Genomic DNA, 60948 nt, shown 5'->3' with positions numbered 1-60948 from the left:
TTTATTGCAATCAGACTAAAACTGTAGGAAGAGTAACGTTTTAAAAGATTTTAGCAGAAATTTTGATTTAAGTAACCATGGCAACATCATTCATCAAAATAAAAAAAAAAATGATAAAGACAATTATGTTCTCAGTGAAGTCTATTTGATGCCAAGTAACATTGAAATTAAAGCAAAACTATAGAAGGAGCAGCATTTTGAATGTATTTCACAGAAATTTGTATTTTTAGTAACCATGGCAAACTTCACTAAAATTAAAAAAAAAAAGAGAATTATGCATCTCAGTGTAGTCTACTTGTGTGCCAAGTACTTTTGAAATCAGACGAAAGCTATAGGAGGAGTAGCGTTTTAAAGGAATTTCACAGAAATTTCTATTTCAGTAACCATGGCAACAACCGATGCACCAAGTTATGTAACTTAGTGTAGTCTACTTGTGTGCCAAGTTATACTGAAATCAGACCAAAACTGTAGGAGGAGTAGCGTTTTAAAGGAATTTCAAAGAAATTTATATTTTTAGTAACCATGGCAACACCGTTCATCAAAATCAAAAACTGATGCACTAAATTATGTATCTTAGTGTCGTCTACTTGTGTGCCAAGTAATATTGAAATCAGACCAAAACTGTAGGAGGAGTAGGGTTTTGAAAAATTGTTTACAGACAGACGGACAGCTAGATGGACGGACGCCGGACACCTTACTATCGCATAAGCTCTTCTGGTCTCTCACCAATAGAGCTAAAATTAAATGGTTACCTGAATATAGTATTTATTTATAAATACATAGAGGATATTCAATGTTTTGTAGATGGATATGGAATTTATTTCACAAGCGGGACAGGATTTTTGATATTTTCACGAGTTCGAAACACGAGTGAAAATATCAAAAAATCCTGTCTCAAGAGTGAAATAAATTCCGTATCCAACTACAAAACATTGAATTTTCTGTTCATTACATTTTCTTTGATTTGATCCCTTTGCCTCTGTCTTTTCTTAACACAGTGTCATTGGCTGTGGAGTCTTAGTAAGTTGAGCAGTTGTGAGATTGAAAACATGGAAACGTGGACTTTCGCATCATATTTTGGAAGAAATTGGCAGTTTTAATCTCTATCAAGATGGTTTAGTTACAGGCCAGAAATTATATTTTACTTACTTTGATCTCCTTTCGCAATATGGCAGAATATCACTTTGGTATCCAAATACGTGTATCATTATTTCAAACTATAAATATATATATCTAATTTGTTTGATAAGTAAGTGTTTTTTTTTATGTTGTTGTCTATCGACAAGCACAGAAATATTAAATTTATATATATGAAAAAAATCAGATGATCAGATAAAACTGCTCAAGCATGTGCATGTACGAGCAATAAAGGTCCAAATTCTACATTTAAAATGTAAATGGTGGTTAAATGCAATGAAAAAGTGTGTAAATGGGTATTGATTTCAGAATGAAATATCCTGTATCGGTAAAAACTCAGTTTCTTTCCTGGTAATTCATAAAATAAGTTACAAGAAAAAAGTTTTAAAAAATAATGTAATCTAGAGTAAACCGAGTAATCACGTGATCACGATTACATGTAATGCAGTATTGTTTTGAAAAATGGCTGTAATCATTTTTTAGCTCACCTGAGCCGAAGGCTCAAGTGAGCTTTTCTGATCACATTTTGTCCGTCGTCCGTCCGTCCGTCTGTCTGTCTGTCTGTCCGTCCGTCTGTAAACTTTTCACATTTTTGACTTCTTCTCAAGAACCACTGGGCCAATTTTGACCAAACTTGGTACAAAGCATCCTTGGATAAAGGGGAATTTAAATTGTTAAAATGAAGGGCCAAGTCCCCTCACAAGGGGAGATAATCAAGAGAAGACAAAAATAAGGTGGGGTCATTAAAAAATCTTCTTCTCAAGAACCACAGGGCCAGTAAAGCTGAAACTTATATGGAAGCATCCTGGGATAGTGTAGATTCTAAATTGTAAAAATCATGACCCCCGGGGGTAGGGCGGGGCCACAATAGGAAATACAAGTTTTACATTGAAATATATAGGAAAAATCTTTAAAAATCTTCTTCTCAAGAACCACTGGGCCAGAAAAGCTGAAACTTATGTGGAAGCATCCTGGGATAGTGTAGATTCTAAATTGTAAAAATCATGACCCCCGGGGGTAGGGCGGGGCCACAATAGGGAATCAAAGTTTTACATTGAAATATATAGGAAAAATCTTTAAAAATCTTCTTCTCAAGCACCACTGGGCCAGAAAAGCTGAAACTTATGTGGAAGCATCCTGGGGTAGTGTAGATTCTAAATTGTTCAAATCATGACCCCCGGGGGTAGGGCGGGGCCACAATAGGGAATCCAAGTTTTACATTGAAATATATAGGAAAAATCTTTAAAAATCTTCTTCTCAAGAACCACTGGGCAAGAAGAGCTGAAACTTATGTGGAAGCATCCTGGGGTAGTGTAGATTCTAAATTGTTCAAATCATGACCCCCGGGGGTAGGGCGGGGCCACAATAGGAAATACAAGTTTTACATTGAAATATATAGGAAAAATCTTTAAAAATCTTCTTCTCAAGATCCACTGGGCCAGAAAAGCTGAAACTTATGTGGAAGCATCCTGGGGTAGTGTAGATTCTAAATTGTTTAAATCATGACCCCCGGGGGTAGGGCGGGGCCACAATAGGAAATACAAGTTTTACATTGAAATATATAGGAAAAATCTTTAAAAATCTTCTTCTCAAGAACCACTGGGCCAGAAAAGCTGAAACTTATGTGGAAGCATCCTGGGGTAGTGTAGATTCTAAATTGTTCAAATCATGACCCCCGGGGGTAGGGCGGGGCCACAATAGGAAATACAAGTTTTACATTGAAATATATAGGAAAAATTTTTAAAAAACTTTTTCTCAAGAACCACTGGGCCAGAAAAGCTGAAACTTATGTGGAAGCATCCTGGGGTAGTGTAGATTCTAAATTGTTCAAATCATGACCCCCGGGGGTAGGGCGGGGCCACAATAGGGAATCCAAGTTTTACATTGAAATATATATAGGAAAAATCTTTAAAAATCTTCTTCTCAAGAACCACTGGGCCAGAAAAGCTGAAACTTATGTGGAAGCATCCTGGGGTAGTGTAGATTCTAAATTGTTCAAATCATGACCCCCGGGGGTAGGGCGGGGCCACAATAGGAAATACAAGTTTTACATTGAAATATATAGGAAAAATCTTTAAAAATCTTCTTCTCAAGAACCACTGGGCCAGAAAAGCTGAAACTTATGTGGAAGCATCCTCAAGTAGTGTACACTCTAAATTGCTCAAATCATGACCCAGGGGATAGGGCGGGGCCACAATAGGGGGAATCCCAAGTTTTACATTGAAATATATAGGAAAAATCTTTAAAAATCTTCTCAAGAACCACTGGACCAGAAAAACTGAAACTTATGTGGAAGCATCCTGGGGTAGTGTAGATTCTAAATTGTTCAAATCATGGCCCCTGGGGGGAGGGTGGGGCCACAATAGGTATTACAAGGGGGGAGTCTGGTAATGAACAGCATGGCCAAAGTTACTCAGGTGAGCGATGTGGCCCATGGGCCTCTTGTTTTAAAACCCAGAGTAACTGTAATAATACGATTGATTTATTCAATGACAGGGATAGGTCAATTACTTTCAAAAGTAATCGTATATAACTACAGTTACTTTGGATTTAAAAAAAAAAGAGCAGAATATAAATGACTTTTCAAGTTGTCACACATTAATTAATCCTCCACTGTAAAATATACAAAGAGAAAAAAAAACTTCTCGATAAAATTTGGAATAAATGTAACAAATAAAATGATTATTTGTTTTGTGATTACACGACCTATTTGATGTTGTCTGTAGACTTGTTCATCCGATCAAATATTTAGCACGAGTTTGAGAAATCCTAGTTAGAATAATCTAACTGTGTCTCGGGACAAGCCCTCACCACAGTTAGAATACGTCCCATATACTTGCAATGTAGCAAATTGGAGTGGATCCACTTCAAAATGATTTTGAAGAATACAAAAGGAGTTGCATTAAAAATAACTACCAAATTAATCATAACAAACCTTTTTGAGATTGTATATGCCTTTTAACCTACAAATTAATCCATATATATACGAAAATTCAACTCATTTTCTCAACGTTTTTTCCTCGCTTCAAATTTAACGCCATGTTGACATTCGGAACTCTCTGGATTGTTCATATAAAATGCAGAGAGTTCGAGTTATCGCCCGTGTTTATTTTGCTACATTGTGAATACACGGAACGAATTCTATCGTAAAACCGGGTCCGTAGGACAATATCATTTTGACGATAGAACGTTCTATCTAGAGAAATCCGGAAATATATTTTCCTTATCGGAAACATTCTATTTCTATAGATCCTTGGCAACTTGATTTACAAATGGCGGACAGCGAGGATTATCGCTGAGATCGTTTGACAGATTTTTTTAATTGAATTGATTTGGAAAACCATTTAAAATGAAGATGAATCAACAAAACGTTTTATCCTAAATGTGCAAGTCTTGAAGATGCACGCTTTATCTATGCTTTAATGACGTAACCGCTAAAGGAGCACAACACGGGCACCTGCTAAATCTCATCAGACTCCGCCAAATCTCTGAAGATGTCGACGACAGCCACAACCCCCACTGTGGCTACTTCCGGGAAGCTGGACACGACCAAAACTCCCGACCTGATGAAATCATCACGGAGTAAAACCCCGGACAAAGAAAAGTAAGTGTTTAAAACAATTTGTCTGTTTGTGTTTTTTTCCCTTAAGCTGGTCAGTGCAATCAATTGATTTATAACGAATTCTACATATGCATACCTTCTTTATATATGCACAGTAATCATGTTCAGTGACAGTAAAGCATTTTGCAGTATCATGCATTGTAATATTTTTATTTTACCAAGCAATGAATGTATGTTTTTAAAGAATTTATTGTGTGAATAGTTTTATGATCTAGATAGTATTTTATGTGGAAAGTCACATAACGGGGACTTGTTTATGATTTAAGAATTATATTTTAATTTAATTGAAATCAGAACAGAGACTTCAATGAGGGTGACATTTTTGTTGACACCAGCAATAATGTCTGTGTCAAAAAAGCTCAAAACTAAACGAGAAAAACAATTACAAAAGTTGTAAGTACTGCACAAGTGTTATAGTAGGGGGACGGTTAATTATGTACATATGACATGCTTTTTAAAAACAATGCACCATAGATCTGTAAAATATCAAGGAGATGGTTGCATGCAGAGTATAATTATGTAATCCTAATCTGTGAGAGCACAAATGATTAGCAAAGATTAGTAAAATATACAGTAATGAAAGTTATAAATATGTATGTTTGTTGATTTGATGATGGTTCAATTGATAGATATAGTTGTTTTGTTGAGTGAGATTGCACATTTATTTTTGTGAAGATGTGATTATACACACAAGGATAAGGTGCCTGTATAGCAGAATTTGTCAGTGAAAATAAAATAAAATTGACAGTCTGCGAGTGAATTACATTTATTATTACATGAAATTTTAATGACTTAAATTCATTTAACATACATATCAAGCTAAATTATAGAGAAGTCTATTTCAGGAAAAGTTAAAAATGTTTCATTTGTTTTAAGAATTATTTTATTGATGTGAAAGAGAAGCTTGTTTATCTGAAAGTTACTGTTAACTAGTACTTGTACTCAATATTTTACGTAATTTGTTATTTTTTTCTTCCTTTTTCTAGGAAGGCTATATCTATTGATAACAAACTTGAGAACCGACTAACAATGAAGGACTTAGCCAAACTCCAGAAAGCTTTCATGGTAAGAAACTTGACAGTGTATCAAATGCTTTCTTTTTGTCAAATTTGCCAAAACTCATCATACTCTTGTTTGAATGTGTTTGTAAATATCAAATCTGCTGTAAACTTTTCAAAGTTATATGTAAAAATAAATTACTGTAAAGTGGATGAATTCCAGGTGTTAGTGAAACAAAAATGTGATGTCGTAGTGTTCCAGATTTACAGAAATTCTCTTTTTTTGTTAATGCAGAATTTTGTATCGTGATCTTGTCAAATAATTTAATTTCATCATGTGAAATCTTATTGATTCAAGTTTTTTTTTTTTTAATCCCATTTAGCAAAATTCTTTATTGGAACTTCTAGATGAGCATCCAATTTATTTGGTACATCCATTAAAAAAACAACAACAGTACTTTACTGTAGATTTCAAATTTTTATTTCACAAAACTTAAATCTTAAATTTTAATTAGTTTCAGTAGCATGGTTCGATGATGTTGATGTGCTTACAATAATTTTTAACAAAGAAAACTCAATACTGTAAAGTCACATACTTTCGTGAGGTCAAATTTTCAAGGTTTGAGGAAGAAGTAGATCTTCTTGGGGATTTGATTTTGTGGGTAAAGAAGTGCTGAAAGAAATTTTTATTACATTTCATGGAGGACATGAATTTGTGGGTCTCTTCATACCATGGAAACAGCAAAAATTAAACCTCGTGGAAATTTGTGATTTCACAGTAATGTCATTTATTATGAACATTTTTTTAATGACCAGATCGAGGCCTTGTTTTTGGTATTGGCTTATCTGTTAGTGGGAGGAATACATGCATATAATGACAATGTTTAATTTGGTTGGTTATAAAATACTGTGGTATGTGGAAGAAGGTGAGCTTTTCATATAAAAGCTACCTTTGTAGGTACGTCTCAGTCATTTTTTTTATCTGACCTAATTTACATATTAAGTCATTGCTTACAGAGAGACACACTTTCTGAAATTCTCAGAGATTTTCCTGTTATGGGGGTATGCATTTTACTTTAAATCAATGGTAATATTGGATGGAATTAAGTTGCACATGTCTCAAATAGTTTTAGGAGCACAATCACACAATTATTGATCAGGGGTTGAAATATACGGTAGCGCGAAGCCCCGGGCTAGTTATTTTAAGACTCAGGCTAGCTTATTTATATGTAACGATAGTCCATCAGACTAGCAGAACAGAAAAAAAATTCTTGTCAGTTTACTTTCGTTTTTCTATGAAGACTGGTTTCTTTTGACTGAGAACTAGTTTAATTTGTTTCTGTCACCAAAACATTTGAAACTTTAACTTGTTATGTTATCATTTTGCATTAAAAAAATGTTGGACTAGTTAGTTTGAGGTTTGGGCTAGTAATTTTTTCCTGATCAGTAGCCCCTGGGCTAGTGGGATTTCCAGGAAAATTTCAACCCCTGTTGGTGATCTGGTACAAACATAGACGAAGATAAACATGGGGTTAAAGGTGGCAGAATTTTGTTTCTTTCAATTATTATGATTTTGAGTACAGTGAGGCCTCAATCATGTCAATAGTCCCTATAATATATATAATTCATATAATATGGACACTTTATCTTCCAAATGAAATATGTGGAATCCAAAATTTATTTCTATATTTGAAAATTATAAAAGGTATGTTTCATTAAGCCGGCAAACTCTTCTTTAATGTAGATTATTTGCTAGGGAATACAAGCATCTGGATGAGCGAGTCTTGACTGTACTAATGTGTAATTATAATACATGTATGTAACTTATGAAAAAATGAGAAGCCATTAGAGGTATCAAATAGTAGGTGGAGAGCCCATTAGAGGTATCAAATAGTAGGTGGAGAGCCCATTAGAGGTATCAAATAGTAGGTGGAGAACCCATTAGAGGTATCAAATAGTAGGTGAAGAGCCCACGCAGCACTGTTAAGGCTTACTTCGAAGAAATCAACAGAATATAAACGTGCATAAATACATATCTTTTTAAAATGAATTTTAATTTTGTAAAGGTACTATATTATCTTATGACTTTAACATTCTTTGAAATAACATTGTATACCTCGCTCTGTACTGAATTTGGTTTAGTCACGTAATTTGATAGTCACGTGATAAATGCATGTAATGTGTACTGTATGTAGGTCACAAACAAATTTCAATATCGCAAGGGCATACCCTAGTTAAAATTAAAAATTAAAATAATAGATTGTTTCTACATAACTTGTAGTTTATGGAAAGTGCTGCTGCTTTAAATAGAATTCGCATTTTATTACTTTAAATTTCATGTTATCTTGCTAATGTCGAAATATGTGTGACCTTTACCAAGTATTTTATGTATTTATTAAGTTACGCTATCGATTTCAGGAAAGCAGCAGCACTTTTCAAGTTAAGGAATATGTCAATTATGTGTATTCAAAAAATGTTCAAGATCTATTAAGTGTATGCCCTTGCGAAAAGGCGATTTCATGAGGCACCTCGGCGTGAAACATGCACACCCTGACACCCTGACAAAAACACTTTAGAATTAATTCAATACATTCTCTCGATAGTTTTTAAATAATGACACTAAACAAATGTTTCAGATTTGTATTAATGGTCTACCTAAGATTTTCAAATAATATTCTGTTTAATAATAAAATGCATTTTTCACTGTGAAAAAATTACTTGATCCGCCTCTCACTGCACATAAAATGCGTCAAACTTTACCATGATGACGTCATGTCGACAAGTGCATTGCGATCAGTGACTTGTTTATATCTTGCTGTGTGGGATTTAACTAGCGACAAAAATGAATGCAGTGGTAAGTTTTCATGTAGTTCATTACTCTTATGCAGTTTAGATTCACAAATTATTTCATTTTCTGTTATTGTGAGGAATTGCTATATTTGTGTAATGTCACAGTAAACTTTTCCCGTATAAATTAGGCCCCGCCCCCTTTATGCAGCCTTAACAGAGCTGCGCATCAGAGGTATCAAATAGTAGGTGGAGAGCCCATTAGAGGTATCAAATACAATGTAGTAGGTGGTGTGGACTTTGCACAGGGACAGGGAACATTTGTCAAACTGTATATTCATATTATAAATATTTAAAAAACAATTGATATTACATTCAATATGAATTATCACATTTATGTAAAATGTTACTTAAAATCTAAGGGTTCTGAAATGTAAGGTCAAGGTAAATCTTAATGTTTACTGGCAGATTACAATATTTTATTAATAATGTTAATTATGGATTTGTGAACATTGATACATGTTTTTAGACAGAGAATATAAGACGCGCCTTAGACTGGGACCCAGTGGTTGAGGGCGGGGGATTTTTGTACCAACCGGTAAACATCTATATAAGGGCTGGAGATTAGTTATACATCTGCACAAAGGAAGTGCGGGGATGAAATTTTAGCACTTAATGGATTATTTTTGGTGTTTTTGATTATGATTATAGATTAACATAGATTTTTAGTGAAGTTTCGCAATGAATGGTGTCAAAGCATAATGGTATTTGGTTAAACAAGGAGTCTATAGATTCAGGATTTCAGAAAATGGTAAAAGGAAAGGGGGGTGTCACAATGAATTCATAATGCCTCAAACCATATTCTTTACTACTTGTGATTTTCTGAAGTTCATAAAAGACGATGTTGGATTTGAGGTGATTTTCAGGGTTATTCTGTCAATTGGATAAAGAAAACAATCCATGAATCCAGGATGGAGGTCTTCAAGCCCTCCTTACCCAAGTTTCTTGTTTGTCGGTGGGGAGGGAGGTTGGGTTGGGAGAAGGGGTTCAGACCCCTAACCCCCACAATGGATCTGCACATGCACAACTGGTGTAGGTAAATGTTACTTTGGTGGCAGCTAATTTTTTCTCTTTCTCTTTTTTTTTTTGGAAAACAAAAATATACTGCATTTTGATATTGATGAGTTTGTGATACTGGCATTCGCATATTATGATAAAAAAAACTGTTATATTCTGATAGACAGAGGGAATTATGGCTATGATAACAAGCTATCTATATACACAGACTTATTCTTTATTATGACAGACAGAGGGAGATGGCTATGATAACAAGCTGGCTCTATACAGGGACATGTTCTGTGAGGCTCTCTCTATCCTCCTTGACAAAGGGACTCGGGAGGAGTACGGAGAACTCTTTGACAAGATTGATGTGGCTAAGGAGGGGACGGTGGACTGGGACAAGTTTGCCTCACATATGCTGCTGGAGTTTTATGAGAGAGATGATCGGGTCAAGTCAACCCAAGTCCCACAGTGGAAGGACCTGAAAATGCTACAAAGGTAGGGCTTCTTTGTAGGAGTTTTATGAGAGAGATGATCGGGTCAAGTCAACCCAGGTCCCACAGTGGAAGGACCTGAAAATGCTACAAAGGTACGGCGTCATCTTAGGTGTCCTATATAAATAATCAGTAATTTCTCTGTATGCCATATCATTATATTTACATTTTCAATAAATTTCCCCTATGATTCTTTACAAAATAGAATACAGTTCATTTTCTCATGAACTACCATGGATGGGAATGAATATCTCCATTGTTACATCATAATACCTTACTCGACGTCAAAACTATAGTGCAAACTGTTTTGCTTTAAAAATGACAGTTGAATGGCGTTACTTATCTCTAATCATCAGAAAAACAATGTAAATATAAGAAATGAATTTAATTTTTGAAAATTCATGAGGTACATGAACTACAACGCTTCACGCCGGCATATTTATCATGAAGCGCTAACGCGCTTCATGAAATATGCCGGCGTGAAGCGTCGTAGTTCATGTCCTCATGAATCTTCAAAAATTAAATTCATTTCTTAAATATACACTGTGTATTGTAAGGCTGGAAGAAATTAATTCTACATTTATCATCACCTGAAAACTTCAAAACCTACGAGGAAAGAAAGCAAACCAAAATAAAAACTTAAAAAATACCAGTTTCTGTTTTTTCAAAGTGCCAATTTCTACAAAACCTAAGTGTTTCGGTGACGTTAAACACAGAATTAACTTTAGACAGCCTTATATAGGTATTCAGCACTTGTGTCTCCACACTTCAATGTTGAGCAAGACAGCACTCTCTACAAATATCAAGAACACTTACATCATTATATATCTATGATTTTTTTTCTGGTTTTAGTCCCCACAAGGATATCGTACAGAGAGTGCAGTATCTAAAGAGTAGCAACAGATATGTCTCCATTAGCAAGGTCAGTTGTCATTCAGATCTACACCTCACTCTACTTGTATCACAGAAGTATACACAATAACGTCTGGCAAGATGAAATAGAAGTATACACAATAACGTCTGGCAAGGTGAAATAGAAGTATACACAATAATGTCTTGCAAGGTGAAAGGACTCTCTTAGGTCTAAAAATTAGTTGAGTTGAGTTTTTTCAAATTGTGGGGGTATTTATTTAGTTCTTCAACGTGTAAGCATGATGTAGAGTAGGAGGAACTGTAAATAACCCTTGTACATGTATTTGATTAATTGCTGGTAAGCAATGTAAATGATCATTGTTACTGATTGTTTGACATGAAGGTACTGTAAATATACCTTGTTTCTAATTGGTTGCCAGGAAGGTACTATAAATAATCCTTATTTTTGATTGGTTGACATGAAGATAATATAAATATTCCTTGTTTTTGATTGGTTGAAAGGAGGGATACTGTAAATAATGATTGTTTCTGATTGGTTGGCAGTAGGATATTGTAAATAATCCCTGTTTTCTGATTGGTTGACAGGAGGGTACTGTAGGTATATGGGGCCCGGATCTGAAGTTGTCCCGATCATTTCGGATTGCCACAGACTCATGTAAAGCCAGGGATCTCTGGGTGACTCATTTTGTAGCTCTACAGAACATCAATAAAATTGCCGTGGCCTTCACCTCAAAGGAGATTGGTAAATTAATAGAAATACTGTTAATTGTTTTAAAACACCAGAATACTGTGACACTGCCTTAATTTAAATTACTGGCAGTCCAGTCACTTTATTTTATTGGGTCAAACTTGTACTAGAGGGGATTTCTAAGGTCACAAATGTTGAAATCCATATAGTACGTATATCTTAAGAGTACCTATGTTAATATTCACAGTTCTATATGTTCATCATAACATTAGGGTCTTTTTTTAATCATTATTTTCACTTATACATAGTTCAAAGTGTTTAACAGCTACACAGTTATATGATACCTGAAAACCTCTCTCTAACAGAAGAAAACATGTTTTGTATTTTACCACTATATATTACATATGTAATATTTTACTGCTATTTATTGCATATGCTATATTTTACAGCTATTTTGACATGTATTTACAGCTATTTATTACACATGTAATATTTTACAGCTATTTATGACATGTATTTACCACTATTTATTACATATGTAATATTTTACTGCTATTTATGACATATATTTACAGCTATTTATTACATATGTAATATTTTACAGCTATATATGACATATATTTACCACTATTTATTACATATGTAATATTTTACAGCTATTTATGACCTGTATCTACCACTATTTATTACTATGTAATATTTTACAGCTATTTATGACATGTATTTACAGCTATTTATTACATATGTTATATTTAAATTTACAGCTATTTATGACATGGGGAACAAGCTAGAATTTAACTGCCAGTACAAGGTACAGGGCATGGAGTTCACTCCCCTTTGTCTGGACTACTGGTAAGAGTTCTATCCCTTTGTTTGGTATTGAAGTAGCTTTCCATGTTTGCCAGCATGTATGTATACCCTCATGATCCCCAAAACCTGGAATAATTTCTTAAATATTTTTTAAGGTACAACCCTAAGGATGCCAATGAAGCGATTCTGTGTTGGGGTGACGTCGGTGGTTATGTCAACTGTCTGTTCTTTAACTCGGCAAATATCGCTCTGTTTGAACGACCGCCAGCACCAGCCGGGGAAAAACAAGGTAATGTAGGGAAAAATCGTACAGCTATCAACCATGTGGAAATGGTCACTATATTGAATAAAAAGTAGGTGTCCATAGAAATTAAAAATAGATAGTAAAAGTTGAAAATGCACAAGGTTAGTTCAGAATTGGTTAGAAGGAGAAATTCACACTAGAGTACAATTCTTAATTTTATTTGGAATATGGTAGAGCATCCTTAAAGGAAAATGGAATGAGTTTTGCTACTGAGAAATTGAGGGCTATTTGAATTCAGGAAAGTCTTCAATAATTACACAATCTCTCATTGCACAGACCTGTTCAAAGGTTTAAGTTGACCCATTATGGTTAGATCCTTTGAATCAGACCATGAATTTATGCATGAACATTTTTATTTATTAACAGCATGTATTTTTGTTCATAGCATTGATTTCAAGATTTGCTTATCTTGTATTATGTGGGCTTAAAGCTATCATGCATGTATAAATTCTTTATTTTAAACCCATATAATTTGTGTATAAAGAAAATTTATAGGTCTACATGAGAAATATTTGACTCCTAATAAGTTAGATTTAAAAGATTGTGAAAACAGAACTTCTCAAAGAGGAAAATAAGAATAACTCATAAAATTGCTACATGTGAGTATAAAAGGACCAGAGGAAAATTATTCTAAAAGAAACCACAGTGGATATTGAATTCCCAGATGTCACCTAGGGTTTTGTGCCAATTTTTTTTTTAAAATACCAGTTAAACAGATGAATGGTAGAGATTTTCTGGTCTGAAAAGTTGGTTTCCTTGAGACGTTAGTTAACCTTCCTCCGGGAAGAAAATATAAAGGGGGGTAATCTATCAAACAAAATTGAGTGTACCAAATAATGATTTGTTAAAAAACCACTCTGGCATCCTAGTACATGTATTACGAGGCTTACTCTGATTAAAATCAACAGATATATACACTAGTATAAAAATAATTCAACACATTGAGTGGAACTTTATTATGACAGATTTGGAGTTTATGCTAAGAAAGATGTTTGGTAGGTTACATAATGCTGTGATTTTTCTCAGGATTTCAATTATTATAAGGAATCCCTTACTATATATGGAGCTTTTAAGGAGAAAATTGTTGTAGTAGATTTATCAGATTTGATGGTGAACATAATATGGAGCTTTTTAAAAAGGAAAACGGAGCATTTTTTCTTTCTCAGTATTATATTTTTCAAAAGGTGCTTACTTGTACTGAAATAATTACATTCTTTTATCTTTTTAATATGGAATGATAATGATGACTCATTTCTATAAACAGCAAACACAAGATTTTAATTTGTTGTGTAAAATGCAACAAAGAAGTTAATAGCTATTTTATGTCCTTTTCCATATCCCCCCTGCCATGTTTTGCTTTTCTTAATTACAATCTCTGCAACGATACAGCACCAGCATCCATAAAAAAAATTAGAAAAATTTGATTGGTTTACAAAAGGTCTTATCTGTTACAGACTTTTTAATTAAAACTAAATCTCCAAAAGATCATTCATGACACACCCATAGATTTAGATTTAGAGCCTTGTTTTTTGCATACCTCCACAAGCTTTCTTTGCTTTGCTTTAGATCTTATCATTTATTCTGTGCATTGTGTATGTACCAGCACACATAGTAGGAGGCCAGTCATTGCTTTGTGTACCATTTGTTGGTCTGTCTGTCCATGTGGATACATGTAATTTGTACTGTAATTGTTATGTAATTGTTATGTAATTGCACAATGTTTTGTATCAGTGTTTCTGTGTAATGTGGTGTTTATAGGAAATACAAAGTAGCTTTTGTTAAGGAATGCAGGCTTTGATCAAGATTTTCAAACCCGACCTTAAAATAAGATATTTTAAATGTAGAAGAACAAGTTCTTTAGAATTTTACAAATAAAAGCAAAATGGATGGGTGGGTGGGGTAAAATTAATCAAAGTTGTGTTCCTCAATCTAGTTCTCTGACAATTTTCAGAAAATGAGTAGCTCTATATAAATTATTATTAATGAACTGTAAATAATGCAGATTATCAGTCATGAACCTGTAATTAATTCAATTTCTTCTTTATAAATTGTCAACACAGTGGGTAAGATAATATTGCGTGAAAATTTCACCGAGATGTCAACACGTGTGAAATCCGCAGAATTCTTTCAGATCACTGCATTCTGCTTACAGAGTAGAAAATGCTATAGATTTTTACTTCAATTTTTATTTTTCAACCTTTTTTTATATGATTCATTTGCACAAGTGATATCATAGCAGTTGTTCATGGAGTTATCCCCCCATTTCTTATTTTATTATTTCATTATCACACATTCCTTGTAATAATGTGTCAATATACAGTATTGTTGTAATAATAAGGACATTGCCTAATTCATAATTTCTGTTCTTAATTTTACAATCATATCATAATGATCTCCATGGACACCAGCTCTGAATTAATTCATTTCTGTATCACTGATTTTGATTGGTCTCTAATTTCATGCAAATTAATCAATATTATGCTTTATTTTGTTGGCTGTGTGCGAACTCTGACCTTTAACCTTTGCACTATCTACACTCAGTCTGGGAAGGTGAGTAATTTTTTTTAAGGTTTTGTTTCCTCCTTGTTCTTTTTTTTTATTTTAAAAGTAATTTTAGTGTGTGTTGTTTTAATACATGTTACTTAAAGATAGAAATGACTGATTTTTCTTAATACAACTACTGAAATTTAGAGTCAGATTAGTAGAGAATAGTGTAATTGATTTGAATTAGTTTTGACTTTTTGGTTCTATTTTTATGTTATATTTTAAGTATTTCATGTTCAATTTCCCATTGATGACTTCAGAAGTGATGTTCATAATTTTCTTCTGTTTATCCCCCAATTGTCTCCCAAAAACTAAACCCTGCATCCAATTTCTCTGAATCCAAAGCTAGCACCTGCACCTTATTCTAGATTCTCTTGAACCCTCCCAATTCCTTCATACAAGTCCATTAGTTCTGCCATACCTGTGTTCATTCCATAATTCCCTGACCATATTCTGAAATCATGCAACTCTTCACACAAATCATCTTAAGTGAACCTGTAATTAATTCAGATTTTCCAAGGTTATGATTCCTTCTCTGATAAATACATGTATATCATATTTAATGAATTTTTATGTATCTTTATAATTGAAATGTGGTTAATAATGGTTAAAAAAAACATTAAAGAAAAAAGTAAAGAATACTGAAAAATATGTTGAAGTCCTGGTTCAGGAGTTGGACTTTCTGCTCTTTTATAATAGAAGCAAAATTTATATGTAAAAAATGGAGCCTTTTGAGAATCGTTGAAAAACACAAAAATGGATGCATTCATGGACAAGTGAAGAATGATACAATATGATAAATCTGAGAGTGTTGTTCCACTTGTCATAAAAGCCCAAGTTGTAGGGATTAGGTTAGTTCATTTTCAATTTAAAATGTACATAGATTTTAATTACTCTTCTTTTAATATGTGAGAGAGAGCAACAAGCATACTTTTTAAATCTAAATATGATTGTTACTTGTTGAGAGGTGCTATGGTTTTTTTTTATAATAATATTGTGTAGATTTTTTTTTTGATATATGACAGATAACTTTAGAATTAAAAACTTTTTTCTTATTTGTTAATGGTGGAGGGGACCTTTCCTAATTCACTTTCAAAGAATTATTCTGTTTCTTATTATCTAAACTGAAAATTCTTTAATTTTTTAATGTATAAAATTTATATATTGATATAAAATATACTCGTTCTAAAAACTGTATAATTTTTAATATCAGCTTTGAATTAATACAAAAGACAACCATAATAAAAAGACTTCAGAGTCCAAATTCTGAAAAGGTTCTCCACATTCAAGGTAATTTTGTTGTTTTTCAGAGCCATGCTTGAATGTAAATCTCCAGGATGTTGGAAATGAGACGCTGTTCAAAAATGAAACGTACACGCGACACGAGGCCCACAGAAAGGAATGGGTGAGACAAGGTAGGTACAGGGATTGACATTGAAAACTTGTAGTACTTTGATTTCAGTGAGTAGGACAAGGTTGGTACATGAATTGACATTGAATCCTCATAGTACTTTGATTTTAGTGGCTAATACAGATTGACATTGAATACTTGCGATACTTTGATTGCAAGAATCTAAACTGTTTTATTTTGTTTAATTGAGTGACATTCACCTATATTTTGACAGATAATCTCATGACTGTTTATCGCACATTAATTTGACGATTTCATGTTTATTTTATATTTATTTTGGCTGTTCTATATTAATATGTCTAATTTATTTCTTACTATTCTCTATTTCTGCATAGGGAAGTATGCCCATTATTTTGACTTCACCATATTGTCTATTTTGCATTTGTCCACACTGAAGTATGCCCATTATTTTGACTATTCTGTGATTGTCCACAATAAAGTATGCCCATTATTTTGACAATTCTGTGTTTGTCCACAGTAAAGTATGCCCATTATTTTGACATTACTATATTGTCTAAAGTAAAGTATGTCCATTATTTTGACTATTTTGTAAATGTCCACAATGAAGTATGCCCATTATTTTGACTATTTTGTATTTGTATTTGTCCACAGTAAAGTATGCCCATTATTTTGACTATTCTTTGTCCACAGTGAAGTATGCCCATTATTTTGACTATTTTGTGTTTGTCCACAGTGAAATATGCCGATCATTTTGTCTATTCTTTGTCCACAGTGAAGTATGCCCATTATTTGGAGTGTTTCATTAGTTGCTCCACCACCAGTACAAACTCTATGGTGATTGGCTGGATGGAGAAAAAGACTGGATCTGTCACCAAGTAAGATCAGCTGTAAACACATTCTTTTCTGTCAAACTTCCATTACAATTATGAACTTTCAGTTCTAAAAACATTATCTTTTCTGTCGAATTTGCAATAAAATTATAAACTTTCCTTGGTGTACTACAGTAAACATCTTTTATAACGTATCTCAGGGGACTGTGATAAATCCTACGTTCCGGTGTACGTTATAAACGGTGACCGGAAGTACACAGTACACCTTTACCGTAAGCACTTTCCAAACCGCTAGTGTCTTATTGATATTTTAAAGTATGTATAGTACGTAAATAAATGATTTACGGGTATACTTAAGTGCTGTACAATCTTGATGATCGTCAGATCATATAAAAAGTCCGTAATGTTTGTCTGTTTGGCCTGACGACATTTATTTACAAAATTCTCCAGAGTTGCCAGAGTCGTGAAAACTTCGGACTTATGCCCTTTGATCGTCTGGGTAGATGGTATGCACGTGTCAGGCATGACCTCGTCGCCCTCGCTGTCTACTGATATTGAATCAATGTATTTTTCTTTCACAAGTTTAATTATATCATTTTCGGTTATATTGCTATTTACTGACTCAAAGATGAATTTTTATTCAAACAATTTTGAGTACATCTACTCGATGAACTTTATTCAAACAATTTATTATAAATATATACATCTACCTGAAACAACAAAGAAACCTCGTTAGAAAAACACCCATACGGAGAAGCTATAAAGTCAACAAACCGTGACTAATCCGCAGTCATTGCTCTGAAAAGGTGTGAAACCATGTGTCAGAATACGTTATAAGAGGTGTAATTATGTAACGGGACCAAATTTCTAATACTTTATAAGCGATACTACGTTATATACAAATACGTTGTAAGCGGTGTTTTTTCCAATGAAATATATAGACACGTTGCCGGGACTACGGAATGGCTACTTTACATCCGGAGATACTTTATAACCAAGTACGTTATAAAAGAATTTTACTGTATTAGGTAAATTGTACAAATTCTAGTATTGGATTAGTAATGGAGTAGTTTTTTTTCTGGTTTAGTCCACCCTTTCTCATATTTTTGATTGATTTTAAAGTGAAAATTATGTACTGCTTTTTAAAATAATTTTAAACTCTTTACTCCATTTCAATATTTGGCGGTAAATTTGTTTGAATGATTTAAAAGTCTGTAACCTTCAGTGCCAGTGATCATTTTACTGAGTAGTTTTTCCTGTGACATAATGTGAATTTAATTAGGACTCCAGACTCTTTAGTCTCCAAAGAAAGGATAGAATTTCTTTAGGAATTCAGAATACGGTTTCTATTTTTGCAGGGACCAAGGAACAACCAAGAAGATTCAGAGAATGTAAGTTACATGTTCTACTTTTAATAAAAAAAAATATCAGAGCCAGAGAAATTCAATTATCTTACCATCTGAGTAGGGGACTTTTCATTTGTTGTTAAAATTTATATTAAAGACCTTTTTAGCTCACCTGAGCTGAAAGCTCAAGTGAGCTTTTCTGATCACCCCTTGTCCATCCGTCTGTCCGTCCGTCCGTCTGTAAACTTTTCACATTTTCAACTTCTTCTCGAGAACCACTGGGCCAATTTTAACCAAACTTGGTACAAAGTACTCTTGGGTGAAGGGGAGTTTAAATTGTTAAAGTAAAGGGCCAAGTCCCCTTACAAGAGGAGATAATCAGGAAAAGACAAAAATAGGGTGGGGTCATTAAAAAATCTTCTTCTCAAGAACCACTGGGCCAGAAAAGCTGAAACTTATGTGGAAGCATCCTGGGATAGTGTAGATTCTAAATTGTTCAAATCATGACCCCCAGTGGTAGGGCGGGGCCACAATAGGGAATCCAAGTTTTACATTGAAATATATAGGAAAAATCTTTAAAAATCTTCTTCTCAAGAACCACTGAGCCAGAAAAGCTGAAACTTATGTGGAAGCATCCTGGGATAGTGTAGATTCTAAATTGTTAAAATCAAGACCCCCGGGGGTAGGGCGGGGCCACAATAGGGAATCCAAGTTTTACATTGAAATATATAGGAAAAATCTTTAAAAATCTTCTTCTCAAGAACCACTGAGCCAGAAAAGCTGAAACTTATGTGGAAGCATCCTGGGATAGTGTAGATTCTAATTTGTTAAAATCATGACCCCCGGTGGTAGGGCGGGGCCACAATAGGGAATACAATTTTTACATTGAAATATATAGGAAGAATCTTTAAAAATCTTCTTCTCAAGAAACACTGAGCCAGAAAAGCTGAAACTTATGTGGAAGCATCCTGGGGTAGTATAGATTCTAAATTGTTCAAATCATGACCCCCGGTGGTAGGGCGGGGCCACAATAGGGAATACAAGTTTTACATTGAAATATATAGGAAGAATCTTTAAAAATCTTCTTCTCAAGAAACACTGAGCCAGAAAAGCTGAAACTTATGTGGAAGCATCCTGGGGTAGTGTAGATTCTAAACTGTTCAAATCATGACCCCCGGGGTAGGGCGGGGCCACAATAGGGAAACATTGAAATATATAGGAAAAATCTTTAAAAATCTCAAGAACCACTGGACCAGAAAAACTGAAATTTATGTGGAAGCATCCTGGGGTAGTGTAGATTCTAAATTGTTCAAATTATGGCCCCCGGGGGTAGGGCGGGGCCACAATAGGTATTACAAGGGGGAAGTCCGGTAATGAACAGCATGGCCAAAGTTACTCAGGTGAGCGATGTGGCCTATGTTTTCACATTTTGTTGAAACTTATTTCTATATATTTTTAGATCCAGCTTCAACATTTCTCAGGGAGTGAGCACTTTTGACTACAACCAGCATTTAAACATTATTGGTGAGTTGTAGATCTCAGATACACCTCAATTTCTGAAGGCAGGGGAAGGAAGGGGGGGGGGTCTAAGAAAAGCTTTGGTTGACTCAGACATCCTAAGAAAGGATCTCCTCTAGACTAACTAAGCCAGATAAAATTGTTCCTGTTTAAACAGATTATGATAAAATGGAGCATTCTCAGGTCTAAATGTTACCAGTGGATTTTTTACATGATTGGTTCAAACAGCTTATAACCAGTGAACCATTTCATTCACTAAATTGTCCATTTACTATAAAATCATTTGAATTCACGGGAGTTAATGTTTGTGGGCAATCCAAATTTTACTGGTTTGTGGGGATGTAAATTGTAGGGAACTCATATTTTCATTGATAAAGATATCATTCATGGAGATATAAATTGGTGGGTGTGACTCGTGAAATCCACACACTCATCCCCTACGTTGATGATTACACAGTATTTAAGGAATAACTGTCTAATTTTTTGGATTCATGATGTGATCAATTGAGTGGCTTGCGTGATAATTTGCATAAACGCCGAAGGCGTTTATGCATAAAATTATCACGCAAGCCAATCGATTGATCATCGTCATGAATCCAAAAAATCTGACAGTTATTCCTTATATTTACATGCTCCTGATTCTGCAAATTCACGTGCTACAAGCCCCGCTTCTGTCTCTGTTTGTCCTGCCCCGCACGTGATTTTTTTTAACCGTGCCTATTGATGAACTAGTAGATTTATGTAGAAATAAAGTATTTTTACAATTTGTAATTTTATCTCGGACAAAGACATTGGAAATGTAAATATTTTATTATCAAAATCAAAACTTCATTTATAGTTTTGTAGATTTTTAGATACTGTAGAATCATCTTTGTTTGTTGGGGACCAATGTTCATGGATTTCGTGGGTCACCCTTGCCAATGAATGTACATACCCAGGAACAATTATTTTATTCATTTAATCTTCTGTTAGTTACCCACAAACTACTTCCCCTTGATACAATAAAAATTTGGTTGCCCACGATCAACGACTTCCATGAATTAAAATAATTCCACTATGATTTGTGCTATGTGTTGATTATTTTAACTGTGCTCCATATTTATCCTCAGCCACGGCCGGCGTGAACCACCACGTATGTCTGTGGAACCCCCACATCGTGTCTAAACCTAACGGTGTCCTCCGAGGTCACATGGCCAGTGTCATACAAGTCCAGTTCATCAAGAGTCGCGGTCAGCTGATCAGCTTCTCTAAGGATAAAGTACTCAGGATCTGGGACGTACAGCTACAAGTGTGTATACAGAGACTGGCCGGGATGTTCCCCAAGGGACCAGAAGGTAGATAATCATTAGAAGTGTTGTTTTATATCAGTTCAAGATTATTCAACTTAATTAATATGATTCCATTTTTTTTTTTAAGCAATTCATGAATTCGTTTAATACGTAGATTCAGTAATGTTTGAGTGAATATGATTCTACTTTTTCATCATCCCTTTCCTTAATTTTACAGATTTCTTTAAACTGCATGTCCTTTGTTTTTTTAATCGCGTTATGTTGTTATTTGAAAGATGTTAATTTTACTCTAAAATGATTACCATGCTTGATTGACAGTTGTGAGCACACTGTTTTTTGACGAGGAGAAGGATCGTTCAGGCATGGAAAGAAACAAGATGTTAATTACGTTTAATTACCAGATTACGCTGATGGAGATGAAGACTGAAAATCGAGACAAAATCATGTCTCACGAGAAACCGGTCACATCAGCTATTTATAACTCTGTTTACAATCAGGTGAGTTATATAATTGTATCATGGAAAGGAGGAATGAGTTAACATACATTGAAAATTCATAAATACATATATAATGAAAAACATATGACTGGACCGGGAATAGAACCCAGATTGCTGCATTACTAGTCAGGTGCTATAACCACTAAGCTGTCCAGGCCGATGTCCTCAGTCCAGCCTAAATTACTCGATTATAACCCTTTGTAGACTCAGATCAGCAGTTATGGATGGCAATACATAAAAAAAGCATTTGTCAAGTAGCTCCTAGTTTGTCACACTGAAGATCAAGGTCAATAGGTGTGGTGAATTGTGTCACATTCTTTAACATTCCTTGTATGTTTTTTTATTGTAGGTGATCAGTGTTTGCCAGGCTGGCACCATGATTGTGTGGATGATTGACACAGGTCAAAAGGTCAAACAGTTTAACAATACTCACTCTAATGCCGAGGTCACATGTCTGGCCCAGGATCCCACGGAAACCAAACTGTTCACAGGAAGTACCGACGGAACTGTCAAGGTAAGGAGTCAAGGTCACAAATCTTTATACTACAGAATTTTATTTCTTTTGCAAGAGAGCAATTTTTTGATTCTGCTACGGTATAAGACTTAGTAGAAAATGTAGCAAGGATTCAATTTTGGCATTTTTAGCAAGGATGTTCGGATCGCTAAAATTGAATATCGCTAACAATTCATTCTGCATTGGAAGGTATCATTGTCTTTCTAGGCATCATTAAATCACTAAAACTACTTCTTGCTAAAATGTAATGCTTATCTTTAAGGAAAAATCACTAAATTTGTGTCTCGCTAAAAAATCCACTTAATATATGGTAGTATATTTTGTATGGTAAGGGGCTTATTGTACACTCATTAAATACAGTATGTTTATTTTCATGTCATCAGGTGTGGGATTTTAATGGACACTGCTTCCACACTCTGGAGTGTGCTGGGGGACAGCCAGCTGATATAGGACAGATCCTTAATCTAAAGAGAAGTGTGGTGGTCGTAGGATGGACCAAGTAAGTAAATGGATGGGTGGATTTTGGATCTTATACAATACAGGGGTGGGGGAACAGATCCTTAATCTAAAGAGAAGTGTGGTGGTGGTAGGATGGACCAAGTAAGTAAATGGAGGGGTGGATCTAGGATCTAATACAATACAATGGTGGGGACAGATTTTTTAATCTAAAGAGAAGTGTAGTGGTTGTAGGCTGGACCAAGTAAGTAAATAGAAGGGTGGATCTAGGATCTCATACAATATAGGGGGGGGGGCAGATCCTTAATCTGAAGAGGTGTAGTGGTGGTAGGTTTGATCAAGTAAGTAAATGGAGAGGTGGATCTAGGATCTAATACAATACAATGGTGGGGACAGATTTTAATCTGAAGAGAAGTGTAGTGTTGGTAGGCTGAACCAAGTAAGTAAATAGAGGGGTGGATCTAGGATCTAATACAATAGTGGGGTGGGGTGGGGGAGGGGGGCAGATCCTTATCTGAAGAGAAGTGTAATGGTGGTATGCTGGACCAAGTAAGTAGGTGTTCTAGAACAATAAAAGAGGGATATAAAATCCAATGAAATAGAAATGGCGGGTTGAGGGGGTGTCTAAACCTGAAGAGAAGTTTGATGGTGGTAGGATGGACCAAGTAAATGGATCTAAGATATTGAAGGAAGGATCTAAGATGTAATACAGAGATGGGGGGATCCTTTACTGAAAGGGAAGTGTGATGGTGTATGAACCAAGTACTTAGTAGTAAATTTAAGATAATAAAAGGGAGGATCTAAGATATAAGTCTACAGGGTTGGGGGGTTCTTATACTGGAGACAAGTATATGAGATGATGGTGGTGAGATAAACCATTAAATGTCAGGGGTTTCTTTCCAGACAAATCACAGTTTTCCCAACAGCTTCCTTTAAAGACTTCCATGTACAGCCAGCAGAGTGGAAAGGTGGAAAGGTAGGATTGTCTGTCTGACTGTGTGTTTGTCTGCGTGTCTTTGTCTGTCTGTTATTTCCATGTATAACCAGCAGAATGGGAAGGTGGAAATGTGTCTGTGTGTGTCTGTATGTATGTATTTTTTGTCTGTGTGTTCTGAAGCATCAGACTTATGACACTCACTGCTTTGTGTTAAACAGTACATTGCAGAATCTTTTGTTTTTCTTAGAGATAATTGGCAGTACTGTAAAACGAGAAAATATGGCACACTACTAATATTAGTGCAATTCGATCAAGCATGACCAGGACCATGCAGACAATACCTGACTGTGTATACCAGTTATCCAAGTGACATTCCTTTGATGCATTCATGGTTTTAATATGAATGAAATTCATGAAGACCCTACAATCATTTACTGAGGAACATTCATGTTTTCCTTTATTAAAAAAAAAAGTTTAAAATCGACATTGTGCCACTTCCATGTGCTTGCAACACCATGGAAAAGTGAACAAATGTTTACCTGTGTATGTGAGTTAGAATTCAATGCTATTGTGTTTGCATGCTTGAGTGACGACAAAATGAAATACAGGCACAGATCAAAGGAAAAAAATATCACATTTATATATTTTAATGACAAGCGCTAAAATTTATGCATTCCCACTTGCATTTGAACTAAAATATGTATGCGCCAAGTTTTTTTCGTTTTCCAGTATTCTTTTTTATGTAAGAAGAAAATTGCTTTGGGTATGATTTGCTTATAAATTTTCTGTGAATCTTTTTTCAGGACAATTTTTTAAACGTTTATGCTAATATTATATTTATTCAATATAATAATTTAATATAATATTTCCTTTTTTCTTTCTTTAAGGTTGTGGGTTGTAAATTAACATTTTATTTCAAATGCTTGCTTTTAACAACATCTTGATTGGTTGCATTCCTATTCAAGGCAACTTAGTACATGTACATTTTACATTATACAAATTTTGTAAGCTTAGAATTAATCAATTGCAGCATATCTTTGTAAGTAATTAGAATTAATTAATCCAGTGCCATGTCAAAATAATACTGAGAGTCAGTCTTATGTATACCTCATATCCCAAACACTCTTCCCTGCTCAATCCAAAATCAATATCTGACTCAAACTGTTTATCCTTGCACAAAATCATAATACCAACACCAGCAACCAGCTCAGAAGTCAGTTAGTTAATTCCCTTGTTAAAGTTATAATAGCTTTGACCAGAGTGAGAGAGAGTTTGCCATTAAACATATAGCTTTTCAGATCCCATTTTCAGACTGACACATTGTAGTACTATTGTCCTTATTTTGAACGATAACCAGTGTAGATGTTGATAGTATTCGTATGTTAATATTCACCAGAATTGTTACTAATCTTAGCAATGCCCTACTCAGAATTATTTAAGCTGTTAAAGTTCGTTGAATGATATTATAATCAAGGATTATTACAAATGTTCACACACTGTCAGTAGTAACTACATGATACAGATCAGCAATATAGCACCATCTAGTGAGTCATATTCCTCAGTCTAAAAGTTTTTCTCTTAATTTTTGCAGCTTTCATTGATCAAGATTTGTTTTTATCATTATTTGCTTGTATAGATTACCTTTGTTCTGACATGATATCATTATTTGCTGTATAGATTACCTTTGTTCTGACATGATATCATGCTCGATTTCAATCAAAGTAGAAATGTTTATTATAAGTGTTCAGAATCTACTTAGGACAATAACCAGTCTTGTATTAATTGTTTTAAAGTTTCTGGTTGATTGATTTTAGGAGCACAGTGAGGACATTTTGTGTTGTGCATTCACTGGACCGAATCACTTGGCCACAGGAAGTTATGATGGTGAGATAGTGATATGGAATACTAACTCGGAACACATGTCCAGACGACTTAATCAGAGGTCCAGACGCTTAATGGTCAAATCTCGACAAAAGTCCTTCATGCAGGCAAGAAAAGAGGTGAGCTTGTATAACTAATGGTTAAATCTTGACAAAAGTCCTTCATGCAGGCAAGAAAAGAGGTGAATTTATATAACTAATGGTCAAATCTCGACAAAAGTCCTTCATGCAGGCAAGAATAGAGGTGAATTTATATAACTAATGGTCAAATCTCGACAAAAGTCCTTCATGCAGGCAAGAAAAGAGGTGAGTTTGTATAACTAATGGTCAAATCTCGACAAAAGTCCTTCATGCAGGCAAGAAAAGAGATGAGTGTGTCATTTAAAGTTTGGAACAGTTAAACATAGCTCCTGTTTTTATGTTGTGTTAATATTTTGATCAAGAAGAAAATTGAGTCAGCTTCTTTTAATCATTTTAATGTTTTCAACTCATTTCTGAAGGATTTGGCAGTGTTCAAAACTCAAGGTAAACTGGCAAGCCCAGAAGCAATGGTTTTCAGAATAACATTGTATGTTAAAAAAATTGTAGGAAATTACCTTACTTCTATTAGGGTATAAGGGGACTATATTTTTATTCAGCTTCTCAAGACAAAAATATGTAGAAAATCCCTAATTTCAAAATCTTAAAAGAAAACACTTATGTTTAAAGTTATCTCAGAATGTTAAAAATCATTTCTTTATATTTGTTCCAAGTCTGCCTCTTCACAAAGGCCAGTATCTAAGACGTCACAAAAGAGCGGGAAAAGTCAGACCAGTGGAGCAGACGACACGGTAAGGAATGGCCGAGTTTTTGATTGAGAAGAAGGAAACAACGCAAACAAGTTTATATTTGAATGATGCAAGAAGCTAAAAACCCTTTTACTTTAACCATTCTTGGAGAAAAGAATGAAATAAAATTTAATGAAAATAATGTTACGAAATACAAGAAGATTAAATTATCAGTAACTTGAAAATGGTTGTAAAGGATGTACAGTGTATGTAATATGTATGCTCAGCTTTGTTTTTGAAATAATCTTCAGAATGAGTTTGGATTGGCTGTTGCTAAGCTCATTTTCCTAGAGACCAGAAAGGGAAACTCAGCGGGAGGCGGAGCTAATATGATATCTGGGGGAGGGAATGGGTGGATCCGATTCTGGAACACCGCCCACACCAGACTGATTGGCGAGTTCGTGGCCCACCAACAATGTCAGTATTTTTTCATTCAAACTTTTGTTTTAAGGTTCACCATCCCTTTAATAAGAAAGATAACTCTTACTGGATTATATGACTATATTGTATTTTCCCTGTTAAAAAAAAAAGTTAAAAGGTCATTTCTGTCATATTTTGCACCACTAGGTATGCTGAATTTTTTTGCATTTCAATTAAAATTTATATTTCATTTGAAAAGTCATCATTAAAGACAAATTATACATGATTGTACGGGGTATATGTACAATGATCCTTAAGGCAATATAAAGAGGCTACTTCTATCTTCTTCAGTTAAACTTTTTTTTCAAGATTTTTTGAAACTCCTGAAGATTGTAAATTAACTGATTAAGTATCTGTTAGATGTGAAACAACAATCATTTTTCTTCTGATTTCCTTTGAACAGCTGGAAGTGTTCTGATGGCCACAGACAAGAAGAATCGCTACATGGCGACTGGTGACGTAGATGGCCTGATTAAAGTGTGGGACATTACAGAGTACTGTGTTCAGGCTGCGGACGATATCATCACAACTTCACCACGTAAGTGTAAACAGGCAAATTAATTAACAAATATTACACCAAGATTTCTTTATCCCAGTGGACTAAGGAAATGAATCTGCATGAAGACTTCATAAGTAACAGTTATTGTATTGCTGTGCCTACTCCCATGTTTACAAAGTGACATAAGAGATAAAGAACAATCAATTGTACCGGTACTCAAGATCCAATTCTGTATGTGAATATACAGTTTTTGCTGATGAATTTGAATTGTATTCTTGATTTTATTCTATTTTAGCCCAGAAGTGTCAGTTCCAAGCTCACTCTGACATGATCAACACGTTAGAAATGTGTGAGAGAAACGAACGAGTCCTCATCATATCAGCTTCCTCAGACTGCAGTGTCGCCATGTATGACGTACTTGGAAATCTCATCGGAATATTTGGACAGGTGAGACACTCTATTGTAAAATGGTTGTTAGAAATAGATAAATTTGGACGTAGTCAGTACAGTACACTCTAATTATAACTTCAGTGTACTCTGTCGTTATGTATCTCATACTGTACAGTCACAAATGTTCGTGGGGTCAGATTTTCAAAGTTTTAAGAAAAAATATAATTATGTTTGTGGGGATTTGATTTCATGGATGAAGAATTGTTGAGTAGTTATATATGGAATTTAACATTTCGTGATGGATATAAATTTGTGGGTCTCTTCACACAGTGAAAACAATGAAAATTAAACCCCCATGAAAGTTAGTGATTTCTCAGTATGAAGGAACCTAATTATAACGTCAGTATACTCTGTCTTTATGTATCTTAAATATTGTAACTGTTTCCTGTAGGAGGATCACTGGAAGATAGAGCCGTACGACCCAGCGGAGGAGTTCATAGAGGAAGTGGAGAGTGAGGTAGGACCCGTATATACATGTAGGTCTGTCCCGAGATTGGTCCTCCTAATGTAATTATATAATACCTTTGTATTTGGATAAATGTAGTTTTATTTGATGAAACAAGTCAATTATTAAGTGAACTAATGTACATGTATTCCATTTTTACAAGAAAACTAGGAAAGATCAATCCTTTAACACAAATGCATATTACATTTTTGTATTATGGTAATATTTTCTGTCTCAAGCAACCACAAATTTCTCATATGGTGAGTTAACTTCTGTTCAGTAAACACATATATTTTTCCATTCTTTATTAATTTATGGTAGGTCTATGAAACATGTTATCTTGAAAGTAACAACGCAAGCCAGATGTTTTAGCTCACCTAGGCCAGAGTATTTGGTCAAAGTTTATACTAGATATACATAAATATTCATATTGGGGGTATTATTTGAAATTCTTTTCCCGAGGAACAGACCAGTAGTCTGATAAATATCCAATCATTTAATGTAGGGTAGATTCAAGAACTGGGAGGGGGGCTGGGATTGGGTCACGGTGGGGGAATGGGTGGGGGATTTTAAATGTTAATTTGTAATACTGTATTCAGGGTTAATTTTGCCCATGGCTATTTTCACCCTTTCACACTTGGAAATTTTTGCCCCATTTTAAATTTGCCCAGACACAGTTTTATTCATGAAATAATGCTGTCTTTTTTAATTCAGCTTGTTTTTAATTTGTCCTCACGAAGAAGGCAAATTAAGGGGTGAAAATAAAACAGGGAAAAAAATTTCCTTTTGTACAGTATTGATGTAAAGCAATGTAACATTGTATATTAACTTTTTTGTTCAATTGTGGTCAGCACTCAAGTGAAGGGCACATAAAAGTGGGATTCATGTACCAGAACATGTATTTGTTTCTTCAGGTGAGCATTGCAACCAAGTGATCTCCTGCTCACTGACTCTGTTGCAAAACTCTAAAACGCTGGCTTGCAATATCAACTTGTCTTAATGTAATTCATTTCTTGAATTACACAGAACAACTTGTTTGTTCTGTCAGTCAAGCAGTATTGTAATTTCTATATAATTAGATAGACTTGCCTCTAATCACTTTTGTATATTATCATGAAATTTCTTAGCTAGTTTTGGTTTGGGTGAATTATAACTTAATTTACTAGATAATCTAAATTTTTGAAAATATGTAGATATAATAATTCAATGGTTGTTCCTGGAAAGCAATGTTGTCTATAGATAATTTTTAAAATCATTATCCATAATTTGTAATCTTTTAGCCAGTGTTGATTTTTGGTTAGTTTTTTGTTGACTTGAATTGTGTATTCTCTCTTAGTTTCTGTGTTTAAAAGACCTGAATATAAAATATAGCCAATGAAACATAAAAAACACCTGAATATCTGTAATACATATACACTTAAATTGGCTGTTATTTTATGTTATCATTAAAATTCTCAAATTTTTACAAAGAAACTCTTCCTTTTAGACATAAACATGTAAATATCATAATAACCACAAGAGAAACTGAAATAGAATCAAAATGACATCTTGTATAAAAACAGAAAATCATTTTGGTTGGCCTGTAGAATTGGTTGATTATGCTATAGAAAGGACATTTTGATTGGCCTATACAATACAGAAATTTTTTATTGGCTAGTAGTTTGATTGGCCTGTAGAATGCAAACATTTTAATTGGCCTTTAGAAAATGTTGCAATAGGCCAAATTTGCTGTATTAAAAAAAAATAACCTAACATTGTGTATTTTTTGTTTCCCTTCAGGAGGAGATCGAGGAGAGTAAAGAACAGGAAGCTGAGGAAGAGGAGGAGGAGGAGGACTGGGAACCAGACGAGGAGGCTGTCACTGACCCAGAGCACCACCGCATCAACACGTGGAACAAAACTTTGTTAGGTAGGTCACCGACCCGGAGCACCACCGCATCAACACGTGGAACAAAACGCTGTTAGGTAGGTCACTAAGCACCACTGCATCAACATGTGGAACAAAACTCTGTTAGGTAGGTCACCAACCTGGAGCACCCTCGCATCAACACGTGGAACAAAACACTGTTAGGTAGGTCACAGAGCACCACTGCATCAACACATGGAACAAAACTCTCTTAGGTAGGTAACTGAGCACCACTGCATCAACAAGTGGAACAAAACTCTGTTAGGTAGGTCACTGAGCACCACTGCATCAACATGTGGAACAAAACTCTGTTAGGTAGGTCACCACCGCATCAACACATGGAACAAAACTCTGTTAGGTAGGTCACCGACCCGGAGCACCACCGCATCAACACGTGGAACAAAACGCTGTTAGGTAGGTCACTAAGCACCACTGCATCAACATGTGGAACAAAACTCTGTTAGGTAGGTCACCAACCTGGAGCACCCTCGCATCAACACGTGGAACAAAACACTGTTAGGTAGGTCACAGAGCACCACTGCATCAACACATGGAACAAAACTCTCTTAGGTAGGTAACTGAGCACCACTGCATCAACAAGTGGAACAAAACTCTGTTAGGTAGGTCACTGAGCACCACTGCATCAACATGTGGAACAAAACTCTGTTAGGTAGGTCACCACCGCATCAACACATGGAACAAAACTCTGTTAGGTTGGTCACCGACCCCGAGCACCACCGCATCAACACGTGGAACAATACTCTGTTAGGTAGGTCACCACTGCATCAACATGTGGAACAAAACTCTGTTAGGTAGGTCACAGAGCACCACTGCATCAACATGTGGAACAAAACTCTGTTAGGTAGGTCACCGAGTACCACCGCATCAACACGTGGAACAAAACTCTGTTAGGTAGGTAACAGAGCACCACCGCATCAACACGTGGAACAAAACTCTGTTAGGTAGGTCACCGACCCCAAGCACCACCGCATTAACACGTGGAACAAAACTCTGTTAGGTGTGTCACTGAACCCAGAACACCACCACATCAACATAGGAAATAAAACTCTATTAGGTAACTTGACATCCTGGAGCACCATCACTTCAACATATGGTTTAAAACTGTTAGGTATGTCTGACACTGACCCAGAACACTACTGCATTAACATTTGGAATAAAACTCTGTTAGGTAGGTCAAGGACTTGTCGACCAAAGACACCACCACATGAATACATGGAACAAAATTCTGTTATGTACCAGGTAGGTTTTATGGTTTTACTGATAATGAGGGAGATACATTATTTGATAAGTTTCTTTTTTTTACAGGCAAACATTACCAAGAACTTCGGGTGAAAAAACGGGAGAGAAAACAGCCGAGTACCATACCAGATCTGCCATACTTGCACTGGGAGAGGACTGGGCATGCTCCAGCGGGGCCTTACTCTGTAAGTACGTCATATCCAGTGAGAGAGAAAATGTGAAATCTAAGCAAAATAAGTATTTAAAAAATTGGTATTAGATAAGAAAAATTTTAGACTATCATTAAATTTTATAAAAAAAAAAAACATAATGAACTGTCCTTGTTAGAGTTATCTCTCCTTGCAAAGGGTCCTTGCTCCTTAATATCAAATAATTTAATTTTGTTTGTATTCTAGCCTCTGATTGGTTAATATCCAAAAAGGAACACAAATTATTTCTGTATAACCTGGTTTGGTATGGGGACACACCCCCTGACAACCAGCTGAATCATCTGTATCCATACAATCCTCTCATTTCCAGTCCTTGGGATTCATGGAAAATTCCAGATTTTATAAATGTACCCTTAACTTCAAACAATAATTTGATCTTACCGCATGTAAACAAACAACAAGGCTGCTAGGCCTATGTATCAGTTTTTACCTCCCCACACTTCCCATCACTTCTGTTACTTCCGTTACTTTGTATTATTGAGCGGCAAATTTGAACTAATAAAAAGCAACGAATTTTACACCCATAGTTATTTAATTATTTTAGAATTAAATTATGTATAACCTGGTTTGGGTCAGTTTACACTGTTTTATAATCTGCTTCGCGGATTATAAAGCGTAAACTGACCCAAACCAGGTTATCCTCGAATAATTTGGCCAAGAATTAGAGTCATTCCTAAAATAACATGCAAGTACAATATCATATGTATTTTAATTACTGCAGTGTATAAAATTAATGTCTTTTCAGTCGCTGGATACACAGGTGATACAGGACTTTGAACCTCCAAAGAAACCCAACATGTCGTACACAGAAAGTGTATCAACTACTTCTAACCTGCCAAAACTTCCTAACCTTGTGGACAGTAAGTATGTCATACACAGAAAGTGGGTCAACTACTTCTAACCGAACAAAACTTCCTAACCTTGTGGACAGTAAGTATGTCATACACAGAAAGTGGGTCAACTACTTCTAACCTGCCAAAACTTCCTAACCTTGTGGACAGTGAGTATGACATACACAGAAAGTGGGTCAACAACTTCTATCCTGCCAAAACTTCCTAACCTTGTGGACAGTAAGCACTGAAACTTTATACATCAACAAAGTGTAATATACAAAATGTGTACATAGTGTACATGAAATTGTGTACATTATTTTCACATTTTTATGCCCCGCCATGAATACAGCGGGGGCATATAGTGTTTGTCACGTAAATCATCCGTCTGTCTGTTTTCCATCCTTCTGTCCTTCCCTCTATCCTTTCATCACACTTTACACACTTTTAACAAGCATAGCAAAGTAAAAATTTGATACCCAGTATGCTTACTTCATTTCAAAACTAATTTTAATTCAATCTTTTTCAGCACTAAAACAACCTGTTCCAGAGAAGGAAATTTTCCCAAAATACATTCTGGATTTTGAAGCCAAGATGAAAGATTATCATCGACGACAATTAAGTCAAGGAAACTCCTCCAATGCTGTAAGATATTTTTTCTGACAACTTTTCTTTAATCAGTTTATTACAAACACTAAAGCCCAGTTAACAATAAAAATGAAGTCAGAATATGGGATAATACAGGAGAAAAAAATGATGTTGATTCAAACTGGGTTAGCTACAATAAAACTATATTCTTTTACATTAGATATTGTTGTGTGTATGTGTGCATTAAATATTATGGATAAATCATATATAATTATAATTTATCTGGAATTTCTTAACACATTATGGACCTGCTGTGAGTTGTGTATTTTTCTGTTTGAAGTCTGCCATTTTCCTGCCAGACTAGTACTTGTTGTGCTCATGAGCAGACCCATTTTCTTTTGTAGCCTGGAATTATGGGATTGAAAGGAAAACTTGGAGCTGGGATGGCTAAATCAAGTCTACAGAGTATCGGGCTCCAGCTTGGTAAACAGATGTTAAATACGTCCACCCCCAAACCAGCCAAGTCCGTCAAGAGTATGAAGGTCAAATCCATATCACGGAGGACATCTGTGGTGTCAACAGAAGCCTCTCAGGCTTACTGATAATCCACATACATCCAACTGATAATCCAGATAAATCCAACTGATACCAACTGATAATCCATATTTATACATGTATTCCAGTTCAAGCTAACTTATATAAGTTGATAGATTACTGATGTTCCAGATAAGTCCAGCTGATATAAGTTGATATATTACTGATATTCTGGATATATCCAAATGATAGGTGATATCTGTTAAAATATTATTGATAATGGTGATTTTACAGTGTATAACAGTTGTTGTCAGTAATAATGGATATCCAAGGAGACCTTCCATGTGTAAATTTTCATTGTTGTATGAGATGAGAATGTTATGTAATGTAGATATTAATCTTACCTGAAGAGACTTAAAGGTAATATGAAAATTTATTAATAAAAACAGATATAAGGTTTTTGATAACACTCACATCCCCTTCCAAGATAAAAGATGTGTTGTTTTAAATACATGAACATTTCTTCAAACAAATATATAAAAAAAATTCCATTGACATTGATATTATGTATTTGTGAGTTCATAAACACTGACTGGCTTTCAGTGTACCTTCAGAATTGCATGACCTTTGTGTTTTCTTGCATTTAAAGTGATCATGTGTTTTATTATTAATGCTGTATTGCACTCTGATAGTGTTTGGGGAATTCTTGTTTTAGAATCATATGCGATATTTGAACACTTTTGATGCAATATTTGTACATAAGTAGGCCTCTAACTTTTTACAATACTGTTTGTTATGAAATGTTTTAATGACATGTTTTCTCAAATAAACTTCAATCTAAACATATTAAGAACAGCTTGTTTTGTGTTTAGTTATATTTTAAATTACCCTTTTTAGAGCTAATTTGTAATGTCCAACTAAAATAAAAAAAAAGTAAATATATTGCCTACCTGAGTACAAAGAAATAATAAACAGGAAGTTTTGACTACCTTTATGAATCTACACCTTGGGATGACACACCAGAGTGATTGTGTTTACGATACAGTTTCCAGTTTTATTCTATATTTAAACCATTTTTGTAAAATTGGTATATCATCTGTAAAGCTAAAATATGACTAAATACTAGTACTAATAATTACTAAATACTAGTACTAATACATGTACACTAAATACTAGTACTAATACACTCTTTAATGTTTTGATTAAATATTTCATGACCATAGGAACTGGGGGATGGGGAGGGGCCCCAATCGTTTTGCTGATATAAATAGTATACATTGACAATAAAGCTACTTTATAGATGTGCCCCTCAGTATGGTACATGTAATTACATCTGATGACTGTTTTGCTTGTCAAGGAAATTTTACTTGGTAGTGCCAACCTAAACTGAAAATGACCCCCCCCCCCCTTTCCCAACTGAAATTGCTTCCTATGGGCCTGATCTGAATCAACAGATATACAGATAGATTTTTTGTTTTTAATTTCAGTTTTGATCACAATTAAGATTTGTCACTGGCAAATTTTTCTCAGGATAAGAAACAAGTTCAAATCCTGAATATAGTCTCATCCCAATAATGTCAAGGCTTCTGATTGGTTAGTATATAGGTCTGTCCACATCATTATTATCAAGGCTTCTGAATGGTTAAAGTATTGGTCCCTTCCCAATAATGTTTATCAAGGCTTCTGACTGGTGAGGATATAGGTCTGTCCGCATTAATATTATCTAATTGGTTAGGGTATAGGTCCCATCCCAGTAATGTTTATCAAGGTATGTGATTGGTTAGGATATACATGTAGTCCTATCTAAAAAATGTTCATCAAAGTCTCTGATTGGTCAAGGTATAGCCCTTTTCACATCGTTATTATCAAGGCTTTTGGTTGGTTAGTCCATGCAATGATGAGGTAAGTAACAAGAACATTGAACAATAAGTGTGTGGCAGAGAATTGATTGTTGGGTTACTGTGAAATATATAGAATTCAGTGATAGAGTGAGTTTATTGAAAACTTACTGGAGATATTTGGAATAAAAAAGGATAGCAAAAACATGTTTAAATAAACATTTATTTCTGTCATATTTTATTGGCTACATATAATTTTTCTGGTGTATGCGCCGCCAAGGCACATTCCCGACTCTTTGTCCAGTACTGCCTCAGTGTATTAGAGTCAACATAATGTGAGGTCATGACCTCGTTCCTATAAGAACAAGGAGTAAATTCAGTGCGCATGTTTGCAAATCCTTTCAAGGTCACTGGTCTCACGTTTAAGGCTTTTGCTGCCATCCCTATGAATACGTCTTCCAAATGAAAGAATGGAATATTTCTGCTAACGTTTAACAAACCAATTAAGAATTCTGAGTTTAGGATGTAAGCTGTCCCCGAACAAACTGGCGGGAAATTTTCATGAGGGTAACTTTTGAAGGAGACATACCACTTAGAAGATTTTTCTCGGTGCGGACTCTGTTCTTCCCAGCAGAAACCTCCGTAAAATTTCCCCATTGGTACGGCCCGCAGGAGGATAGGAATAAGTTCCAAGTTTATGTACATATCACCATCTGCTTTCATCACAAATTTCGCGCCAGAACAAAAGTCATGAGACCACCTGAAGCCCGACATCGTCTTATAGGTCAGGTTACCGTAACTTTCTTTAAAATCAAGCTGGACGATGTCTGAATGTTTCACATTTTCAGATTTTATTCCTTCCATCACTTTTGCGTCCTCTGTGAGTCCAAGAATAAAAACGCATGCTATATGGTGCTTTTTCGTGCAGAGGGCGCCCCATGTTTCACGGATGCTTTGTCGTTGTTGGAACTTGTTCGGACCGGTCAGAATCAGGACAAGTATGTCCACTTCCGCGTATCCCTCACAAATGTGGTTGTTAATCAGGTAAGTAAAGTCGTTCTTAAAGCAAGCGTTACAGCTGTCTGGTCTGGCAGTCGGCGGTTTTACATCAAGTGAATTCTTTAGAATGGCTAACTTGGCAATTTCTTTCATTTCCGCATTCTGTGTACGGCGTAGTTCTAGTATTTTGCCGCCTATCCTGGGCAGAAGGGACTTATGGCGATTCAGTACCCAGACATGAGAACAATAAAGCACGAAGATGGATACACATAAAAGAATGAAAAGCAAACTCTTTTTGGATACCATGATAACTTTTTTCTAAAAATAGATCACTGTTTGTCTTTGACATATCTGTGAAAGGCGTTCGATAAACAACACTCGTAAATCGAAGTCACGGGTTCCTAAAAATAGATCAAAATCTATTACTATTTGTATCTCTCTCTTGTGTTGCAATTACAGTGCCAGCTACCAAGAGCATGTCCAAATACATGTAAATCCACATACCTATGTTGGTCGATATCCGTTCAGAAACTGAGGTCACCGAAGAGTTCTTTCTAAAAAGGATTCCACTGAATAGTCAATGAAAATTTCATTGGTAAAACACGATCTGAATTTTAGGTGAAATCATCTGCCTTCCCCTGTAGAAGATGAAATATAAATTACAACTTCAAAATATTAACCTGTAAATTCTTTAAAGTGTGAAAGGAGATATTTAAGGTATTTTTGTGCTTTGGGCCATGAAGAGGGATCAGTAAAAGAAGGTTCCAGAACACGCGTTGCCCCCCCCCCCCCACTCCCCGTAATAGAGAAGAGAAGTGGTGTGAGTATAGATCACTGTTCGTTATCTTCATCATTTTCATTATATAATGGCGTGAATTGTGGAATTGGTGTGAGTTGTCAACAGGTAAGTTCTGGAGTGGTGTGAGTTATAAATAGTGCTGTGAGTTGTGACACTGAATGAATTGTGAAGTGGTGTGAGTTGTGGTATATACCGTAGTTAGCTGCAGAACTGTAGCTCTCTGCTTGAGAAAATTCGGACAGACAAAGCAGAGAGCTATGTACAGATCCAAGCGTTGTAAAAACCTTCGATTTACGCCGCCGGTTTTTTGTCGCTCGATTCGGCTATTATTTCTTGTAGTTAATGCTTTCCCCTGCTTTAAAAGTGTATCCAATAATTATCCATATATTTAACTCCTATTCCTGACACTTTATTTACCTTTCAACAGTTCCAGACGGCCGATCAGTTTAAAAAATGCATTCCGACGTCGACGTTGGTGTCCCCCTGAAACAACACGCCCGAGTTTTATTTATCTCATTTCTTTTTTTACATACATGTTGTATTCTTATAGACAATATACATAATATTTAAACCTCCTGAAATTTTTATTTACGTTTTCTTGACAAGTATATGTTCTTTGAATTACTTCTTTTCGCACAACCCCCAATAACATGGACGTCGGAATGGGAATTTTTTAAACCGACATTTCAAAAACCATAAAGGGCTGTTTGAGACCGTTGAAAGGTAAATAAAGTGTCAGGAATAGGAGTTAAATATATGGATAATTATTGGATACCACTTTTAAAGCAGGGAAAGGCATTAATTACAAGAAATAATACCCGAATCGAGCGACAAAAAAGCGGCGGCGTAAATCGAAGGTTTTTACAACGCTTGGATCTGTAGCTCTCTGCTTTGTCTGTCCGAATTTTCTCAAGCAGAGAGCTACAGTTCTGCAGCTAAATTGCAAAGTGATGTGAATTGTGGCTTTTAGTGTGAATTGTGAAGTGGTGTGAGTTGTGGCATAGTGTGAAGTGGTGTGAGTTGTGGCATAGTGTGAATTGTGAAGTTGTGTTGCCTTGACTCTATACATCCCTAAAGGTGACCCTCCTTAAGTTTTCTGGATTTTGTGTCTTTAGAGATAATATGCCGTCAAAAGTATAGTCCAAAAAGTATAGTCCAAAAAGTATAGTCCAAAAAGTATAGTCCAAAAAGTATAGTCCAAAAAGTTTGAAGTTGTGTTTATTCGCAATGTAAACTTTTTGCCTATGTATTTCTTTTGCAATTATGTTCAATTTATGAAATAGGAGCAACTGGCCATTTTTTAAGCAAACGCTTGGTTTTCAGCAGCAATTAATTCTATTTAACTGATTTAGATATATCCAATTTTTTATTCTTGAAGAATATTGTTTAAATTGAAAGGTACTCCTACATGTTAAGAAGTAATCTTTGCAGCAGAGTGTAACTTTGTAACGAATTGCTTTACGTAATATGCTTGTTAGGCGGGGAATTGGGATGATATTTTTTAGCTTTGCCTTTTTAAAAGCCAAGGCTTAGTTTTTCCACATCAGAAATTTCTGTTTTCAGCAGCAATTCAAACAAAGCCAAACAACATATCATTCAATGTCCTTCATTTAAAAATATAGCCTATTCCATTTTGAACTGATCAAACAAATGCAAAAAATGAAGCAAGTTATATAAAAAAACAAAGCACTTAGGCAACAGCGTGTTATGGAGAAATTCTCATCTTTAAGTTGCCGGCCAATGGAACGCTAAGAAAAAATCCCTTTATATGTTTTTTGTTTATTACAAAATTAATATTTATATCATTTCACACATAAAATAAATTATTCTTTTGATGAAACTGGTCTTTTTTAAATTAAAATTTTGAATTGAAATGCCTTCACACCTGATCAAGGGGGTATTCAAGCTACCTTAAAGCCATTGCACTCCTGTTTTCTTTTAGAAAGTATGATATAAAAGTATACTTTTTTTCAATTACCTAAAACTATTAATGATTGAAATGAAAGCCGTCACCTATGATCAGAGCTTTAAGACACACCACACATGGAATAATGAATTGTGAACTATCGCATCGTGTTTTTAAATTCATATTTTCACGATAAAGGGTCATATCTTCAAGACAGATAATATCTTTTCAAACATGCGCAAGAAGCAATTTATGATATACAGGAATATAAACTCTTATTTGCCTTTTAATTTCACCCAGATTTGTTAGATAAGGTTGAAATACCAGTTTTACATTATGCAAATAAAATATAGGGTGTTGAAAACTTCGCTGAAAATTTAGGTATTATTGAAGATATGAAATTATGTTTTATCCAAGAAGTAGTTCACCCACTTACGTGGTTGATGGTGAAAGTTGGGCGATATTAAATAAACGAAAGTCTCTATAAAAAATAATCTCATCCGTGGCAAAATCTAGAAAGTGAAACTAGAACAGTTATGAAAACTTATTTCTTCAGAATTTAAAAAAAAAAATGACATGGGGGATTTCCCCATTTCATATATTGCTCCTGTAACATTTTCACAGCTCTGTTTTTTATCAAATACATGTCTAAAGAATGATTAAAATTCTTACAATGTTAAACTGTCTGTTTAAACAGAAACTCAAAAATTATACGACACACATTTTCTTAAACGTAGTATTCTGATATGACTAAGTCATCCAGAGGCATAAATACATGTATATAGAAATTTCAAAATAGGCAATTAGGACCCATGGATACTGATGTCCCCTCCCCCAAGACTGATCTTACGTCACCACTAAAGGGGGAACCCCATCATCCTAAACATTATATAGTACAGCTCTATGCATAAAAATACACGGATAATTAACTGAATCATCAGCCAGCTGTCCATTCACAGGAGTCTCCTATTTTATCAGTAAACATGTATTTCAGTCAAAATAAGCAAAATCCTAGCTAGAACACACTATGTGCGCTATTTCGTAAAAAAAGGGATGATATTTATACCATGAGCTTTATCAAGAGAAAAGAAAAAACAAACAAATGCATTACCTGACGTTAGTCATCTTGAATTCAAAATCACGCCTTTAGTGGAACGTTTAATTCATTCATTTTTTTTTTTATTACTCAGTGACTTGATATTGGATATCCTTCACATCCCAGTTTATCGCAACAGATTGCATAGACTATTTTGTATACATTGTGGCTTGTTAATTGGGATATCCATTTTCTTTTTTATTGTATCATAAAAAAAACTACGAGCGAGCTTCTTTATTCGTTCCCTTTTTTGTATAAGATTAATCAATAGATACATACAATCTCGCGCGTCGACAGATGTCCAGTTATTTATAGATTAGATCCTCCCTCCCCCTCCTCATTCAGAATAAAAGTTTTGCTAGCATGTATCTTATCTTTACCCCGGAATATATTATTTGGTGTTAAAAAAATCATTTTCAATGTATACATGTATTTAAATTTTGTTTACTTAAAAAGCCACAGAGCAAAAATAGATATCTGTTTTCATAAATGAGACGAAAATTATTACCAAAGTTTATAATATACTGATTCCACATAATATTGATTAAATTTTCTGTCTTATTAGAAATAAAGTTTTATAAGCTATTTGATATAAATTAATTCCAAATGGTCCTCAAAATACGTAGTATACTAGTAAATAGTTCTACTATTTGCATAAAAAGCTGTATCTTATGAAAATTTTTGTTGTACAAATTCATATAATTGTGATAATACAAACATGTATTAAGACACCCCTCCCCCCTCCCCTGCAAAAAAAAAAAAAAAAAAAAAAAAAAAAAAAAAGTGATATAGAGTAAAGAAAATTAGCAATGTTACCTTCTCGGTCCACTCCTGTTTTATGTGCATTTTAAGTACGATATTTCAAAATATCAAAACAGGAAAAAAAAACCCACAGGTATATCAAGATCCTGGTCAAACTTCAATCAAAGTTATGACACACATTAACTACACATCTGATGTTATTGATGTGTGAAACACGGCTTAAAAAATATAATAATTAATGTAGGAGAAATCTAGTGAACGCAGGAACGAAATTGGATGATAGATACGCTCGACTAAACATCGCTTTATAAGACGAGGCCCATAAACAGGACCTGGTACGAAATATATATTAATTCTATTAAAATAAAATCTCAGGGAGCAATGTGGAGAATCAGTCTTAAGAAATGTTCTTAGCATCACTTAAAATTCGTTTTATCCATTTAATTCATTAATAACTAGAATATAGCAATGGGGAAAAATACGAAAATTCAGAGAGTTATGTTCGAGTGACAAATGAATTTGTAAAAAAAAAAAAAAAAAAAAAAAAAAAAAAAAAAAAAAAAAAAAAAAAAAAAAAAAGCACATGCACATTTCTTTTTATTTATTTTCCCACACTTTTTTTTAATCAAACTGCTCCCGTTATATTTTTCAACCCCCTCCCCCGGCCCATTTTAGACTCCATGAAAATCTTAATTATCGTTAGCATTATCTACTGATCTACTGATGGACTTTTAAGCATGACTTAGGCCTTTATGTTATGGTAATTATGGAACACAGCTATTCCCGATATCATATATAAATGTTTTTCATATATAACTGCAACAAGCAAAAGAGCGATCGTTTAGTATATTGAAACAAGCATGCAGTTGTTAAATTTAGTACGATTGGCTGCTGCTATTTATAATTTAAAAAGGTTTCTAATGATTACATTATGTGAAGGACATTGAAATAAATCAAATGCTATATATTTTCTTTTTTTACGACAACCTTTGTTTACACAGGCCCGTAGCATCGATTTTATAAGAGGTCACCGTAAAAAAAATCCCTGAAAAGCAAATAAATAAATAATAACCCTACAGCAACAATTAAAAAGTGTTGGGGAGGGGGGAGGGCAACCAGCATCTAAATGAAAATTTTTGTTTAGCAAAATACTATACTCAGAAAAAAGTTCTTGGGTGCGGACCCCCCCCCCCCCCCCCCCCCGGGCGTTCTACGGGATTTCATAACATTACAGTACTACTGCATATTTTGAAGATATAAAAGACGTATACATTATGTCTCGGCCTCAAAAAGAAAAACAAACAAACAAAAACAAAACAAAACAAAAAAACCCAAACAAACAAACAAAACAAATAAACAACCCCATCCCACCCCACCCATGCACCCCCAAGTACGGTATATTTCTGTCACACTTGGACGCATAAATTCGCAGGTGTCATAGTCCAAATTTCCCGAGAAATGATTTGAATGCTTCCTTAACACTGCTTAACATACCCGCGAAATGATGAGATTCGACTGTTGTAGTAATCATTTATAAAAAAATATATATATATAGTTCCTGACGCAGTTGGGAAACCCCTTTATGATCCATACTGCAGTGATTATGCCTTTCACTTCCTTGCTAGGATACCCACTGAAACATACACAGACACATAGTATAGTTTTTGAAAGGGGTCGCCAAAAATCCTATTTGTTGGGGGGGGGGGGGGGGTTAGGTTCCAACTTTTCATAACTTCATACACTACCACATTACCCTGATTTGATTATATAGCAGCAAAATATGGGGGGGGGGGGTGTTGACAATCTTCCTTATAACGAATATTTTCAACAGTCAAAGATTATGTTTGGTCCCGACTCCGAAAAAAGGGGGCAGCCCCCACCCCTCCGAAACTACGTGCTTAACCCCCCCCCCCACACACACACACACACACAAATAATATTGGACTGAGTCATACAAATCTTATAGAAGGATCATCAAAATGAAAGTTAGAGTTGTGCATAATTATATATACAACAGTAACACAAACCTCATCACGACAGGTCCACTGTACGAATATCCAACAGGTTATATCAACAATTGATATTTATAAATCATATTTATAAATGAGTTATAAAGCGAAGGCTAATAACACACTAAAAACACTACAAATGTATGAATTTGTCTAAGATGCCAAAAAAAAAACCCAAAACAAAACAAAACAAAACAAAACCCAAAAAAAACAAACAAACAAAAGATGAAATACATACCGTAGACCGCTGTCTTCTTTCTTACATTGTTGGCAACTTAATTTATTATTATTACGAATAATTTTCTCAGGATGAAACAAGTTGTGTAGGTGAATTAGTCATATGAAAAACAGGTAATGAGCAAGGAACATTGCGCATTTATTTATTTTTTTGCATGCATTTTTGAACAACACTCTTTCAAAATTTCAGATAAACCTGGCAGTAACTGCGAACACAGTCTTTATTTAATCAGTTTTGACACACATTAATCTTATCTGATGCGAACGATGTTTGAAAAATGATTTTAAAAATGCAGAAAGTTTTACGAAGGCAGGAACAAATTCAAGGATATAGATATGCTCGAAGAAACATCACATTTTAATGCACATATAGGGCTTGTTTTATGAATGGTATCTAAAAAAGATGTATTAACAATTGACAGGACAGCCGAAAATCTCAGGTAATATTTTGACTTATTACTGTAGACCTTGAGTACATATGTACTGGGCATAACCACGATGTAAACAAAAATCTTTATTGGTTCAAATCATTGATAATCTAGCATATCTAAAACAAAAAAAAAAAACAAAAAAAAAAAAAAAAAAAAAAAAAAAAACCTATGTGTAATAATAATTAAAAATAGAAGATTTTACTGAATCAAAGGAGATACAAAATATAACAAAATGAAATGTCCAACATTGTAAAACTCGGTATTATAGAGTTATATTTCTTTAGTAAATGATTATATTTAAATAAAATGGTACAATTAATGTTTCTGATGTTTAAAAAAAATCGAGAATGTTATACATGTATACTGGTCGTAATGAAGCTAGAAGATCAGTATCTTATAAATACTGCCGGTCATGTAGTTCTAGACATTGTCATTCAGCATTTAATATGATTCAAACACAGATATAAAAGATAGTGTGATGCTTACTGATCTAAAAATTAGGACGCTGTAAATTTTTATTTATCCTTAATAAACAAAAAGAAGGAAGAAAATTTCAATTTGAAAAGTTTGTCATTTGTTCCGCTGGAAAATAGATAGGCAAGCGCGGGAATTGAATTTATACTACTATCGACGGAAAATATATTGTAGTTCTCTACTGACAGCCTACAGGCTTATAGCAGGAACAAATACTTTGTTCAAAATCCCGCATGAAGTAGATTTACAAATGTACCTTTCCAACCCCAACCCCCCCTTTTTTGTGTTTGTTTTATTTTTATTTTATTTTATTTTCGTTTTTGTTTTTTGTTTTTTCTTTTTTAAACTTGAAAAATAGCAATTTTATTAATTGACGTTTATTGTGAAACCTGTTATACTATGTTATGGATATTGTACTCCAGATGCTCTTATTTCATTTCCGTCAAGGATAAAAGCAACGCGGAATATGCACTTTTTTACAAATAAATTGATTGGGGGAGGAGGGTTAAAAATTCACAGGTACTTGGGTCTTGGTTTATGAATATATTTGTACCTTATTGATATGTAAAAATGTACTTTACTTTTTTACCTATCAATAAGGTACATACATATTTAAAAACTAAGAACCAAGTACCTGTGTAAAAATTAGCTTTTAACGCCATATGAATTGGCTGAGTATTTGATACAAAGGACTAAGCTGCAATAATGTAGCTCTTTCCGTTTTTTTTTTTTTTTTTCATCTGATATTTTCTGGCCTCTCTTTCTGCCCCCCCCCCTTCAAAAAAGGAGAGGGCTACATTATTGCAGCTATGAAAGATTGTATTCAGAAATTAACTGTGCATTGATTAAAGCGCAAAATTTTTCATCCTTAATTGTATTTGATCAATACCTTATTCATTAATTTTCTCTTTTCATGTAAGCAAGTTTATTACGAAGTACAAATTGTACTTCGGGTTCCTTGCCACGATGCTCTCAGTAAGGAATATAACGTTATACAAATTCTACCGATAAATTCATTAGGAAAATCTACTACATACATGTATATGTAATAGTCTTTCGATATATAATTAGATTCACAACTTATAGTGTTATCAGTGATTTACCATTATTTCAATTATGACCATTTACACGAAAGCTTTTCTTATGGTCATGTAGCTATAATCGCCTCGTTTTTTCCTTAACATCGGGCTCGATGCTATATGATGTTCTAGAAGCTTCCTTCAATATAAAGATCGGTGAATGACGAAAATAATTTGCACATTTCCCTTTTTAATCGGTTATCACAACCTATTTCTTTTATATCATTTAAATCGAATTTTGATTGAATAAATCAGTGATGACGTTTTATGTAATAAATAAACGATTTCTTGTTGTCAGTTTCATTAAAAATTGCCAGTAACTTAGATCCGCCAACCGGAAACGCCACCGTACTCACGCTTTAGCTATTTCTTGGCTGTTTAAAGACAATGAAAGTAGACTTTTAATTTAATGTACGATACTTACTATGCGAGTGGAATCTAAATATAGTTTACGGACATCATCTTGTATCTAGTGTATTGTTAGAAGAGTAAGTAAGAACTCTGGTTCACCTGTTTCGGAGTTTATATGCAAAATTTATTAATTTATAAGTATAGATGTCGAGGTGGATTCAGACATTATTAATGCTGGATTTTTATTTATTTTCCTGTTTTCTTTTTTATTTACCTCAACATATATCAAACTTCATTATATTTTTTCAACTCTTTTTTCTAATAAAGTAATGTTATGCACTTTGATGCCAGGAAAAAATTGAACAACATTCGGATTAAGATTCAGTGCGGCTTTTACATATCAAGAAAGATAACTCTATGTTCTAGACAACCAGGAAAGGTTGATAGGCCTTTAGAACATTGTTTTGAAAAATATTTGATTTATCTTCCAAAAGATTTGAGAAAAGCTTTATGTAAATTTAAATGTATGAATAACAGATTTTTAATTGAGAAAGGTCGCTTTTGCGGTGTTGACAGAGATGATAGAATTTGCGATCTTTGTTCCTCTAACAATTTAGGAGACGAATTCCACTATCTTTTAGAATGTGCTTTTTTCAAAAGAGAACGAAAAAAACTTGTTCCAAATATTTTTTATAATAACCCTAATGTTATTAAATTTCATGACCTGTTAAATTGTGAGGACGCTAAAGTCATTTTTGGACTTGCCAAATTTTGCAAAATTTTATTGCAGTAATAAATATAATAACAAAACAACTGTTGAAAATATGTTGTAATACATACAGATTTATTTAATAATAGCAGAGGCCTTCTATACTTTGATGTTTTGAACTAATACTATACATGCCATGTATATAGTAATTATAACATTAGTGCCACTCATTTCATGCTTGTATGCTATTTTGTTGTATCATTTGTATTCATTTATCCCAGTTGGGGTCTTTGTCTTAAATAGAAACTTGAAAACTATAGGCCAAGGGTTGAAACCTCACACATGGTGTGCTTGTTCAGGTATGTAGCGGGGGGGGGGACAGAACTGTCAATTTACCTAAAAAATGTATGATAAGCAAACAAACAAACAAAAACAAACAAACAAAATAAATAAATAAATAAAAATAATAAAATAAACCAGGGTAGTTGTCCAAATCCTATTGCAGGGTTGGTTGGGGTGGGGGGTGGGGCATTTTTCGATACCGTACAATAAAATTTTGCGTGACTTTTACTGTACCTCAACATATTTTCATACTGAATACTACATTCCTGTTGTTAAAAATGCTAATTTCTTTGTTAATAGGCCTATAGGCGGGGTAGGGGGTTAACGTTTGCGATATTTCATTGTTTATATTTGGATCTGCTCAAATTATAACTATAAAGTAGATGAAAGTACCTAAATTATTGTTATATCCATCCATACGTTTTATTGATGAAAACGCCGAGAAAGAGTAGACATCTGACACTTTTTACAAAAACTTTCATAAAGATAGGTTTGTAAAAACCGGATCTAACTAATTTAGAAGTTGATTTATGTTATCAAGAAATAATGGAGAAAATATTCAGTGGATGCAAACATATGGAACGCCACAGCTGTCTTAAGGGTACAAAATATGCATCATAGTGTCAATTCGATATGACATTAAGTCTATCCTTCATATCATTAAGTCCACATTAAATAATATATATGTAGTCTTTTCTTTATATCATTAATCCCACTTTATATATTATGTAGTCTATTCTTTATATCATTAAGTCCACTTTATATATTATGTAGTCTATCCTTTATATTATCAACCCACTTTATATAATATGTAGTATAGAAGCTATACCATGCTGACAGCATAGGCGTCGGAACCGGGGGGGGGGGCAAGGGGGGATTAGCCCCCCATTTTTTTTTTTTTGCAAAGATAGACATAATATAGGCATTGAAAATTGGGGCTTACCTTTTTTCGTTGGTTTAGCCCCCCCCCCCCCCCCACTTTCAATTAGCCACCCCATTTTCAATTTGCTTCCGACGCCTATGCGACAAATCAATGTACTATAAAGTCGGATGCATATAGCATCCAGTCAAAATACAAGATTGAAGTTAGCAGCCAATAACAACAGCCACTAAGAAATTCATCTATTTGAAGGACTGAGAATACTCAGGTGGAATATTTTTTGTCAATTAATAATTAATACTTAAAGAATCAATGCAACAGTTAATTACTTAATAAGACAAATACTTGAAGGGGAAATATACTGATAGAAACTCTATTCTTTTTCATGTTCATTTTCCCAGAAAGAACGAGGGCGCATTTGATTGGTATTTGGCAGGAAACTGGGCGCACTTGAAAAGTGAAAATTTCATTGATCTGTCACATGAAATTTTAACATTCTTATGATGTATCGGGTTCTTGTGAAATAGGGAAAGGGAAATATTTTCTCGATGTTTTGTTTTGATTTGCTAAAAGATAACTTGAAAAGTGGCTAGATGAGAAATTTGGTACCAAATGTTACAATTTTTAAACACGTCTTTCTAAAAATTTTCTATCTCTGGGTCATCTCCCCATGAATTTGAATCGTTATTTGTGTGTATTTTAATTCCAAGAAACAAACATTTGTTAAAAAATGGAGAGAGACACAGGGACTACAAACAATGAACTTTTCCCCACAAAATTCCAATGTGTAACTGCGGTGCTTCATTGTCCTTTTAAAATCCACATTGTGTGTAGCGATGGTGGCTTAGAAGATGCGTTACCCGACCATTGCAATGGAAAATAAATTTTTTTTGGTTCGACCCTCGCATGTAGCATTGAGATTAAAAAAAAATACAATCATTCCATTCTTTTAGCAATTTAATTTTATGTACTAATTTACATTTTTAAATGGATGAATTTCGGTCCCATTCTACTGAGAGCGAAAGCAATTCTTCCATCCTACTGAAATTTTGATATGCACATGTACTTAAAACTGCATTTAAATATCCCCTATTGTCTGATAAGTGTTGCTTATTTTTGGGAAGCGTTACTATGTCTTAGTAATCTTAAAGATAAGCGGACTTAAATATAACATTTTTAAAAGATATTTCAATCTAAATTTAACATTTTTTTCCTATGCTTGTTACTCTGTAAAGTGTGTCCAGCTTTGGTCAGTGAAATCGTGGACATTTAAACTATATATAAATGTTTAGTACAAATGATTCCTGTATATCTCACGCCAAATACGCACATCTTTAAATTTCGCTTATTACCCCTTTTCCCTCGAAGTGTGCATGAAAACACAATTATTGTGGCAGAATTAGGGGCTATAGGGTTATCCACTCCCGCTCTTCAGTTGGAGCTGTAGGGTTTCCACCAATTGTTGTTTCAAGCACCTTTTTTCTCCACCGTCTTGTAATAGTATTGCAAACCAACACTAGGTAAGAAACTCCCAGCAATAATGAAAAACACACTTCAAAGACTAGAGGTACAATAGCTGCTTAAAATATGTACCCGCCCTTGTCACCACTTGATGGTACCACTTAAACCTCAAACTGTCGTATATAATAGTCGTATGGCACCTTTGTACCAATAACCAGTCAACGAGAATTAAGCTGAGTAATAGCTTACCTTCAGTTTTCAATACTAAGAGTAAGCAAATTTCAGGTTAGCTAATTGGGCCTGTGATGTTCCTGAGACCCGTCAAAGAGCTTAAAAGGAATTCTACCGGAAGCAAACTATTCCAAACTGTGTGTTTTTTCTTTAGTGATCAAAGATGATAAAAATTCTTTTTTAGTTTTTTTTTTTTTGTTTTAAAACTGCATGGTTTTCCTAATGCAGGTGATCTTAACTGCCTTCGAGTATTTGTTTAATTAAATAATTAAGTCTATCATTAATTGTCTAAGTATTATTGATCAGTTGTCTAAAATAAGCATAAATACATTATTGCATCAGAGTACTACTAGTCCTTTGATGAATTTTCTTATTGGCTGCTTGCATCTGACTTCGTAGTACATTGATTTGTCAGCATAGTAAAGCTTCTGTACTACATATAATATAAAGCAGACTTAATGATATAAAGAATAGACTACATAATATATAAAGTGGACTTAATGATATAAAGAATAGACTACATAATATATAAAGTGGACTTGATGGTATAAATAATAGACTACATAATATATAAAGTAGACTTAATGATATATAGAATAGACTACATAATATATAAAGTGGACTTTATGATATGAAGAATAGACGACATAATATATAAAGTGGACTTAGTGATATAAAGAATAGACTACATAATATATTAAGTGGACTTAATGATATAAAGAATAGACTACATAATATATAAAGTGGAATTAATGATATAAAGAATAGACTGCTTATTATTTTATGCGGACTTAATGATATGAAGAATTGACGACATATTATATAAAGTGGACTTAATGATATAAAGAATAGAATGCATAAGATATAAAGTGGGATTAATGATATAAAGAAAAGACTACATATTATATAATGTGGACTTAATGATATAAAGGATAGCCTTAATGTTATATCGAATTGACACTATGATGCATATTTTCTATCCTTAAGACAACTGTGGCGTTCCATACAAACAAGCATGTTTTAATGCAAGGTCGTCGGAACTTGGGGTGCATTGTGTCCACTTTAAAGAACACTCGAAAATATCATATTTGAAACAAAATATAATTTCATTATTTTCTACTGTATAAAAATTTTTCAGGCAGAGCATTTTATTTTACATATGTTAAAACAACTTACCAAAACACAACAAAATGGTACCCCATTTATATATATATATAAAAAGACTTCTAGCTTTGGGGAGGGGTACAGCCCTCCACATCCTCCTTTCGAGAAACCTGGCGACGGCCCAGTAATAAGTACTGTTAGTGTTATTCTGGTACGAGTGGCGGGGATGAAAAAAATTTACCTCTGGTACGCCTGGAATGACATGTACATAAAAAAGTTACATTACCTTCGTTTGAGTGTCGACCTGAGGGTCCAGTCGTCGAAATTCTCGATAATAACTATACAGTAACTATTACAGGTATAAGTACATGTTCGTCACATATTACACATATTTTTTTTCCATCTGACTTCCATAATGTTGTATGGCATGTGATCATCAATATCATTTCAACAATTTCAGATTTAGTCATTTGTATCTAATACATGTACATTCTTGATTTCAGACACTAGAGTGTATATTTCTACCTTAAAACTTCTCCTTGTAAGAAAAGAATCATATCTTAAAACACCAAGTAGCATCTATCTATAAATTATCTTTCTCCGTAGAATAATTAACCGGTCAGAAGATGACAGATTGGTTTACCTATAACGATCTTAATGAATAAATAATAATTATTGATATATTTTATGAAATTATTAGCCTTAAGCTCTATCAGCAGAGCAAAATATACATTTATGCAAGTAAACGTTGTTTGTCCATTCTCAAACTTTTTCACACATTATCCATATTTGAATAGGATTCAAATTCATAATATAGACCTCCTCCTCCCCGATATTTACAAAAGGTAACGCTGTATCAAGGTTTAATTCTGACAAGAAAAGGTATGGGACCTGATTAGGCCATTTGCAAAACTATAACAGCGCGTTAGTAACGACACACCGGCGAGGAGTGACAACGCGCCAGCGCAAAGCGACAAAGCTTCCGCGTTGTTCACAATCCGCCGGAGCGTTGTTATTTTGCACAAGCGCATTGTCACTTGCAAAAGTGCATCAGGGCATTAGTAACAACGCGCCGGAACATTGCTCAAAACACGCCGTCGAGCTAACACACAACACGCCGTTGCACTAAAGCGACTTAACACAGCATTTCGTCGCGCTTATACAATGCACGCCCTCAAGCTAATGCAACTATACACAACACGCTGCTGCACTAACAAGAAACGACGGTGCGTTTGTGTGATAGCTCGTCGGCGTGTTGTGTAAAGTTGCGTTAGCTTGAAGGAGTGTTGTGTCACTAACGCACTGTTCCACTTATGCCCTATTAGGACAACATACAAAGGTTTCTCAATATATCAATTTGAAAGCACTTGGTCTACCAACTGACTTACCAACCAACCAATCAACATACAGATGCAAACCAATTTGTCGTTTATTTAAAGTGGGAGGGGGGATAAAAACAGTAAAAAAAAATGATAGAGCCTTCAAGAGTTTGTTCAGATTGAGATGACTCAAGTGTTATAAAATAGCATAATACTATGAAGTACATTTTCATTCAGAATCTCACACATTCATATTAATGATAAATGTGATTTATTTTGTACTAAGTATAATAACAAAAAAAAAAATCTGACAAAGTAACACATTTTTTAATAACGATCTGCAACTATGGAGTAAATAAATACTTTATACATTATGATATACATATTTACAATAGAAACAACCACGCATATTCACAAAGTCACACTGAACTTTTAAAACACTTCCTTCATCAATAATTCTTCACTGTTTGGAGGTACATTTACTCAGGCTTTTCTTTCCTACTGCCCTTTACTTGGTATAAAGTCTCTAGGCTGTTTTATCACTTTTACTGTAGATATCTTTTGTAGATGGACTGTTGAGAAAAAGAGGTTCTTTCAGCAAACATATTTCATCTTTCACTGAGACATTTTTATGAACAACATATATTCATGAACATATAAAATGTTAACAGTTACATGAAACCATTAACAACATATACATTAAAACATGCTTATAACAAAGCGCCAGAGACCATTGTAAGTGTAATTGGTTATATTCGTTAGGTTTACAATATATTTTAAAGTCACAGGGAATGAAAATCACTTCACTGTAAGCGTCAATTCATCATATAAGCATGTTCCCTGTAAGTTTGTTTTACTGTATTCATGTGTTATTCAATACTGTATGTCAATGAATGTAAACGCTTCCGTTTTGTGAAAGGAAGTGTAAAATATCAATCAAATATTACAATTGTATTTTGTTTGTTTATCTCTGGTGTTCGTTGTTGATTTCATTGATTTCAAAGGTTTTTTCTTGACAACAGAATGCAATCATAATTTTTGGATGGATTTATGAAGTTAACATATTTTATTATGATAAATACATAAATTAAGGCTTAGAAGACATTGTCTTCAGAAAGTGCAGCTTCTCCATAATGCTTTCTGAAATATGCTTTTGAAGGCCTTATACTACTATTGTGATCACTACAGAATATAATTTTCTTTACTCTTTTTTTTAAATGATAGCTGCAATTATCAATTATTTTTTTCTCAGCAAATTGGAATTGGAACAACCTAAATATGAATATAAAAATTAATGCAAATATATTTTGAATTTCTAATTTATAGATAAAACTAAAACAACAATTGACAATATTTTTCATAACATAATTATCACGTTATTCATTCTTAATACTTCAAGCCTTGCTTTTCACCAAAAGAAAAAAATCTCCTGTACATCATTTACTATTTATAAAGCTTTACTTAAGAATAAAAAAAATCTTAGCCCTCAAAGAAGGTTACTTTGTAGATAAGTAAAACACGGCATGTTAATAACAAACCAGCTTGACTAGCTTTCCTACAAAATTAAGAATTCAAATCTGAGCTTATAATAAATATTAAAGTACTTAGATAGAAACAAAATGATCATATTCTTTCTTTTTTCTTTCAAAATCCCATGACTGAATAGTAGAAAGAAATGATTAAAATACACTACTTATTCCAAAGTAAAGACAAAATCAGCTAGTGTGCAATATTCAGACAAAGTCGGCTGTTGTGCAATGTTCAGTTGTTGCGCAATGTTCAGCTGTTGTGCAATGTTCAGACAAAATCAGTTGTTGTGCAATGTTCAGACAAGGTCAGCTGTTGTGTAACGTTCAGACAGAGACAGCTATTGTGCAATGTTCAGCTATTGTGCAATGTTCAGACAAAGACAGCTATTGTGCAATGTTCAGCTGTTGTGCAATGTTCAGACAAAGTTGGCTGTTGAGCAATGTTCAGACAAAGCCAGTTGTTGTGCAGTGTTCAGATAAAGTGGGCTGTTGTGCAATGTGTAGACAAAGTCAGCTGATAGATTTTTAACTAGGGATGTCAACGAATATATAGTCGACTATTCGACTATCAGTCGAATGGACCGACGATCGAATAATGGAACGCAATTCGAATATTATTATTATTATTATTAAATAAATACAATATTATTATTATTATTATTATTATTATTATTATTATTATTATTAAATACAATAATAATAATATTATTATTAAATAAATACAATAAAAGAGTGATTTAACGAGAACCTCATCTTAAAATTGAGAAACTATCTTTCCTCAGAGACAGTCGAAAATTTTCCTCAACAAAAAACGATTGACTTTCCGTGTACTTATAATAGAAAGAACAGTAATTGTAAGTGCTTCAGTACCGCGGGAATCACATGTCAGATGCTGCCTGTGTTGTTGTTGTTTTTTAATAAATTACCCATCAAATTACTGGACTTTGTTTGGAAAACTATTACTGGCCTTGATCTTATATCCTGTACTAATTATATTTTGTTATTTTAGGATTGCTCAAATCCAAGGAACACACCATAGTCGTGACATGTTTTGACACTTCGATAATTATTTGAATTTTAATGACATTTTGATAACCAGGGCAATCAATTGAATAAGCAGCTGTATCTAACTGTTTAACAATATTACGAGCACCTGATTTTTATTTATTTCATAATAAGCTAAAAAAAATAAAAAGAAAAAAAGAAAATCAGCTGGCAATTTTTAAATAATGCTTACTAAAACAGAAATTGACTGTGTAGACCAATTTATGAATTCTATTGATGGGGAAATTATACATTTTGGAGAAATAGGTGTCTTTATTTCATATAATCATGCTATCCACACGTTACGTTGCACTAATTTTGAAGTTACTTTTAAAAAAGATTTATGTAAAAGGGTTTTTGAGTTACAAATACGTCATGTACCTTTGAAGTTTAAAAAAAAAGTTATTTTCAGAAAATGTTCCGAATATTCGACTATCGTTCGAATAATGCAACTGAATAATCGACTAAGGAAAATAAATATTTTGACATCCCTAATTTTAACTAATGGTAAGAAATTAGTTCAAATCCAGAATATAGTCTCATCCCAATAATGTCAAGGCTTCTGATTGGTTAGGATATAGGCCAGTCCACATCATTATTATCAAGAGGGTATGGGTCCTATCCCAATAATGTTTATCAAGGCTTCTGATAGGTTAAGGTATAGCCCTTTCCACATCATTTTTATCAAGGTTTTTTGTCCACACAATGATGAAGAAAACAACAAGAAAGAGCTAAATCCACGAAGGGGCTAAATCGGCCTATTTTTTCAGGAAAATTAAACTAATGGGAAGAAAATTAACAACAGAAATATTATCCTTGGGTATCAAACTTTTATAGTTTATGCCAATTTTTTTATTTGATGACGTCATATTTGTACAGAAAACGTCTAAACACGTGCACTTCGATAGTTTTTATCAAAATAAAGCATTTTTTTTCGACTTTGGATCAAATTTCTTCTGTGGCCACACCCTTCGAACAAAATAAAATTTATACTATTGAAAAGAGGATGAAAATATGAATAAATAAAGTATATTTTTATTTTGTTCGAGGGGTGTGGCCACATCGAAATTAATACTTTTCATTCGATTCAAATATCTTAGCACCGACTCACAAAGTGAAAATAGCGGGGATTACCTTACATTAATACGAAAGAAAAGGATTCTATATTGTTTTTGTAAATATTAAAAAGTTTTGAAATGCGAATGTTAAATTTATTATAAGTTATTTTGTGCTATGGTGCAAAAAAGTACGAAAAACTCTCGCTAAGCATGACTGCATATAGATGCAATGATGTCGACATTTTGTGTACTATGTATAAGTGCCTCAGTCCTGACCCAAGTAGCTGATCTATATTAACTCATCATTATGCTGAAATGTTAAAAAAAAATAACGTGTTCTCTTTTCCTCTGACAGCCTATTTATTTATGCTTTGAATTTGTTTTCCAACTCCCGGCTCCTCGTCACCATGGTCACTATGTAAACAAAGGGAGATCACCCGAGAAACATGTAGGCTACATCTTTATTTTCTCCTTAATGGCCGTGTCGGAATAGCTTAGAATATTAAACAATTTACATCGGTTGCAACTGCCAAGACGTATTTATAATGATTGTTTTGCCACCTTACAAAACATAAATGTCGACTCGTGAAGTCTAGAAATGGTTAATGTTAGGCAATAGAGTCCATTATAACTACATGTATATTATAATTATAACCCATACCCAACATGCGTTTCAGAAATCGCCAGTGGTATTTTAAGACAAAAGATTAATTAATATTTATTAGTGAAAACCTTTACTGATCCGAGACCTCTTAACATAAATTATGTTACGAAGTACTGAACCTAGAAAATTCGAGTTGACAAATCAAATAAACAATAGATTGATTTTACAGATCGCGTGTAATTTTTGTGATAGGCCTCTATAAGAAAAATGCCCTATATTGTATAAACGAATAACTTACTACCAAGGCTGTGACAACTCTTTCTGGTTTTAAGTAATTTCAGTATCGCATGCATCCTGTGACCTAGCCAGCACATGAAAACAAAATGTCAAAGGGAGGCTACTTGCTATCTCTTTCTATTTTGAGTTACTCCGCTTAAATGTAACAGGCCCAAGGGAGAGAGGGCAACCAAGATTAGCAAGCATACATGTAGTAGTGTAAAGGGGGGATTAGAGCATTGATATAAAATAAGAAGCAAAAAAAAACTATTAAATTTACAACAAAAAAAGACAGGGGTTATTGGGGGGGGGGGGTGGAGGGGTTTCGGGATTCCCACCCTCACTCATTAAATACGTGGGACAGTTCGACCAATTACTGCTGCCATTTAAACAAGAAAGTAGTAAAGTGAATAAATAACAATGCCAATTATATTAGTCCTTGTATATATAGTATGAAAAAAAAAATCATACAAGTTTTCATTTTTTTTCAATCTCCTTGATAAAAATTTAATTTAAAAACGATTGATTTTTCGTGACTCGGTCGTTGCATAAATTTAGTATAGACCCCACGCCCGTAGGTAGTAATTTCAGTTTGGGGGGGGGGGGGGGGGCACAGCCATAAATTTTCAGTTGAAGGCACTATCAACTACCAAAATTCCTTGACAAGCCAAAAAAAAGGGGGGGGCATCAGACGTTTTTATTGACGGGGCACAAGCATATAGTAGCTTTGTTTTATATAGTATTCTGTATATCGGTAAAATTATTGGGGGGGGATGGCCACCCCCCTCCCGGTTTCTACGGCCATGTATCCTGAATGTATTATTATTATATAACTGATATAACTGCTAATTTTGCCTGTCTATCATATTTGTTTTTTTTTTTGAAAGGATGTCTATATAGAATATAACTTCATAGATCGGGCATTTGAACATGGTATTTTTTTAAGGGGGGGGGGGGGGGGGTATGGTAATATGTCGCTCGACATGTGGTCTATAATTTTTTTTTCCGACGGTCTGTAATGATAGCCATTTAGTGCTGCCAGTAGCTGTTTTTCGTATATTTTTGTTTAATTACAAAGAATAACGATCCGAAAACATCCAGGTTAAAAAAAAATCTCATATACAATACGTATACGACATTATGATTACTTTACCGTCTTCTGTGCTCATTATCGCCTATCTATTTGTAGTTGTGTTTGATATTGCACATGGAGAAACGAAACGTAATTTTAAATATATGAAAATTATGAGTAAAATGTTAAAACTGTTTTTTTTTTGCACTACATGTATATGAAAGTCTTAGATGTTGTTATGTTAATTTTCACTTCTCACCAGATGATCATTACTTTATGATTTTATGAAAAGGGTTTATAATAGGTACTCCCCAACATGGGAGAGTGTAAGATATGATAATGTGATAAGACAAGATGTGTTTGTGAAACAATGATGCCCCCGTATGGCAGCTTATGGCGAAGGTTAAAGTTTCTCAAATGCAAGTCAAAATCCAGGCCAAAAGATAAAAAATGTTTAATTTGAAAGCCCTAGCTGCAACTGTTCAAAAGTTATGGCGAAGGTTAAAGTTTTTTAAAAGTAAGTAAAACATCAAGGTCAAGGTCAAAGTTGTTGGTATCCAAAGGAAGGTCTTGTCACAAGGATTACATATGTAAAGTATGAAAGCCCTAGCACCAACCATTCAAAAGATATGGCCAAGGTTTAAGTTTTTCGAAAGTAGGTCAAACTCCTATGTCAAGGTCAAAGGGTCAAAGTGGTTGGTATCCAAACGAAGGTCTTGTCATGAGGATTACATATGTGAAGTATGAAAGCCCTAGCAGCAACCATTCAAAAATGAGGGTCAAGGTTAAAGTTTTTCAAAATTAGGTCAAACTCCTATGTCAAGGTCAAAGGGTAAAAGTGGTTGGTATCGTGATGTCAAAAGGATTACATATGTGAAGTATGAAAGCCCTAGCATCAGCCATTCAAAAGTTATGGCCAAGGTTAAAGTTTTTCAAACGTGGGTCAAACTCCTAGGTCAAGGTCAAAAGGTCAAAGTGGTTGGTATCCAAACGAAGGTCTTGTCACAAGGATTACATATGTGAAGTATGAAAGCCCTAGCTCTAACCGTTCAGAAATTATGGCCAAGGTTAAAGTTTTTCAAAAGTAGGTCAAACTCCTAGGTCAAGGTCAAAAAGTCAAAGAGGTTGATATCCAGATGAAGGTCTTGTCACAAGGAATACACATGTGAAGTTCGAAACCCAAAGTACCAACTGTTCAAAAGTTATGGCGAAGGTTAAAGTTTTTCAAAAGTAGGTCAAACTCCAAGGTCAAGGTCGAAAGGTCAAAATTGTTGGTATCCAAAGGAAGGCCTTGTCACAAAGAATACATATGTAAAGTTTGAAACTCCAAGCACCAACTGTTCAGAAGTTATGGCCGAGGTTAAAGTCTCATAAAATTTTGCAAAAGTGGGTCAAACTCCAAGGTCAACGTCAAAAGGTCAAATATGATGGTACCCAAAGAAAGGTCTTGTCACAATGAATACACATGTGAAATATGAAAGTCATAGCTCCAACCAATCAAAAGTTATGGGCAAGGTTAAAGTTGACAACAGACAAACAGACAAACAGATAAACAGTCAAACAGACAAACAGACAGACAGGACAAAAACAATATACCCCGGGATCTTTCGATCCGGGGGCATAATAAAAACGATAAGTTAGCAATAATTAATTCGATTGTTTTTGTCATCTGAAATCTCTTTTCATATCTATTGTGGGTATTTAAAAACGTTTCTCTTTGATGATATAACATATTTATCATAATTAGTGAACTTTATTTCGATTAAGTAATTTACATTGAGTAAAGTGGTATACATGCCATTTCCGTTCATCTTGTTTGTGTTTTTTTTAACTTCAGGTTCCGTTTTGAAATTCAAATACTTTGGAAATCTTGTGCTTTCGTTGGACTCTTAATTTTTTGCGGCCGATTTGATGCTTTGCATCACTCTTCTTTAAAAGTCTGTAGTGCCTTCTTTTCTGACAATCTGTGGTGCGCAGGATTGCCGTCAAACGTCACTATTTTACGTGTGTTACATGTATGAACTACAATTTCATTTCAAATGTCCGGGAAATGCCATAAATTTCGGAAGTGCAACGAAATTTTCAAAATGACAATAAAATAGATGGTAACTTAAAACGTATTCATTTTTAATGCAACTTTTCATTTTAATTTTATGTTTTTGTTATTAAAGAGTACATGTGTATTTTCTGAAAAAAACGTCTATTTTTTTTGTACGCCATATGACCATACAATAACACATTTAAGAATGATAAAATCCTTATCCATGGCTACTATAGTATATATATTACTACATTAATTCAGTTTTACTCAAATATGATTGATTAACACTTTGTGTTTGTTTTCAGCTTAACGTGTCTCTTATTATCATTTAAAACGTGTTACATGTATCAACGATTATACCAGACAACCGTTGTATATAACAAATATTTGGCATTTCTTTAGAGTACAAATAGCTTTTATTAAAAGATAAACCAAAAGTTTTTCTTAACTTCTTGAAAATCATAGTAAAATTTCCCCAAAATTTTAAAGAAAAGCCTATATTGGCTATTTTTATTCCATTAACGTACATATATTACTTTCTTATACAAAATGTCAACGTCACGACGTTAAAGTATGTAACGTCAACGTAATGACGTGATAGTATTAATAAGGAAAACAATACCAAATTTAAACGAATGTAAAAAGAAAACCAGAAAAGATATTGTTAAAAAATAAATTTTTTTACAACATACAAATCTTAGAGTTTTATGTGAGAAAGTTTCATTTATTTTGATGACTGGGCCGATTTTGGCACTTCGTGGATTTAGCTCTTTGAACAATAACTGTGTGGCAGAGAATTGAAAGTTAGATTACTGTGAAATTTAAAAAAAAATCAGTGATAGAGTGAGTTTATTTAAGGTTAATGGAGATATTTGGAATAAAAAAAGGATAGCAAAAACATGTTTAAATAAACATTTATTTCTGTCATATTTTATTGGCTATATATAATTTTTCTGGTGTGTGCGTCGCCAAGGCACACTCCCGACTCTTTGTCCAGTACTGCCTCAGTGTATTAGAGTCAACATAATGTGAGGTCATGACCTCGTTCCTATAGGAACAAGGAGTAAATTCAGTGCGCATGTTTGCAAATCCTTTCAAGGTCACTGGTCTCACGTTTAAGGCTTTTGCTGCCATCCCTATGTAAACGTCTTCCAGATGAAAGAATGAAATATTCCTGCTGACGTTTAACAAACCAATTAGGAATTCTGAGTTTAGGATGTAAGCTGTCCCCGAACAAACTGGCGGGAAATTTTCATGAGGGTAACTTTTGAAGGAGACATACCACTTGGAAGATTTTTCTCGGTGAGGACTCTGTTCTTCCCAGCAGAAACCTCCGTAAAATTTCCCCATTGGTACGGCCCGCTGGAGGATAGG

The 60948-nt window shown here is 34.2% G+C and overlaps 3 protein-coding genes across 3 annotated transcripts in view; 1 reads left to right on the top strand and 2 right to left on the bottom strand.

Annotated features, from left to right (window-relative positions):
• The first annotated feature begins 4476 nt into the window (after positions 1–4476).
• LOC133199063 (WD repeat-containing protein 49-like) lies at positions 4477–34759 on the top strand. Its single transcript, XM_061334946.1, has 28 exons — positions 4477–4741; positions 5054–5152; positions 5746–5824; positions 9851–10101; positions 10950–11019; positions 11556–11712; positions 12423–12510; positions 12624–12757; positions 16627–16731; positions 17461–17563; positions 18877–18909; positions 20324–20388; positions 21492–21716; positions 21990–22168; positions 22518–22682; positions 23066–23181; positions 24042–24114; positions 25890–26075; positions 26708–26785; positions 27034–27199; positions 27606–27740; positions 27997–28148; positions 28543–28608; positions 30376–30505; positions 31829–31947; positions 32717–32831; positions 33331–33446; positions 33794–34759. The coding sequence occupies exons 1-28, from the start codon at positions 4632–4634 to the stop codon at positions 33989–33991; spliced, it is 3513 nt and encodes a 1170-aa protein (XP_061190930.1). The 5' UTR covers positions 4477–4631; the 3' UTR covers positions 33992–34759.
• Positions 34760–35966: 1207 nt separating this feature from the next.
• On the bottom strand, positions 35967–41467 carry LOC133198826 (beta-1,3-galactosyltransferase 5-like). Its single transcript, XM_061334794.1, has 3 exons — positions 41378–41467; positions 37265–37398; positions 35967–37161 (listed from the first exon to the last, which is right to left on the bottom strand). Exon 3 carries the CDS (start codon positions 37064–37066, stop codon positions 35993–35995), a length of 1074 nt encoding a protein of 357 aa, XP_061190778.1. The 5' UTR covers positions 37067–37161; positions 37265–37398; positions 41378–41467; the 3' UTR covers positions 35967–35992.
• Positions 41468–60498: 19031 nt separating this feature from the next.
• Positions 60499–60948, bottom strand: part of LOC133198823 (beta-1,3-galactosyltransferase 5-like) — a 1354-nt gene continuing 904 nt past the window's right edge. The window contains exon 2 of the mRNA XM_061334792.1: positions 60499–60948. This exon is cut by the window's right edge and continues 721 nt beyond it. Within this exon, the coding sequence (XP_061190776.1) occupies positions 60499–60948 (450 nt within the window).

The sequence above is a fragment of the Saccostrea echinata genome, unplaced genomic scaffold (genome assembly GCF_033153115.1).
Source record: "Saccostrea echinata isolate AGI-Se365-2 ecotype Australia unplaced genomic scaffold, CSIRO_AGI_Sech_v1 ptg000033l, whole genome shotgun sequence".
Taxonomy (NCBI): Eukaryota; Metazoa; Mollusca; class Bivalvia; order Ostreida; family Ostreidae; genus Saccostrea; species Saccostrea echinata.
The sequence above is the reverse complement of the archived record's forward strand: the minus strand, read 5'-3'. Positions and strand labels throughout refer to the sequence as shown.

Excerpts from the sequence above, each read along its gene's own strand:
- LOC133199063 (XM_061334946.1), top strand. The coding sequence starts at position 4,632 with ATGTCGACGACAGCCACAACCCCCACTGTGGCTACTTCCGGGAAGCTG. Across the intron at positions 12,758-16,626 it reads ACCAGCCGGGGAAAAACAAG|AGCCATGCTTGAATGTAAAT; the intron begins GTAATGTAGGGA and ends GTTGTTTTTCAG. Across the intron at positions 28,149-28,542 it reads TCATCGGAATATTTGGACAG|GAGGATCACTGGAAGATAGA; the intron begins GTGAGACACTCT and ends TGTTTCCTGTAG.
- LOC133198826 (XM_061334794.1), bottom strand. The coding sequence starts at position 37,066 with ATGGTATCCAAAAAGAGTTTGCTTTTCATTCTTTTATGTGTATCCATC.